The sequence below is a fragment of the Mesoplodon densirostris genome, chromosome X (assembly GCF_025265405.1).
Source record: "Mesoplodon densirostris isolate mMesDen1 chromosome X, mMesDen1 primary haplotype, whole genome shotgun sequence".
NCBI lineage: Eukaryota > Metazoa > Chordata > Mammalia > Artiodactyla > Ziphiidae > Mesoplodon > Mesoplodon densirostris.
In genome coordinates this window covers 23,325,359-23,397,447 of record NC_082681.1, presented here as the reverse complement: position 1 = coordinate 23,397,447, position 72,089 = coordinate 23,325,359, and the positions used below count along the sequence as shown (strand labels likewise).

At 39.4% G+C, this 72,089-nt stretch overlaps 2 protein-coding genes across 6 annotated transcripts; one reads left to right on the top strand and one right to left on the bottom strand.

Annotated features, from left to right (window-relative positions):
- Positions 1-25,568: 25,568 nt before the first annotated feature.
- LOC132482100 (large ribosomal subunit protein eL22-like) lies at positions 25,569-26,009 on the bottom strand. Its single transcript, XM_060087161.1, has one exon. The coding sequence runs from the start codon at positions 26,007-26,009 to the stop codon at positions 25,626-25,628; it is 384 nt and encodes a 127-aa protein (XP_059943144.1). The 3' UTR covers positions 25,569-25,625.
- Positions 26,010-27,045: 1,036 nt separating this feature from the next.
- Positions 27,046-63,909, top strand: SLC25A14 (solute carrier family 25 member 14). Of its 5 annotated transcripts, none has more exons than XM_060086948.1 (11): positions 27,092-27,148; positions 27,279-27,519; positions 32,293-32,386; positions 34,357-34,504; positions 36,662-36,756; positions 38,020-38,105; positions 41,550-41,645; positions 46,388-46,512; positions 47,305-47,440; positions 62,397-62,477; positions 63,467-63,909. In XM_060086948.1, the coding sequence occupies exons 2-11, from the start codon at positions 27,454-27,456 to the stop codon at positions 63,506-63,508; spliced, it is 969 nt and encodes a 322-aa protein (XP_059942931.1). In that variant the 5' UTR covers positions 27,092-27,148; positions 27,279-27,453; the 3' UTR covers positions 63,509-63,909. The 5 variants fall into 5 exon arrangements, with proteins under 5 accessions (XP_059942929.1, XP_059942931.1, XP_059942930.1 ...); XM_060086947.1 differs by having other exon boundaries at positions 27,279-27,528; XM_060086949.1 differs by lacking the exon at positions 38,020-38,105 and adding an exon at positions 37,239-37,282 and having other exon boundaries at positions 27,279-27,528.
- Positions 63,910-72,089: the final 8,180 nt, after the last annotated feature.

The window sequence follows — 72,089 nt, the reverse complement described above, 5'->3', positions numbered from 1 at the left end:
ATCACTCACTTATATATACTATTTCTATAAAACATCTCAGTATTTAATTTACACTACAGAAGAATTACAGAAACTATCTAAAGCTCTTTCCCTCCAAATAGTGGACTGGTTAAATAAGAACTCGTACATCCATAAGATGCAGCCATTAAAAATCATCTTTTCCAGGTCTTCTTGGAGATATAGCTGACTCTAGGATTGGAGCAGGAAATTACAATATGATTCTGGAACATCCTGTCATATCAGAAGTTAAATATGAAAGATCACTGGATCATGCTAAAAAGGACTCAGGAAGCAGAAAAGTTACCTGGGCTAGGCCGGGAGGCCGGGCGCGCCGCGGCGCGGGGAACCGGCTCCGGGGCGCGTCCTCTGCTCGCTCCGCGGAGGCTCGGGCGTCGAGAGGAAGCCGCAGACGCGGGGCGCTCGCCGAGCTCCCCGCCCCGTTTTGCAGGAGCCCCGGTCGCTCCTCGGAGCACACGCCCAGGGATGGCGCCAGGCCAGGCTCGGCCGCGGGGGAGGGGCGCCACGGCACGTACGAACCCTCGTGCGGCGGCTGCCTTCTTTATCCGCGCGCAGAGGCGCGCTCAAAGTCCACGCCTTCAGACTGTTGCTAATCTCGTGAGCCTTTAGATTTCCACTGTGATTTCCGACTGGATCTCTTTCCCCCGCCCCTCCCAGACACACCGCCCCCCGGCGCCCCAGTGAGGGGACGGTGTTCCTGACCTTCAGCCGTGTGGCTGACAGGGTCTAGGGGCTTCCGCCAGGTGTCACGCCTGTGCCTCTGAGGTGGGAGAGCCGAGTTCAGGACACTGGTCCACCAGAGACTTCCCGGCACTGATGAAAGAAATTAAAGATGATACAAAGAGATGTAGAGATATACCGTGTTCTTGGATTGGAAGAATCAACATTGTGAAAATGACTATAGTACCCAAAGCAATCTACAGATTCAAGGCAATCCCTATCAAACAACCACTGATTTTTTCACAGAAGCAGACCAAAAAATTTCACAATTTGTATGGAAACACAAAAGACCCCGAATAGCCAAAGCAATCTTAAGAGAGAAAAACAGAGGTGGAGGAATTAGGCTCCCTGACTTCAGACTCTACTACAAAGCTACATTAATGAAGACAATATGGTACTGGCACAAAAACAGAAATATAGATCAGTGGAACAGGATAGAAAGCCCAGTGATAAACCCATGCACATATGGTCACCTTATCTTTGATAAAGGAGGCAAGAATATACAATGGAGAAAAGACAGCCTCTTATATAAGTGTTGCTGGGAATACTGGACAGCTACATGTAAAAGAATGAAATTAGAACACTCCCTAACACTATACACAAAAATAAACTCAAAATGGATTAAAGACCTAAATGTAAGGCCAGACACTATCAAACTCTTAGAGGAAAACTTAGGCAGAACACTCTATGACATAAATCAGAGGAAGTTCCTTTTTGACGCACCTCCAAAAGAAATGGAAATAAAAACAAAAATAAACAAATGGGACCTACTGAAACTTAAAAGCTTTTGCACAGTAATGGAAACCATAAAGTAGACGAAAAGACACCCTCAGTATGGGAGAAAATAGTTGCAAATGAAGCAACTGACAAAGGATTAATCTCCAAAATTTACAAGTAGCTCATGAGGCTCAATATCAAAAAAAAACAAACAACCGAAGCCAAAAATGGGCAGAAGACCTAAATAGACATTTCTCCAAAGAAGATATACAGATTGCCAACAAACACATGACAGAATGCTCAACATCATTAATCATTAGAGAAATTCAAATCAAGACTACAATGAGACATCATCTCCAACCAGTCAGAATGGCCATCATCAAAAAATCTACAAACAGGGGCCTCCCTGGTGGCGCAGTGGTTGAGAGTCCGCCTGCCGATGCAGGGGATACGGGTTCGTGCCCCGGTCTGGGAGGATCCCATATGCCGCGGAGCGGCTGGGCCCGTGAGCCATGGCCGCTGAGCCTGCGCGTCCGGAGCCTGTGCTCCGCAACGGGAGAGGCCACAACAGTGAGAGGCCCACATACCGCAAAAAGAAAAAAAAAAAAAAAAAAAATCTACAAACAGTAAATGCTGGAGAGGGTGTGGAGAAAAGGGAACCCTCTTGCACTGTTGGTGGGAATGTAAATTGATACAGCCACTATGGAGAACAGTATGGAGGTCCCTTAAAAAATTAAAAGTAGAACAACCATATGACCCATCAGTCCCACTACTGGGCATATACCTTGAGAAAACCATAATTCAAAAAGGGTCATGTACCAAAATGTTCATTGCAGCTCTATTTACAATAGCCAGGACATGGAAGCAACCTAAGTATCCATCATTGGATGAATGGATAAAGAATATGTGGCACATATATACAATGGAATATTACTCAGCCATAAATATAACGAAATTGACTTATTTGTAGTGAGGTGGGTGGACCTAGAATCTGTCATAGAGAGTGAAGTAAGTCAGAAAAACAAATACTGTATGCTAGCACATATATATGGAATCTAAAAAAAAGAAAAAATGGTCATGAAATACCTAGGGGCAAGACGGGAATAAAGACACAGACCTACTATAGAATGGACTTGAGGATATGGAGAGGGGGAAGGGTTAGCTGGGACAAAGTGAGAGAATGGTATGGACATATATACACTATCAAATGTAAAATAGATAGCTAGTGGGAAGCAGCTGCATAGCACAGGAAGATAGGCTCAGTGTTTTGTGACCATCTAGAGGGGTGGAATAGGGAGTGTGTTAGGGAGACGCAAGAGGGAGGGGATATGGGGATATATTTATACGTATAGATGACTCACTTTGTTATACACAGAAACTCACACAACATTGTAAAGCTATTATACTCCAATAACGATGTTAAAAAAAAAAAAAGGGGCTTCCCTGGTGGCGCAGTGGTTGAGAGTCCGCCTGCCGATGCAGGGGACACGGGTTCGTGCCCCGATCCCGGAGGATCCCACATGCCGCGGAGCGGCTGGGCCCGCGAGCCATGGCCGCGGAGCCCGTGTGTCCGGAGCCTGTGCTCCGCAACGGGAGAGGCCACAGCAGTGAGAGGCCCGAGTACAGCAAAAAAAAAAAAAAAGAACAGGTGGTGTTATGGTGATGGATGGTGGTGTTGGCTGCACAACAATGTGAACATATTTAATACCGCTGGACTGTACACTTAAAAATGATAAATTTTATATTATGTTTAACACAATGTTAAAAAGGACAAAATAACATATGGTAGATCTTGGTTTTATATTTCTTGTGAACCCAATCAGGAACTAGAATATAGCCTAGAATATAGTCTTATACATATAATATACCCTTAGAAAATACTTAGTAGTAATTTGATATTTATTAGCATCATGATTTAAATTAGTTGATATAGTACAGGAACAAATTTTATTCTGTATGTGACTTGCTTTTCATATGATGTTATAAAATTATTTTTGTTTACTTCTCACCATCCATCCTGTACCTTGTAATTTGGAGTTTTAGTCTTCACCATTAAAATGATTTTTGTATTTCTTCCTGTTCCAGAACAAAACCAGAAAAATAAAAGTTATTTGTTTAATAAGTTGTTGCTGTTTGAAATAAATAAATAAATAAAAGTGAAGGAGGGAGATGCTTTAGATTAAAAGACATCTAAGACATAAACAATTGTAGGGACTTCCCTGGTGGTCCATTGCTTAACATTCCGGTCTTCCACTGCTGGGGGCACCAGTTGGATCCCTGGTGGGGGGAAGTAAGATTCCGCATGCCTCGCATAGTGGCAATAAATAAATAAATAACAGGAAAAACCAACCAAACAAAAAAAAGCAAACAAAACAACTATAACAAAACAATTGTAGTGTGTGGAACTTATCTGGATCCCAGTATGAATAAAAGAACTATTACAAAAACATTCATGATACAATTAGGGAAAATCTGAATGCTGACTGGAAGGTTGATGCTATGAAAAATTATTATAAAAATTGTAAGTACAATATTGATATCACAGTTTTGTTTTTAAGAAGTATCCTTATCTTTTAGATGTGTATGTTGAAATATTTATGGATAGAATGAATTGATATCTGGGATTTGCTTCAATTAATCAGGAAGTAAGGATGAAGCAAAATTGGCCATGAGGTGAATATTTGTTGATTCAGATGATAAATTCATGGAGGTTAATTATACTGTTTTATCCATATTATAAGGTATGAATTTTTCATAAAATATAATTAGGTTATAAAGTTATATTTAGAACAAGATCTTACTTTTAATTTTGAAATATATATTATATATGTATACACACATACATATACTAGAAAGGAAAGAAAATCTACCAAAAAGTCCCTATTGGCTATTTGTTTGGTGGGATTAGAAGTGAAATATAATTTTTTATTTGTTTCTGTATTGTTCATTTATAGAAAATATACTTTTGAGCTGTAGTTCCTATAGTGTAAAATTAACTATTTTTAAAATATTTATCTTATTTATTTATTTATTTATTTTTTGGCTGTATCAGGTCTTCATTGTGGCACACAGGCTTCTCTCTAGTTGTGGCATGCGGGTTTTCTTTCTCTAGTTGTGGCTTGTGGGCTCCAGAGCACGTGGGCTCTGTAGTTTGTGGCACGCGTGCTCTCCCGTTGAGGCTCGCGAGCTCAGCAGCTGTGGCACGAGGACTTAGTTGCCCCATAGCATGTGGGATCTTAGTTCCCCGACCAGGGATCTAACCCATGTCCTTTGCATGGTAAGGTGGATTCTTTACCACTGGACCACCGGGCAAGTCCCAAAATTAACCATTTTGAAGTGTCCAGTTCAGTGGTTTTTTAGTATATTCAGAATACGGTGCAACTATCACCAATCTAATGCCAGAACATTTTCATCACTCTGTAAAGAAAATCCATATCCATTAAGCAGACATTCACTAACCTCCTTTTTTACTTCAACCATAAGCAACCTCCATTCTCCCTGATGTCCCTATAGATTTGCCTTTTCTGGACATTTTGTATAAATGGTCTCATACATTATGTGGTCTTTTGTGTCTGGTTTCACTCACATAGCATAATGTATTTCAAGGCTCATCCATGTTGTAGCATATAGTAGTACTTTGTTCTTTTCTATGGCTGTATAATATTCTATTGTATGAGTATACCTCCTTTTGTTTATCCATTTTTCATTTGATGGACATTTGGGTTGTTTCACCTTTTGGCTATCATGAATAATGCTTCTATGTATATTGGTATACAAGTTATTGTGTGAATATATGTTTTCCTTTTCCTGGGGTATGTATCTAGTAGAATTGCTAAGTCATCAAAGTGTTTCCCACAGCGACTGTACCATTTTACATTCCCACCATCAATGCATGAAGGTTCTAATTTCTCCAAATCCTTTCCAAGACTAGTTTCCCTCTTTTTTAAAAAAATATAGCCATCCTAGTGAGTGTGAAGTGGTATCATATTGTGGTTGTGATGTGTATTTCCCTAATGACTAATGATGTCAAGCACCTTTTCATGTGCTTATTGGTCATTTGTATGTCTTCTTTACCGTAGTTGATTATAGCACATTTTCATCACTTCAAAAAGAAAGTCCCTATACTTAACTATCATTACCTTCACCCCTTGTTCCCCCAACCCTAATTAAACACAATCTACTTGTTTCTATTCTGGATGTTTCATATAAATGTAATCATACATTATGTGGCCTTTTGTGCCTGGCTTCTTTCCCTTAGCAAAATGTATCCAGGGTTCCTCCATATGGTAGCATGTAGCAGTACTTCATTCCCTTTTATGGCTCTATGCTGTTTTATTGTATGGGTTTACCTCATTTGTTTATTTGTTCATCAGTTGCTGGATATCTGGGTTGCTTCTACTTTTACTCTATTAAGAATAATTTTCTCTATAAGAATAATAATTAATAATAATAATAATATTTTCAATTTTGGGGGTATATACCTAGAAGTGGGTTGTTTGGTCATATGGTAACTCTATGCATAAATTTATGAGGAACTGCCAAACTGTCTTTCACAGGGACCGTTCCATTTTATATTCCCATCCACAGTATATGATGGTTCCAGTTTCTCCACATTTTTTGCCAATACTTGTTTTTTAACCTTTTAAAAATTGTAGATGTACAGTGGATGTGAAGTGATATCTCATTGTGATTTTGATGTGTTTCCCTAATGACTAAAGAATTGAGGATTTTTTCATGTGTTTATTGACTTTATATATCTTATTTGGAGAAATTCCTGTTCAAGTCCTTTACCTATTTTTTTAACTGGATTGTTTATCTTTTTGTCCTAAGTGCGAGAGTTCTTTATGTATTCTTGATACTACCTTCTTATGAGATACATGATTTGCAAATAATTTCTCCCATTTGTAGGTTGTCTCATCACTTTCTTGATAATGTCCTTTGAGGCACAAACATTGTTAATTTTGATGAAGTCCAAGTCATTTACTTTTTCTTTTCATGCCTGTACTTTGGGTATCATAATGAAGAAACCATTTCTCAATCCAAGGTCACAAAGACTTAACCTATATTTCCTTCTAAATTTTTATAGTTTTAGGTTACACTTCATTTTTTTAATCCATTTCGAGTGAATTTTATGTATGGTTTGAAGTAGGGGCCAAATACATTCTTTTGTATATAAGTATCTAATTGTCACAGAATGATTTGCTGAAAACACTATTTCTCCCCATTGAATCAATGTGTCACCCTTGCTGAAAATCAATTGCCCATAGAGATATAGCTTACCTCTGGATTCTCACTGCTAAACACTCTTTTGGTTACTGCAGCTTTATAGTAAGTTGTGTAATTGGGTAGTGTGAATCTTTCACCATTGTTCTTCTTTTTGAAAATTGTTTTGGCTATCCAAGGTCTTTTGGAATTCCATATGAAATTTAGGATAAGCTCATCTATTTCTATAAAAAAAAAGTATCTTGATAGATCTTACATCAAACCGCAAATCGATTTGGGGAGAATTGCCATCCTAACCCTATTACCTCTCTAGTCTATCAAATTGGGCTGGCTTCCCACTTATTTAGGTCTTCCTTAATTTCTTTCCAGAATAGTTTGTATTTTTCAGTGTACAAGTCTTGCATTTCTTTGGTTAAATATATTCCTAAATATTTTTGTCCTTCTTAATGATACTTTTTTTGGGGGGTGATACTGGATTTTCAAAACAGCTTTATTGAGATATAATTCGTATATAATGGATTTGCTCACTTAAAGAGTACAATGCAATGTTTTTTGGTGTATTATGCTATTTTTTAGTTGTGGCAAAATATGTATCACATAAAAACTACCATTTTAACCATTTTAAAGCTTATGGTATAGCGGCATTAAATGCATTCACATTGTTGTGTAACCATCACCACTATCTATTTCATAACTTTTCCATCACCCCAAACAGAAAGACTGTAACAATTAAGCAATAACTACCCATTTCCCTTGTCTCCCAGTGCCTGTAACCTCTATCCCACTTTCTCTCTCTATAAATTGGTGTAAAGTAGATACCTCATATAAGTGGAATAATACAGTATGTGTCCTTTTGTATCTAGCTATTATGAATAATGCCATTATGACCATTGTATAGGTTTTTGTGTGAACATATAGTTTTTAATTTTCTTAGGTATATACTTAGGAATGGAATTACTAGATCACATATTTATGTATATGTTTAACTTTGTGAGGTATGGCCAAAGTGTTTTCCACACTGGCTGCACCATATTACATTCTTACCAGCATTGTATAAGGGTTTAGCAATTGTTTATTAGATTGATGCCAAAAATACAAGCAACTGAAGAATAAATAAATCTGACTTCATGAAAATTAAAAACTTTTGTTCCGGGCCTCCCTGGTGGCGCAGTGGTTAAGAGTCCGCCTGCCGATGCAGGGGATACGGGTTCGTGCCCCGGTCTGGGAGGATCCCATATGCCGCGGAGCGGCTGGGCCCGTGAGCCATGGCCGCTGGGCCTGCGCATCCGGAGCCTGTGCTCCGCAACGGGAGAGGCCACAACAGTGAGAGGCCCGCATACCGCAAAAAAAAAAAACAAAAAACTTTTGTTCCTCTAAGTTCATTATCAAGAATGTGAAAAGACAAGTTGTGAATTGTAGAAAATATTAGCAAATCATATTTCTGATAAGGGTTTAATATCCAGAATATATAAAGAACTCTTATAACTCAACAACAGAAAGACAAACAACCCAATTAAAAATCAGCAAAGGACTTGAATACATATCTCCAAAGAAGTCATACAAAAGACCAACAAACACATGAAAAGATGTCCTTAAGGAAATGCAAATCAATGTGGTACCACTTCATACACACTAGGGTGGGTATAATTTTAAAAATGGATAATAAAAGTCCTGGTGGGGATGTACAGATATAGGAACCCTCATACATTCCTGGAGGAAATGTAAAATATCATCCCTGCTGTGGAAAACATTTTTGTGGTTCCTCAAATAGATAAACATAGAATTACCATATGATCCAGAAATTCTACTCTAAGGTATATTCCCAAGAGAAATGAAAGCATATCCAAACAAAAACTTGTACATTAATGTTTGTAGCAGCAATATTCATATTCGCCAAAAGGTAGAAACAACCCAAATGTCCATCGATGGGTGAAAGGATAAACAAAGTATGGAATAATTATAAAATGGAATATTATTCAGCCCTAAAAAGAATGGCATACTGAAGCATGCTATAACATCAGTGAACCTTGAAAACATAATGCTAAGTGAAAGAAGCCAGACACAAAGGTCATATATTGTATGATTTTTTAATATGAAATATCCAGAAGAGTCAAATGCATAAAGTTAGATGGCAGATTAGTGGTTGCCAGGGTATGGGTGGAGGGGCAAGTGGTGAGTGAGTACTTACTGGGTATGGAGTGTTCTTCTGGGGTAATGAAAGGATTTGAAACGGGATAGGGGTGATGGTTGCACAGCACTGTGAATGTACTAGATGTCACTAAATTGAACACTTTAAAATGGTTCATTGTATGTGATGTGATTTTTACCTTAATAAAAATAAACAAGAATACCAGCAAGGTTTAGAGAGATCTTTGTACCTACCAATGTTCAGAGAGTAAATGTAAATAAATTTTCTACCAGGGAATCCCAGAGGTGGGATATTCTTGCTGGCTGATAGAGGAGAATAGCGGGAGTAAACTGTTGGTAAATGCTGAAACCTGGCTTATGGTAAAGTAGGTTTAAATCTTGGGATTTAGTTCAGTGATAACAGACATGCCGTGAACAGAAGGGTTTGATTGTTATTAACCTAATTTTTTTTATCATATTGTTCCCTCTAGTCCCAAGTGGACAGAACTATTATAGGAAATCCCCTGGTGGGAATAATAAAATGTGTCGTTAAAAATCATTAAAAATGACACATGCAAAGACTGCATTACAGCATACAATTTTTTTTCTGTTATAATGTCAAATGATTGACAAGTTTTATTCCAGCTCCCATTTTTTGAGTGTCTACTTTGTTATATGTTGTAGAAAGATGCCCAGCAGCCCCAACTCTCATGGAATTTGCAGTATAGTGAGGAAAAGAAAGTATAAAATAAAACATTATGGGCCATAATAGCTATGAAAAATTCCACCATTCAGTCCCACACAGGAGCCGCCATGACTGAGGATTTGGGCAGAAGGTTATTTCTCCCTCTGAATCAGTTGTTATGTGAACGGTGAAAAGTTGGCTCTTTGCTACTCTTGAAAACAGACATGAATCCCTCAGATCAGGTTACATGTTTTCTCCTTCTCCAGGATTTCCTTTTAGCTCTACCACTGAAATGAGGTAGACCCTTATCACTGGGATGGGGCCTTAAAAGTTATTTAATCCATCTGCCCATTTTACGCTTGCGTCTTTGCTACCAAAAATGACCATTGGGCCTGTATTAGTTAGAAACACTAGATTACAAGTAACAGAAAACTCAAATCTCACTGGCCTAATCAATGAAGGTGGACCTAGACTCAAAAGCTGCTTGATTCAGAGGCTCAAAATTGGCACCAAAGTCAGATTTCTTTCTGCCTATGCTTCTTTTTTTTTTTTTTTTTTTTTTTTTTTTTTTTTTTTTTTCAGTACGCGGGCCTCTCACTGTTGTGGCCTCTCCCACCGCGGAGCACAGGCTCCAGACGCACAGGCTCAGTGGCCGCTCCGAGGCATGTGGGTTCCTCCCGCGTCCCCTGCATTGGCAGACGGACTCTCAACCACTGCGCCACCAGGGAAGCCCTGCCTATGCTTCTTGATGTCTGCTTTATTTTAACTTGGCTCTTTCTTATTGCTAATGTATAGCTGCCTGCAGTATTAGGGGCTCTTTATTTCTTTGAAAACATGCAGAGGAGGGGGTTGCTTCTGAAACTCCTCCAGAATATGAAAGAAAAACTTTCTCCAAAGCCCCAGGAAATTGCTACCCTCATTGGCCCCAATTAGGTTATACCCATAGCCAACCAATGGCAGGGCATGGGACTATGCTGATTAATCTGGATTTGAATTGTGCCAATTTGCTAAGATTGGAATCATATATTCCAGAAGGGAGTAAGGGCAGGGATGTGATATTAAAGAACAGGAGGTGACCACCAAGATAAGAAGGGATGGATGTTGGGGAAGTTACCACAGCGTCTGTCTGGCATAGGGTCTTGGTTTAGCCATTGACAACATCATGAAAATCCCCATTCCCAAGCTACAATTGCCTTCCCTGCTGTACAACTTGCATTTTAAGAAAGTATATTTTCCGTTGAATCAACCTCTCTGTTTCCATCCAACTCAGAGTACCAACGGCTCCTTCTTGCCATGCTGTTTCCTTGCATTTATTACTCTGGATGTGTCTTCTTTCTCAGCAGTGTCTCTTCTGCCTGGGCCTTACCATTCTGTACTGAATTCACTGACCCCAAAAGTGACTAGCTGTCACTGGAATTTTTTCCTGAATCCTGAATTTAAATGAATGGAGGTTAGTTATCTTTTCTTTCTACTGCTTTTGAGGGTTCTTCCTCAAGCCAAATTCAGAACTTATGCCAGATAGTGGCTATGTGACAGAACCTATCTGGTCCTTGGTAAAATGAAAGGGTGTTCTGATCCATTTCCAGGGACTGGTCCCACTGCAATTCTGTGACCATGATCGATATGAAAAATTCTACCAGTCAGTACCCACACAAAAGTCACAGTGACTGAGGGTTTGGGCAGATGGCTATTTCTCCCTCTGAATCAGTTGGTATTCGAAGGATGAAAAGTTGGATTCTGGTGGGAGGAAATGATCGTCGACGTGAGGGGCTCAGTGAGTGTCATGTTTGGAAACCTGAAGCCCACACTGCTTTGCAGAGTTTGAGGGAGGTTTTGCCCTTTATTCTGCATTGGGCTCCGCACCGAATTTGACCAACCTAAACCTACTCCAAGAGTGGGCCGAGGTATCCTGGCCTCCCTTCCCTCATGCGCGCATCTTCAGCGCCAAGCGCAGCATAGCCTTCCCGGGCCCGAGTCGCCAGCGTCCAGAGTGGCTGGCTGGGGGACGGCAGCCATCAATGGCCTGGGCAGCTGATCCAGATGCGTCCGCAGCTGCATCTCCTTCTGGCCGCGCTTCGGGGCGGAGGAAGGAGCGGGAAGAGCGGAAGGCAGGAGGCGCCGCGGTGCCCGTAGCCCCGCACTCCCCAGGGGGCCTGCATTCCTCTCTGCCGGCCCCTCCTTCCCTCACAGAGGGCTTTGTCCTCCCGCTGTGTAGCATCCCTCGGCCCCTTCAGATTCCCGCCGGCTCTTCTGTGCCCGCAGCCCCTCGGCCACCCGCAGGCCCCTACTTCCTCTGCGCAGGTGGAGCCAGCGAGCCGGGGGCTAAGGGGTTAACCAGGGGCTCTTCGCGGCCTAGGGGGCGCGCAGTAGCGGGAGCTGGGGCAGAGCCCGTGCCGATCCCACCCCAGCAAAAAATGCCCGCCTGAGGCGACCCACCAGCTCTAGTCCGGGGGATGGCCACCTCGTCCCAGGAGGAAGGGGCAGCCAGGACGGACAGCCACCTACCCCGCCGGTACCCAGAGCCCCTGCGGGGCAAAGTGAACCGAGGCGCTCTCCCCACCAAAGGAGCTGGAATTCCGGTGGAAGGATGCAGTCGTGGGGCGGCTGGCAGTTTCAGGCTGGCAGTAGGTAGAGGAGTGCCCCTGCCCCGCGCCCCGACCCCTGCGCTCCTCGGTAGCGCGCCGAGCCCTTAGCTCGCTCTACACTGGGGAGCGGATGGGGGGCGCAAGTCCGGGATCACGAGTCCGCGGGCGACACGCCGGACTAGGGCCGGCGCCCTGGCTCCGGGGAACGTGGGGCAGAACGCGGTTTCCGAGCCCAGAGAGCCTCGTTGTCTCGGCAGGTCCGGGGTCGGTCGGCCGCGGGCAGGACAGCAAAAGTGGGAGGAGGCCAACCCAAGGGAGGAGGATGCCAGGCGACAGCGAGACGCTGTTTTCTTTTTAACAGCGCTCCTTGGACCTGCTTTCCGACCCCAGGACCCCGTTGGGGACATCCAGCAGCCTCTCGGATCCCGCGCTGCCAGAGGCGCTTTCCCTGCAACTTGGCAATTCTACCCTTGCGGGGCTAGCGGGTCACTTCACGTCTCTCCTCGCCGCCGCTGCCGCCCAGCTGGTGGGATGCCTAATTGACCCCCTTACCCGGCCTGGGGTCTCCCACCTCCTGCCCGCACTGCTTTGGAAACTAGTAGGGGACATTGGAAGTCAGCCCGTCGCCCCCAAACTTCTTCCTCTTTCCTGACTCCGTGCCCCATCTGCCTACTCTCCACTCTGGCTTTGGTTGCCTCCCAGTGAGCCCCTTTCCCCAGCCTTAGGACCTGCTGGACGTGGGGTCATAAGATGAAACCCAGCAGCAGCGCGTGGCCGCTACACGGACCTAGGAGCTTAGCAACCTGTTCGACTTCAGTGCGATATGAGAACTTTCCGCTGCATCTTGGAGTGCTGCCAGGTTAAAAAAAAAAAAAAGCGATGTGGAGATTAGGCAGCTTAAACTCCATCTACTTTGAGCAGTAGTTCTCGGGGCTGGAGTCCAGCTTCCAGGACTTGGACATCTGAATTTTGATGTAATGTCTAGACTTGCAGATTTAAAACTTGACTGCCAGAGGGGTCATTTGATTTAACCAGTTGAGAACAGTGAAATCATGAGTCAGTCTCTGATCCCGATGTTTATTAGGAATTAAGGTATTTGAGGTCTTATATGAAAAAAGAACATTAAATTTTCTTCAACATCCCTTTCAATTCCCCTCTCCAAGATCAGATTAATATAGTTTATGATAGCTGAAAGATGTCAGTTATAAGAAAGACAGTACAGGGCTAGAATTTCCAGCCAATTTAGCTGGGCACTTTTATTATATAAGACTGTTTTGGCTTATTTTTGACATGGGGAATAATTTAATAGCTAAAAAGTTTCAGCTGAAACCAAAGGGCCACTGCCCTTTTAACGGGTTGAATTTTGTTGTTCACTGTTGGGTAAAGAGGCAGGACCCGCAGCTGTTCTATAGAACTGTGATATAATGAATCTTTACTGTGTATGGTAGTGTCACTGAACACAATTTTGACTGCATGTGTGTAAATGTAGTGAGATTCACTTCGTTCCAAAATGAAGATCAGAGGCAAAAATTTACAATTTAAACTTAATAATCTTAAAATCTCTCATGCAAGTGACTGGTTTTTCAAAACAGAACATAACCAATATTTCCCAAGTATTGTTGGGAAATAGTATCACTCAATGTATTTGCCTTATATTTGTGGACTATTATTTAAAATGTTAATGAAATAAATGATACAAATAAATAGAAATTTAGATTTAAAGTTAAATGAAATTCTTTTTCCTAGACTAGTGCTGTCTTTAAGTTTACTTTCTGTGTATTTATGGCTAATCTTCATTATTAAACATTTATCCCATTTATGCACTTTGTTTTTCTAACTTTTAAAACTCATAATTTTAAAAGTAAACATTCCAGGGCTTCCCTGGTGGCGCAGTGGTTGGGGGTCCGCCTGCCGATGCAGGGGACACGGGTTCGTGCCCCGGTCCGGGAAGATCCTACATGCCGCAGAGCGGCTAGGCCCGTGAGCCATGGCTGCTGAGCCTGCGCGTCTGGAGCCTGTGCTCCGCAACGGGAGAGGCCACAACAGTGAGAGGCCCGCGTACCGCAAAAAAATAATAATAATAATAATAAAACATTCCAGAAACAAGGTATATCTTATCTCATAAGGAGGGTGTGAGAATTACACAGAGGAAGCTTTATAAATTGTTTAGCACAATATGTGGAATTTATTAAGCACTCTATAAACATTCATTCCTCTTTTTACTTCTGTTCCCATGAAAAGTTACAAATTGGTTTTGATACAAACCATGTTAGGAACTCTTATAAATCTTGGATTCTCCTTAGAGAGGTAGCTGTTTTGAATTCCTACAGTTTGTCCTGAACAAGATGGTGGATCTGTTATTGTTTTTTAAGTGCTCAACCAAAGGTTCTTGTAAGTCAGGAAAATTAAAGTCTGTTTGTAAAATTGGAGTCATTGGAGAAGTTCACTACATTACATTTTTTTTTTTGGTTTTGGAAATTATTGGGAATAAAACAGGGGCAACCCAGATTCTTATGACAATGCAGATTCTTAGAAGAGAGGATGCTTCAGTTTCTCAAATCTTTTAAAAAGGGACAAGGAGATATTTACCTCACGGGGTAGTTATGAGACCTAAATGGGGTAGGTATGTCAACAGCTTTTCATGCTCAATAAATATTAGTTTCTTTTGTGATGTACTTTTGTTTTCGTATATTGTAATATTTTTATTTTGAGAATAACAAGCTTGAAATGATTTCCCTCAACATACTGAACCGATACTTATTTATGATATATATCCAATGTTATCCAACTGAAATAATTTTTTTTTTTCAGTACGTGGGCCTCTCTCTGTTGTGGCCTCTCCCGTTGCGGAGCACAGGCTCCGGATGTGCAGGCTCAGTGGCCATGGCTCATGGGCCCAGCCGCTCCGTGGCATGTGGGATCCTCCCGGACGGGGGCACGAACCTGTGTCCCCTGCATCGGTAGGCAGACTCTCAACCACTGCGCCACCAGGGAAGCCCTATTTTTTCTTTTTTAAATTGAAGTCTATTTTATTTACAACGTTGTGTTAGTGTCAAGTGTACAGCAAAGTGATTCAGTTATATATATATATTCTTTAAGAAATTTTTTGTTTATAATTAATTCATTTTTATTGAAGTATAGTTGATTTACAATGTTGTGTTAGTTTCAGGTGTACAGCAAAGAGATTCAGTTTTAGTTATATATATGTATATGTATATATATGTGTACATATATATATATATATATACATATATTTATTCTGCCTCAGATTTTTTTCCCATATAGGTGATTGCAAAATACTGAGTATAGTTCCCTGTGCTATAAAGTAGGTCCCTGTTGTTTATATATTTTATATGTAGTAGTAGTGTGTATCTGTTAATCCCAAACTCCTAATTTATCCCCCCCACCCCCGCTATCCCCTTTGGTAACCATAAGTTTGTTTTCTGTGTCTGTGAGTCTATTTCTGTTTTGCAAATAAGTTCATTTGTGTCATTTTTTTAGATTCCACATATAAGTGATATTATATGATATTTATCTTTCTCTGTCTGACTTAATTCACTTAATATGATAGTGCTTCTCATTGCTTCTCATTGCAGTGAGTGCTTCTTCTCTCTCTTCGCATTTCTGTTGCATGTTTTGGTTTCTTGGCCGCAAGGCATGTGGGATCTTAGATTCCCAACCAGGGATCCAACCAGCACCCCTGCATTAGAAGGTGAAGTCTTAACCACTGGACTGCCAGGGAAGTCCCTTATTGGAATATAGTTGATTTACAATGTTGTGCTAGTTTCTGCTGTACAGCAAAGTTAATCAGTTATACATATACACATATCCACTCTTTTTTATATTCTATCCCCATATAGGTCATTACAGGGTATTGAGTAGAGATCCCTGAGCTATACAGTAGGTTCTTATTAGTTATCTATTTTATATACAGTAATGTGTATTAATTTTAATACTTTTAAATGTGTTGTGAATTGTTTTATGGCCCAGAAAATGGTCTATTCTGGTGAATGTTCTCTGGCCATGAAAAGAATGTATCTGTTGTTGATTGGAATGTTTTATAAAAGCCAGTTAGGTCAACTTGGTATAGTGTTAACTCTTCTATAGCCTTACTGATTTTCTGTCTACTTTCACTATCAATTATTGACAGGTGTGTTGAAATCTCTGTGTGTTTTTGTTTATTTTTTATTTCAATTCTGGTTATGCTTCATGTCTCTTGAAGCTCTGTTATCAGGTGTGTAAATGTTTAGTATTATATGTCCTTTTGTAAAATTTATCCCCCTTTTAATAATCATATCAATATAATGTCCTTCTCCTTCCCTGGTGATATACACTTTTTAATTGGATTATTTAAATTTTGTTGAATTGTGAGAATTCTTTGTCTAGATACTAACCTGTTATCGGATATATGACTTGCAAATATTTTCTCCCTTTCTGTGAGTTATTTTTTCACTTTTTTGGTAGTGTCCTTTAAGTCACAAATTTTAAAAAATTCTGATGAAGTTCAATTTATCTAAATTTTCTTTATTGCTTGTTTTTCATAGTATTTTCTTATTATTGTTTTACTGTCTGGAGGACATGTCTCTTATTTCTGATATTGGTAATTTATGTCTTCTCTCTTTTTTCCTGATCAGTCTGGATACAGGTGTATACATTTTATTGATCTTCTCAAAGAACCAGCTTTTGGTTCATTGATTTTCTCTATTTTCTATTTCCCTGATTTCTGCCCTTAACTTTATTATGTCCCTTCTTCTGCTTACTCTGAATTTAATTTGTTCTTATTTTTCTAATTTCCTAAGATCAAAGTTAGGGTCATTGATTTGAGGCCTTTCTTCTTTTCCTATATAGGGATTTTGTGCTATAAATACTGCTTGAGCTGCATCCCACGGTTTTGTTGTTTTCATTTTTCATTTAGTTCAAAATATTTTCTAATTTCCCTTTCGATTTCTTGTAGCAGTGAACTCCAGGAATATGTGTGGAATATCTATGCCCAATGATGGGAGAGTTGGTCACATATGCACATCTTTTTTTTTTTTTTGCGGTATGCGGGCCTCTCACTGTTGTGGCCTCCCCCGTTGCGGAGCACAGGCTCCGGACGCGCAGGCTCAGCGGCCATGGCTCACGGGCCCAGCTGCTCCGCGGCATATGGGATCCTCCCAGACCGGGGCACGAACCCGTATCCCCTGCATTGGCAGGCGGACTCTCAACCACTTGCGCCACCAGGGAGGCCCACATATGAACATCTTGTTAACAACTGGCCATGACCAGAAAACTCAGGACCCTAACATTCTTGTTGACTCCAGCAATAAAAACAGGTTCACATCATCAAGCTTGATATTTGTGCAAAGCAACCCTAACAAGATGGTACAGCAATGTCTATTACTCCAGGTGTACACAACAAAATCGTCAATCCATTGGTGATATAAAGAATACTCTGACAGACATATTCTCATGGGTTGGCTAAGGGTCAATCATGGTTCTCTTGGAGACATGCAAGGAGTAAGTCGCCAAGCCTGCTGTGTGAACTCTTTCCTCATAACACCCAAACATGAGATTTCCCTATTGGTAACTCCTGCCAATTTGAGGCACAGGTCTCAGTCATGGGGCAGTGAAAAATGGTTGGGGATTGGGCACCATTTGGTCTGTAATCACAAATAACCAGGAGACATTTGTTTTAATGGAAATTACTCTCTTTTTCATTTAAAAATGTAAAGAATAGACACTTCTGCTTTTTTTGTAGTCTTGCTTTTTCCTGATAACGTCAACTTTCCCAGACTCTTAGAATAAAATCCAAAGTCTTTACCAGGATATTACAGTCCTACCTGGTCTCCCCGACCCCTGTTACCTTTCTGACCTCATCTCCAACTGCTGTCCCCCTTCATCCCTCTGCTCCAGCCACCCTGGTGAACTTGATGTTCCTCAAACACACCAGGGTCACTCCTGCTTAGGGCCATTTGCTGTTGCCGTTCTCTTTGCCTGGAACGTTCTCAGAGATCCTTATAGCTCACTCCCTCACCTCCTTCACACCTCTCCTCAAATATCACCTCATTAGAGAGGCCTTCCTGACCACTTAATGTAAAACAGCAGCCCCTGCCATTCTCTGTGTTCTTTCCCTGCTTCATTATTCCTCACACTCGACAGTGTTATTAACCTGAATATTTACTTCCTTTTTGCCTGCTCTTCCCCCAACCAGACTGTCTGCTCCATGGAGGCAGGGAATGTTTGTAGTTCACTGCTAGATCCCCATGCCCAGCACAGTGCCTGGCACACAGTGAGTGCCTGTAGGTACCTATCAATGAATGAATGAATGAATCTGATATAGATATAGACATCTATCTATCTAGATGTGTATATATATATATATATATATATATATATATACATAGATATAGTATAGGGAAGGAAGGCATTTGGAACACAAGATTCCTAATCCTCAGCTCCAGACTATAGAGGAAAATTGCTCAACGAAATTTTAACTTTCAGGATTTGAGTATGCAAATATATTTAATATCATAAAATCTCTTTTTTAAAGATGATTTGGCTTTTGTTTTCTTTTCATTTTTTCTGATTAGAAGGAACAGTTTTGTAAAAGAAAATGTAAGCAATGCAGAAAGGACTAACTAACGTGGAAAGTGAAAGTCCTGTGGACTGGAGGTGAGGAGAGAGGGCAGACTGGGAGAGTGCACTGTGCCTTGGGATGGGACACAGTGGGAAACAGCGGCTGCATTGGAGCAGCTGTGTCAATAGGGCTCACCAAAATGTCCCCACAGATAAATTGGCCACATCAGACTGTCTTGCGTTGCTGTTTATATCTTTTACCTATTTTTCTAGGGAAATATCTTTAAGTGTTTGTATTTTTTTAAGTTATGAAGCTCATTGTATATTAAAGAGCTTTTAGTCCGTCAAATTTGTTATAATTTTTCCCCAAATTATTGCTCATCTTCTAACTTTTTGGTGTTTTCTGCCATTCAGAAATGATTTTTATTGTGAGGTAAGTTGTAATAATCCTTTGCTTTTAGTGTCTCTGCCTCTGATAGCATGCTTAGAAGGTCTTGCTCAGCCCAGGATTATAAAAATGTTCACTTGCATTTTCTTCTAGTACTGTCATGGTTAGATTGTCTTTTTCATGTTTAAATTTTCAGGGGACCTGGAATTTACTTGGTGAAAAGACATGTCTGGAATGCTTGTGGTGCGCCAGGCTCTGTTCCAAACGCCTTATGTGGATCATCACATTTGAATGCTCAGTAACTCAGGAGGTGGGTGCTAGCAGGAGTGTTCTTTTCACAGGGGAGGAAACTTAGGAACAGGGAGGATGGGTACTTATCCAAGACCACACAGCTGGTGAAATCTGGCCCATCAGTGGTAAATTATAAACAGGGTTGTTGTAAGGAATAGAGTCAGCATGTGAAAGGTTTGTGGAATATGGTAGTCAATAGAAGGTAGAGTTTATTATTATTATTACATAGTTCTCATAAACATAATTTCTGATGGATGCATATTATTTGAAAAATGGTATATATTTAAAACAAGTATATCTCTAAGATATTATTCCTTCAAAAACATGTTTAGAATTCCATGGTAACAAACAAAACCTTTATTTTAAGAAATAATTGTCACAAAAAGAAATCCTGGAAGAACGTTATCAATATGTGAAGAGTTTTATGAGATAATGGGATTAGAGGTTTTTACAAAAATCTTCTTTGTCTCTATACTCCAGTTTTCTTAAAAGAGCATGTTTTTAAAATGTTCTGATCAGAAATTTAGTCACAATGACTGTTCTTTTTTTAAAAAAGGCTATGAAAAAATGATGCAGCTGCTGTGGAAAACAGTTTGGCATTTCCTTAAAAAGTTAATTATAAATTACCATATGGCCCAGCAATTCCACTACTAGGTGTATACCCAATAGAATTCAAAGCAAGGAGTCAAACAGTTTGTTGTACACCAATGTTCAAAGCAGCATTATTCACAGTAACCAAAAGGTGGAAACAACCCAAATGCCCATCAACAGATGAATGGATAAACAATATGTGGTACATACATACAATGGAATAATTATTGTATGAAGGAAGGAATTTCTGATATAGCGTACAACATGGATTAACATTGAAACCATTATGCTAAATGAAATAAACCAGACACAAAAGGACAAATATCGTATGGTTTCACTTATATGACGTATCTAGAATAGTCGAATTCAGAGAGACAGAAAGAATAATGGTAATTAGGGGCTGCAGGGAGAGGAGAAGGGGAAGTGATTGTTTAGTGAGCTTCTGTTTGGGATAATGGAAAGTTCTGGAAATGGATAGTGGTGGTGGTTGCACATTGTGAATGTACTTAATGCCCTGAATTGTACACTTAAAAATGGTTAAAAGGTTAACTTATGTTATATATATTTTACCATAAACAACAACAACAGCAGCAGCAATGACAAAAGGAGACAACATTACACTATCACATAGAGTGCTGGGCTTAAACGAGATAATTCATGTGAAGTGCTTAGCATAATGCTGGGCTTATAGGGAATCCTCAATAAAGGAAGGACAAATGTATTTCTAATAATTGGAACCATTTAAAAATGGAAAGGGCTTCCTTGGGGATGAGATAGTGAGTTTCACGCTACTGGAAGTGTTTAACAGGAGGTAGAACAGACTTCTAAGTTTTGTATGCAAATGAATCACCTGGGGATAGTGTTAGAATGCAGATTCTAATTTAAACAAGTCTTTGTGGGACCTGAAATTCTTCATTTCTAACAACATCCGGTGATGTTGATGCAGCCAAGTGAGCTAGATGATTCTTTGGGGTGGGCGGATGCTGGAGAAGGTATGTGATAATCTATCAGGTGGAGCATAAAGTTAGATCTCTGCTGTCCAGTACGGTGGTCAGATTGCCACACGTGACTATTGAGTATTTGAAATATATCTAGTCTGAGATGAGTTGTGAGTGTAAAATATACAAGAACTTAGTATAAAAAGAAACTGTAAAACATCTCATTAATACTTTTTATATTGATTACATTCTGAAATGATATTATTTTGGTTATATTGGGTTAAGTAAAATGTTAAATTTTTTAAAACGGCTATGAATGGAAGGTGATCGGGCAATATCTAGGGGGTGTCACAGGGTTAGAAGAGGATTTTCTTCCTTTGGTAGCCTGGAAAGAACATGAAGTTAATAAGAAAGGGAGAAGTTGGCTCTCCAGGATCAGCAAGGGGGCAGAGAGTGAGAGAGCAAGGTCTACAAGGAGGCTGGAGGTAAGGCAAGGTTTATGTGGCATGTATACAGTTATAGAAAAGACGGAAAGACTGGAAAGAAACACATAGAAATGTTAATGCCAGTATCTGGGTAGTGGGGATGACGTTTACATTTTATTTTTACTTCTTTTGTAATATATGTTTTTGTATTTTCCTTTTTCCTCCATAAAGAGGCATAACTTTTAAAACCGGGGACTTTTAAAACCGGGGAAATATAGAGGGACCATAAATTAGAGGTAGCCGGAAACACTGACTTTAGCTCGAGGCCACCCCACAGGAACTTGTGACAGGAACATGCAAATCACAAGAGTGATAGTATAAGCACGTGTGTAGGCATAGAAAGAGGACTAGAAGGAGGTGCTCCACACTGTTAAGAGGAGTAGTCTTTGGATGTTTGGCTTTCAGGTAATTTATACCTTCTTTCCACTTTTGTATACAGTTCAAATGTTTTATAATGACTATGTACTTTTTTATAATCAGAAAAATGAAGCTATTGTACTTTCAAAAAATAGGTATAGTCCTTTATCACAGAAAATAATAGTCCCACTATATTCTGCGTGGATAAAACCACATCTTAGGATCTTGTCTCCTGCTGGCCTGGAAGAAGCAAGTGGCCGTACTGTGAACTGCCTATGGAGAGGGCCACATCGTGGGAAACTGGGGACTGCTTCAGGGGCTGAGAGTGGCCTCTGGCCAACAGTCAGCAAGAAACTGAAGCCCTAGTGGTACAGCTGCATAGAAGTGAATTCTGCAACAACCTGAGTGAGCTTGGAAGTGAATTCTTCCCCAGTTAAGTCTCAAAATAAAAACACAGTCTGGCTGACACATTGATTGCAATCTTGTGAGACTCAGAGCCCAAGGACCCAGTCAAGTCACGCCTGGAACTCCTGACCTGCAGAAACTAAGAGACAGTAAATGTGTGATGTTTTAAGCCACTAAATTTGTGGCAATTTTTTAACACAACAATAGAGAACTAATAGGTCCTCCCACCAGCAGTGTATGAGAATTTGAAATGCTTTCCACCGAACCTCTTGTTTTGACAGTCCTTTTAACTTCGGCCATGCTGGTGGGTGTGCAGTGTGATTTTAATTTTAATTTTCTAGATGACTAATAATGTTCAGCACTTTTTCATATGCTTATTGGTCATTTGGATCGACTCTTTTATGAAGTGTCTTTCAAGTATTTTTCCGATTAAAAAAATGAGTTGCCTGTCTTTTGATCACTGAGTTTAGGAGTTATTTATACTGGATATGAGATGTTGTGGGATACATGATTAAAAATCTCTTCTCCCAGCCTGGAGCTTGCCTTTTTGCTCTCTTAATCGTGTCTTTTAATGAAAATAAAAATGTTCTCAATTTAATTTGTTTTTTCCCCAGTTTTATTGCGATATAATTGATGTAATATTGTATTAGTGACGTGAACTTCACCTCAGTTAATAAAAAAAGGTCTTCTGACTCCAAATAAAATTCTCTTTTCATTTTTTAAGACCAGATGTTTCTCTTGGGAGAGTAGAAAGATGAAAGCACGTTTTGGTTCAACATAAGTGAGAGTGTTCAGAGTTTTCAAAGAGTGTAAGGGGCTGACTTGTGATCTATACTTACACTGGAAGCATTCCAGCAGGGACCAGACAACTGTCTATAATGAATATTGTAGAAGGGACCGCTAAATCTCCTTCCAACTTGAAGATTCGAGGATTCTATTCTCTTGAACAGCTTATCTCTTGGAGAGATCAGAATTTGAGCATAACACAAGACAGAGGCTAATCAAATATGGGTCTGTGTGGTAGAGACTACAAACAGAAGGCGATAATGTTGGAAACAAACTAAGCAAACTGAAAATGTGTTAAATAAAAGTGTGATATGTGTTTATAATGCTATTTTTAAATTCATCTATTGTAGATCTTTTAAAATAAGTCATTTGAAAACAGTGCTCCTTTTTAACAAAATTTACCTAGGTGGTTGGTGAGATTAGCTGGTAGTGGCAGTGGCTGAGGAGACAAAAGTGCAGTGCAGTCTCATAGAAAAGCTAAGATAGTGATTTGGTCACTAAGAGAACCAAAATTCTACAAGGTTGAGCAACGTGGATGTGAGGGACAGGCCCAGGCCACAGCCACAGCTGGACATACAATTCATATCACTGGAGAGAGTATAGTCCTTCCAAATAAGAAAGACTCTAAGCTACAACCCCCTTAGTGTGGCTGAAAGGGAGTACTTTGCTGAGACGTAAATTTAAGGGTATTCGCATTTTGGAATGCATGTATGGGTTTCTCGCATTATCTCTATATTTAGCAAGGAAGTTTCTGAAGGTAACAAGGGTATTATTAAAGGTGAAAGCAGTATAGCAGTGGTTAAGAGCCTGGGCTCTGAAGTCAGAACTGAATTTGAGGTCTTAACTTCTTAAGACCTCAGTTTTCTCATCTATCAAAAGGGGGAAATAATAGCACCTGTCTCATAGGGTAGTTGTGCGCACATGAAGCTCTTGGCAGCACCCTTGGTAAGCATTCCATAATGTCAGCTAATACTATGTGTGCTGCCTGAATAGATTCTTTTTGTAGCCATGTGTTAGCCACTTTAATATAAAATGTGATCAAAGGTCAAAATACAAGAGTTCAAAAGGCATAGAAAAACCAAAAAGTTTCAATTTTATTACAAGTTTTAAATTCTGGGAATATTTTTTTAAAAAAAGTAACTTATGCTAATTTCAGCCCAGGGCTAATTTTTTTTACAGCCAAACTAAGAATTACTACAAGGGAACATCAATGCAACAAACAAGTAAAATTTGCAAACCCAAGTCACAAACTTGCTAACAAAGTTAATAATCATGGTAATGAACAGCACCAAAGAGCAACTGATGCCTCAGTTAAATTTGAAAGAAACAATGCCTTCCCTAGGGCAGAGAAAATGCAAACAGTTCTGCTTCAAGAAATTTGCATAGAAATAGAAAATGCTAGAGCCTTTACCACAAATGGAATTACAAAGCCTCAACATGTTAAATTCAACCCAAGGAGCACCAAATGCTAAATTGGAGCCAAGGTATGACACAAAACATTTAATTTCCAGCTATGCAACTAGCAAGGTCACAAGAATTTCAGGTGTGGAAAGGCACCCTAGGCAAGCTCTTGAAAGACATGAATTTGATACCACGTAATCTTAAAACAATGCAGACATTCCTGTAAAATTTAAATTTTAGAGGGCACCATAAGGCATCAGGGTCTCTTCTCAAAGTCACTCTTGATATTCTGTCAGCAACAATCACATCTTTATGATCTCATTAATGACCTTTCACAGATCTCTAGCCTCTACACATACAGCGGAACCCCCAATATCGTGGGAAGCCCTTTCAGTTTCGCCCTGCTTAACGTATTTGTAGAATGACTTTTAAGCCCAGCTGTGGCCTAAATGGTGTGAAAGGGACTACTCCCTGGGCATCTCAACACTTCTCTTCACCCTGAGCTGTCTGCCAGGCCCCTCTCTTCCACACCTGCCCCCGTGGTAAGACTCCAGAACTCTGGGATTCTGATCCAGACCCCAGGGAACCTCACCGACACCCACCTTTGGAAGCTCCACTATTCCTCATCTCCAGCTCCCCCTGGTGGGGTTCAAAGTGACAGTTTGGTGCAAAGACTTGCAGAAACAATGATTATTTACAAATTCGTATTTTGTAGACCTTTCCTTAATTGAACACCTGTGACTTTTACAGTCGCTCTCCAGACCCTTTCCCGAGGTGTAGAATATGCGAAGCAAAAGGACATTTTATTTCTACAGGAAGAAAAAGGATTAACATACATAGTAACTGTGTCCATCAAGAGTAATTTGTAATCAGAAAATGAAAAGACAAATGCCCCAGAAGCCTGCATCTTATCGACACTGCCACTTTCCCAAAAAAAGAACCTCAGAAACAAGTCACTGGATCTGCTTTCAGTGAATCAGGAGTTCCCACATTTGTATTCCTCCATCTTTGAGAAAAGTACCAGATGAAACTGACCCACCCCTTTTTGTGTAAAATAGTAACTAAATGAAATCACATCTCCACGCCCTCATCCACCTGTTCAATGTCAAACAGTAGCCAGTTCCCTTGAAGGAGACTTATACATTTTGGTATTTCTACCAAAAGAATTGAAATTTTCAAGCAGAAAAAAAGTTTAATTACAAGTAAGTGAGTGGCAGCCCAAGTGAAGCCCTTTTACTATGATTTCCAATTTTCTGTTCAATCCACACTGCAGAGATACAAGGAAAGCCACCATTTTGTTTCCTAAATTTTATTTAAGAATTCATACAAAATACTCCAGATAACTGAGTTTCAATCCTCATCTTCCTCCTCTTCTTCATCTTGATTAATCTGGAAGTAACGTAATTCGTAACTTTCTTTGCTGTTAGCAACTACGCGTAACCAATCACGGAGATTATTCTTCAAATATTTTTTGGTGAGATATTTCAAATACCTTTTGGAAAAAGGCACCTCGGAAGTTACAGTGATCTTGCTTTTGCTTCTTTCGATTGTTACAACACCTCCTCCGAGATTCCCAGCTTTTCCATTCACTTTGATTCTTTCCTGAAGAAACTGCTCAAAATTGGCCGCATCCATGATTCCATCTTCTACAGGATGGGTACAGTCAAGAGTAAACTTCAGGACCTGCTTCTTTTTTTTGTCCCCCTTCACCACAAGCTTTTTCACTGGCGCCATCCCCGCAGCGGAGGCAGAAAAGCTGAATAGATTTTTAAGTGGGGGAAAAAAACCAAGATGTGAACTAAACTGAGAAAGATCCTTTTGGAACAAAGGTATGCCCAACATTTATTCATTTAACAAATAATTATTTAGGGCCACAGGCCTTGCATTGACTTACTTTTACTTATACTCAACGTCTAAACCATAGTATTTTGTATTCTTGCGTGATTACGGAACCTTCACGCGAGAGGCTTAAAAACATAGCCCATTGGTTAACATAATCACCTATGGTGCTTTGAAGTTATTCCTTCTGGCTCCTGGGGTGGGGCTAGAGCCGGAAGCTGGTCACCAGGCCCTCTCATCATCTGCTGGCTAATTGTGAGGTGCAGATTAACTCGGATTCCCCCGTTAGTATTTCTACTCTTCATTTTCTTTATCTTGAACTTTTTATGGTCCCTTTTCTGCTTCTAACTTGCTCTTTCTCAACCATGTGCTTTGAGCACCTGGCGACCTCAGACCTGGTGCTGAGGTTATTTGCTTATTTGATCTTTATTTCTTCCCCCACCCTGTCCCACTCCTCCCCCCCCCCGCCCCACTCCCCCCTAGCTCAGGCACCTCTCTAAATACCGCTCACTCCCTTTCCCTCATTTTCCCACTTTTGTTTTAAGCATTTGCCCCGCCCCCTCACTTTCCCTCCTTTTTGGTACTCTGCTTGCAGGCGCCCCGCTCCGCCCTTTCACTCTGCTGGCTCCGCCCCTCGTACCCCGCCCCTCCTTTCCCTAGTCCTCGTACGCGCGAGGTGGGTGGTGATGCGGTGACGGGGCGACATCTCTGCACCCACGTTAGCTGCAGAAGCTGTCAAATTTCTCACGTCTTAGCCTCCTCTCCCAGCACCTCCCTAAAGTCAGGTTGCCCCGTCTGGGCCTTTGCGCCTGCAGCCTGCCCGACTCCCCCGTTAAGACCCTTGTCATTTCCGCCTCTTATTTCGCGCCTTCTCTTTTAGGCTTGGAGGGGGCGGAGTTGGAATGGCTGTACCACCGTTGCCGAGGCGACGACTTGGTTACTTCCGTTGGTACCAATACTTCCGGGTTGGCGTTGCAGTGGCGCTTCCGACTGTGGGAGCCTCGGCTTCCCAGTCGTCCGATGAGCCCGAGCAGGTGAGGGGGAGCTCCTGGGCTTCCAGGCTGGGGAGCGGGGCTGGGCCGCGCCAGGCCGCGCGGGGCCGGGCTGGCCTGGTTCCCGGCCTGGGAGGGGCTTAACGGTCCTTTGGTCTCTCTCTCCCCTCAGCTGAGTCCCTTCCCTGTCTTTCACTCTTCTGGCATCGGTGGTTTTACTTCTTCTTCGATTGAACCCTGCTTCCTCGACCCCCCAGGGAGGCCGCCTCCTTCAGGCGCCTCCCTTCTCTCCACGAACTCGCTCTGACAGCTGAGGAACTGGCAAGATCCTGCTACCCAGAGGGTGAATGGGTATCTTTCCTGGAATAATCCTAATTTTTCTAAGGGTGAAGTTTGCAACGGCGGCCGTGATTGTAAGCGGAGTAAGCAAACACCTCCATTGTATTAGTGTGACGGATGCTGTTGAAAGATGCTCCCCTTCAGTTTCTACCCCCTGCCACTCCTTGAGGTCAAGGCATTGAAGGCATCTATTAAAATGCAGTTCAGCTAACTAATTGGGATGACAGCCATTATTAACATGAATTAGTTTCTCAGACAGGGTAACAGGGACATTTGTAGTGTTCTGTCAGTGTTTCCTTGGTTTTTTCAGGCTGGGGATGCTTCAAGTCATCATGAACTCTTCCCTCGCCTTCATTCCCTACATCATCAAGTTCCTTTGTGTCTCTATTTTAGAAGTTTATCTCTAACCTCACTGCCAACAAACATCTTGTCTGCTTTACTTCACACCATCCTAAGCTAGTTTCCCTGCCTCTCCTGTTTGTAATTCACTGGTTGTCTGCAGCCCTAGTAGGCAAACTAAATGTGGTAGATTTCCTCAAGTCACTTCCCTATTCAAAAATTTACAGTATCCCTCCCACCCTGCCACACACACTTTGGTTTCAGGACTTTCAACTTAACCTGTTCCTTATCATACTTTTTGTCTGATATTGTTTCAGTCAGATAAAATAATTCTCTGTTCCAGTTAGATTGCACTCTTCCTTCTGAGAACAAACCATACTGATGCTTGCCTCCACATGCTTGTTTTTCCCCACATTTGTATCTATCCATCCTGTTCTCCTCCCCGCACCCTCTCCTTACCTATACCTGTTGAGATTCTACCTGCCCTCTGTCAAGGCCCACTTTAAGTTCTCTCATCTCCATAAGTCTTTTCACGGATTGTCTCCTTTTCCATGCTTCTCCTGCTCTTATAATTTGTGCTACATAGTTTGGCACTTATTTTTTTCTTTAATGAACTACTCTGATTTCTTCCACCAGTTTATAAGCTCTTGAAAGGCAAGAAATGTATTTCATACAACTTTTATCCCCATACCCATCTCCTTAATTATCCAGGAAACATAAATAATGTCCTGGCGTTAGAACATGTGTTATGTGTGTGTGTTTGTTTTAAACGTCACGTTTATACCCATAGCACATTTGGGCATTTAGTATGCCTTCAATAAACATTTGCTTGACTCTCCATTATTACCTCCTAAATCTGAGAATCTCTAACGCCTACTCTTCCTTAAAGGAGAAAGCAAGAATGGCACCTGCATTTTTCTGACCAGATCTTTGGAGTAGTGTAACAGGGTTATGCAATTTGTGTTCTAGATATTCTTCTCACTCTTTAGGCTATAAGATTTCCCTTAGTCAGACTTCAGAATACGTGTCTGCATTTTGAAGGCATTTTTCATTGGCTTCTTAACACGATAAAAATATTTAAGGTACTATATTTCTATTTCAACTCATATATGACTCTTTTACCCATATCTGGGGATAGCCCCCACAAGTCAAAATCATTTTTAGAGTGCTTGGGGTATTTTACACAAGTAATTCTCTGCAACAAAAGCCAGGGGAGAGAATTGGTAGGGAGAGAATCTCTGAGGATCAGCAATGTGTCGTGTACAGTGTGTAGCATTGGTCAGGTCCAGTAAATTAACTTTCAAATTTTCCCTGTAACCTTTTACATACAGGCTGTATACATGCATAAAGGACATCACACTGGAACCAACCAAGTATTTATCAATAATGGACGTGTACCCAGTTCTGTGCCAGCTATTGTAGGGGTTATAAAAAGTATTGTGAGACTTGGTGTCGGCCTTCAGGGATCTTACCTAGTTAAGAGAGAAAATAACATGGGGCAACCAGAAGATAAACCTCATCCTAGTCATTATTTGTATGCCTGAGATTTAAGATATAGAAGGGATAAATGAAGGCTCAAAAGGGCATTATACAGCTGTGGAATAGGTATGACATAACATGCATGCATATATACAGCCTTATGTAAAAGGTTTTAGCTGACATTTGAATGATTCAGTAGTGTGATGTGGCCCCCACAAAAGTGACTGCAATTTTCAGCTGTAGTAATTGAAGTGTAATATAGAGAATGACAAAAATGAGCACAAAGTAGGGTAGCCAGTCTTATTTTGCCAAATAAGAACACTAAACAGTATCAGCTACCAACTACTAATACATTTCATACAAGAAATGTGATTTTAAAAAAATGCTCCAGGAGTAGGAAGAACATGATCTTCTAATAGTCCTTTACATTAAATACATTTAGCTGAAGAAAAAGGCACTAGGTGCCCTTATTTTCTTTAGTTCAACCCAGAATCGTGAACATTTTCATTAAAGAACCACTGGGCTAACGGACCTGAGATTGTGACTGGTCTTTCTGGCCCCTGCTGTGGCTTTGCCCCCTGCCTTTAATTGATTTATTATTGCTCCCTGAACCCTGAGCACATCTTCTTTATTAAAAGGCTGGGTAGCAGGTAGTCAAGACAGGCTTCTTCTGTGATGAAAAGAGTTGAAAGAAGTTATAAAGAGAAAATGTTGGAGACAAGTATAGCAGCCATTTGAAATGTTTGACTGTTTTGGGCAATCTCTAAATTGGTGAATGGAAAGGGCATTCCCCCTTGCCCCAACTTAAGAGAAGGGATATGCCATGGTCCTTGCTTTTCCATGCCTACCCTCTCATCATTTGTGTCATGTTTTACTATCAATTGTAATCTTAAAATATGGGCATAGCTGAAAATGTTGATAAGGTAGTATTTAGTACCCAAGACTTATCTCAAGCTGCAACTGATAATTGAATTGCTTATTCCTACTTTGCTTTTTAGAGTTATTTTCAACAGTTTTCCTCCAAAAGAGTTGTCTATTGCAGACTCTGTCAGATGGATTGGCTGATCATACTATGTTTGAAAGGAAGTTTCCATAATTATTTCTGTGGCCTCTAAAACATTTGTCTGCATGTTAGCTATCCTCTCTGGAAAATTGTTCTTCTGTGCTTAGTTACAGAGAATTCCTTATGTGGAAACAAAACAAAACCTTGTTTCCCCTAAAAAGAGACTGTGATTCAATGGTGCTAACCCCAGATTGGGCAGTAGGGGAGGTGGGCAGTAAGTATTATCTGTTAAAATGTATATTTGAGTACTTAACTATTCAAAAGTGTAATAATGATAATAGTTAATAGTTGAACTAGGTGCCGGGTACTTTTCTAAGTGTTTTACATACATTATTTAATTTTCACAACAACCCTATAATATAGTATTTATTATTATTCCCATTTTACAGTTCAGAAAACTCAGGCACACAGTGGTTAAATAACTTGCCCAAGGTCACAGAACTAATAAGTGGTGATGTCAGGATTTAAACCCAGGCAAGTCTGACTTTAGAGTCTTCATTCCTGACTGTAAAACCACTTGAAGTTGCTTTTGAAATTCACTAGTATGCATACCATGAAGATCTGAAAAAGGAATATTTAAAAGAAATCTGAGAATCCATCCTCAGGAAATAGATTGCTTCCAGCTGGACCAGGATTTAGTAGGCAATGCCTAGAGTAGTAGTTCTTAAAGCGTGGAAGTATCAGCATTTGCAAATTTGCAAATTCTCACGCCAGACCCAGACCACCAATCAAAAACTCTGAGGGTAAGGCCCAGCAGTCAATGTTTTAATCTGCCTTCTAGATGATTCTGGTGCACATTGAAATTTGAAAACCACTGATTTAGAAGGCAGAACTGTGGAAAAAATAAAATCCAAGAGAGAAATAGCTAGGAGTGGCTGGAAAAAAAGGCTGAAAATATTGAGGGTGAGAGGTCTAATGGGGGCAGGATGGGGAAGGAGGTGAGGGGGATGGGGAGTAGTATGCATTGTTAAAGAACCCAAACATCAAAGAAAAACAATATTTGTATATATGTGCTTTAAAAGGCCAGGGAAAAGGCGATTCACTAATGGATGTATGTTAAATGTCAGAGAGAGGAGAGACATCATCCGTATTGCTGCCATTCCTCAGGGAACCAGAAGGAAGGTGAAAATGTGCTTAACTTACGCTGGGCCTAGTGGGGGGAGGTTGTGTGCAGCTGGAAAGTAGCTAGATGAAATAAAACCCTAAAATTTAGTGGAGAGGGCCTCCCTGGTGGCGCAAGTGGTTGAGAGTCCGCCTGCCGATGCAGGGGATACGGGTTCGTGCCCCGGTCTGGGAGGATCCCATATGCCGCGGAGCGGCTGGGCCCGTGAGCCATGGCCGCTGAGCCTGCGCGTCTGGAGCCTGCGCGTCCGGAGCCTGTGCTCCGCAACGGGGGAGGCCACAACAGTGAGAGGCCCGCATACCGCAAAAAAAAAAAAAAAAAAAAAAAAAAAAAAAAAAAAAAAAAAAAAAAAAAAAAAAAAATTTAGTGGAGAGATGAGAGAACTAAGAATATGAGAGGGTAGTGGTGTCAGTCTGCCTTGCACCTGAATCAAGCTAACTGAATACCATGAACTGCTTTTATGAGATGCCTCAGCCTATATAATTTAAAGTCCAGGCTCCTTCACTTGTAATTGTCTAGTTGTATGTCTAAATTGGGTGTGCTGGATGGAATGAAACCTCTTCTTTGGGTGGGGATGGGAATAACATTAAAGAAACTAGAGAACGTGAAGGGCACAGGTTGATATTTGAGTGAATCGCACACTTACCTCTACAGAATGGCAGTAAAGAACGCATTCATGATCATCACATAAAACAGGAGCCTTCATTTTTTGTCATTCCACTTGGTAGGGTTTTTTCTCTACATTTGTTTTATTTGCAAATTTTGTTGATATAAATTATGTGATCATACACTAACAGATGCTCCTCACTCTTGTGCCTTGTTCTGATTTGTGTTTATTTTTAGCACCAGAAAAGTGCCACTGTAAGCCATGAGATGTCTGGTCTGAATTGGAAACCCTTCGTATATGGCGGCCTTGCCTCTATTGTTGCTGAGTTTGGTAAGAATGTGAAAACTGAGAAACCTGCTCCTTAGGGTATTGATATGGTAGCGTTATTTTTGGTAAAAACTAGAGAAGAAGCAAAAAGAAGCTTGCCCTATTTTTTAAAAAAATTTATCATAAGAAAGTAATGTACTTTAAAAAATATTTATTTATTTACTTATTTGGCTGCACTGGGCCTTCGTTGGAGCACGCAGGACCTTCGTTGCCACGTGCTGGATCTTTGTGTGGCATGTGGGATCTTTAGTTGTGGCATGCAGGATCTTTTAGTTGCAGCATGCAGGATCTAGTTCCCTGACCAGGGCTCGAACCTGGGCCCCCTGCATTGGGAGCACAGAGTCTCAACCACTGGACCATCAGGGAAGTCCCGCCCTATTTGTTTTAAAAACTGTTGTCTCAAAGCTATCAAGTAATATTTTCTTTATATATGGAATCTAAAAAGAAAATGGTTCTGATGAACCTAGGGGCAGGACAGGAATAAAGACGTAGATGTAGAGAATGGACTTAGGGACGCGGGGAAGGGGAAGTGTAAGCTGGGACGAAGTGAGAGAGTGGCATGGACATATATACACTACCAAATGTCAAATAGATAGCTAGTGGGAAGCAGCCTCAGAGCACAGGGAGATCAGCTCGGTGCTTTGTGACCACCTAGAGGGGTAGGATAGGGAGGGCGGAAGGGAGATGCAAGAAGGGGGAGATATGGGGATATATGTATACATAGAGCTGATTCACTTTGTTATACAGCAGAAACTAACACACTGTTGTAAAACAATTATACTCCAATAAAGATGTTAAAAAAAAGATGTACACCTTAAAAAAAAAGTACTACAAACGTTATGGCAAGTGAAGTTAAGAAAAATCAATTTTAGGAAGCTGTTTTGATAGTTTAATTATTTGTTAATTTGCTAGGCTTAAGAAACATACATGAAAATATAGAGGGAGTTAGATAAGATAGGGGTTTCTGTTATATTCTTATACAAGTGGCCTTTCTTTGTGCTCAGTTGTTTATAAATTTCTAGTAAGTATTCAGATTTCTGTTTTCAAACCTCTTTCCCATTTTAGAAGAAGATTGACCAAGATCAAACCAGATTCTTCTCTATTTGATTTTAATTTTGAAATACTTTTACATTGTGTTTTTTTCATCTTCCAAATTTTTTTTTCTAAACTGTTCATAAGTGACCCCAACCCAATAGTTTTTATTGACTTTCTTGGCATATTGTCTGGTGTTATGATATCACGGTCATCAGTGACCAGAGCTGCATAAACATCTTGTTAGTTTTAGACCTTGAAATAGTTCTTGAAATATATTTTGCCAATGTAATGACCACTTCTCTGTGTTGATATAATAAGAGAAAGAAGTTTGGTTAAAGAAATTTTCCCACTAAGCACTGTGCTTGTGTTAGTCCTGAATTACCTAAGGAACCCAGATGAGTAGGCCAAATAGGACTCTGTCATTATCTTTCATAAAACTAGAAAACTATTTCTCATAGACAGATAAAAGAAAAAACCCACAAAACTTTGTAATAGTATTTAAGAGTATGTGGAGCAGCAATCCCATGCTTTCCTATTTTCTTGGTGAAGATTTGGGGAGATTTTATGAGGGAGAAGTAGGGAGACTTGAGGTGGGAGCGGGGCAGAAGGAAGAGACAGATAAATGCCAGATTGTATGTTAACAGATGAAATTAAAACATTTAAGTATTTTGCATTTATAGTGTATTAGAACTATCCTAAAGCACTTTATTATATCACAGTTTCAGTTATACTGTGGGTCAAATCCTGCTGCCTAGATATAGTACATTTCACTTTATCACATACAACTCTTGTCCTCTGATAGTGATATTTAAGTAGAGACCTAGGTGTTAGAAGAAGAACTTTGTCTTATGTTTTAAAAATTACCACTGGCTTAAATTCATCCAAAATTTAACTGTGATTCTTTGGGAAAACTTATAAATGAGTGTGTTCCTTCACAGGAACTTTCCCTGTGGACCTGACCAAAACGCGACTTCAAGTCCAAGGCCAAAGTATTGATGTCCGCTTCAAAGAGATAAAATACCGAGGAATGTTTCATGCCTTGTTCCGAATCTATAAGGAAGAAGGTGTATTGGCTCTGTATTCAGGGTGAGACTGGACTCTTTCCTTACGTCACAAATAGAAAGACTTTTTTGAGAAGCCATGTATTTCAGCTGTCTGGTTGTTTGTGCCCTTTATATTCACCATTTCAACTTATAATTCAATGTTGATGTGCCAGTTTATATTTCACTTGCTTGTAAATCTTGAGCTTTGGATTTTGTGTTCATTTGGCTATAAGCGATACATTTTAAAATGGATATCTCATTGCAGCATTGGCTTTTTCCTGTTTTCCTGAGAGTCATCCATAGCCACCGTGAATAGCGGCACCAATTCGCAGTATATATTTCTGTGATAATCTTCCTGAGTTGCCAAATATTGACTTGTAAAAAAATTTTTCCTCTTTAAAGAAATACTATTCTGGCAGTTTAAATAGAAAATGCAGAATGAAAGAGCGGGAGACCCATCATTTTTTGGGGGGTGTCATCTTTTGGTTATTCATAAGTCGGTGGTTTATTGTCCAGTGTGTTGTTTATCTGCTGCCAATTTACTAGTCAACTCCTGCATCTAGGGTACCAGTTTATTGCTCAGAGAATGGATATCAGTTTTATTATTAACTTATGTTAGACTTAATTTCAAAGATAGTTTACTTGGGGGAAAAATCAAGTTTTACATCCTTAAGCAAGTGAATCATGGATCATCTGTTTCACCTTGTTCTTTTATCGGCACAGATGATCACAAGATTATTTTTTTCAGATAGCAAGCAATAAAGTCAGAAATATGCATGTTTTGTCATCATTTTAAAATCTTAACCGTTTGAGCTGCTGCTGTCTTTCTATTTATAACTGCTAAAGTATAGTTCTGCAGTTTGGAAGAATCTCAAAGGAGGTATGAGTGAGAATGTCTCCAGTTTATAAGCAGAACTTAAATAGGGTGAAATCTTGGCTCCGGTACCTCCTTGATAGGTTGAAGATATATCTGCATCTGCTAGGAAGTAAGGTTGATTTTTTAAAAAAATCTATGAAGTGGGTAATGGTGTATACTTTTTCTACATTACTGGATTCAATATGCTGATATTTTGTTAAGGATTTTTGCATCTAAGTTCATGAGAGATATTGGCTTGTAGTTAGTTTTCCTTTTCTGTACTGTTTTTTTGGTTTTGTTAGCAGGGTAATACTAGCTTCATAAAATGAGTTGGGAAGTGTTCCCTCTTCTGTTTTCTGGAAGAAAGATTGGCATTCATTTATTAAATATTTGGTAGAACTCCCCAGTGAAATGATCTGGGTGGGCCTGGAGAGTTCCTTTTTGGGAACTTTTAAATTATAAATTAAAAAATTTTAATGATTATGAGATTATTCAGATTATCTATTTCATCTTGATCGAATTTTGGTAGTTTGTAGTTTGCGAGGAATTAGTCCATTTCTTCTAAGTTGTTGAATTTATGAGCATAAGGTTGTTTATAGTATTCCTTTATTATTCTTTTAATGACTGCAGAATTGTAGTGCTATTCCCCGTTTCATTCCTGTTGGTGACATTTCTCTTTTTACTACTGGGACCCTTGCTAGAGGTTTATTAGTTTTATTGATTTTTTTTCAAAATAACTTTTTGTTTCATTGATTCTTTTTAATTTTCCTGTTTTCAAGTTTATTAATTTATGCTCTTTATTATTTACTTCCTTCTGCTCGCTTTGGGTTCATTTTGCTCTTTTTTTCTAGTTTCTTGAGGGTAGCAACTTAGATTATTGATTTTGAGACTTTCCCTCTTTTCTAATGTAAGCATTTTGTGCTATAAATTTCTCTCTCAGCACTGCTTTAGTTGCATCCCACATATTTTAATAGGTTGAATTTTCATTTTCATTCAATTCTATGTATTTAAAAAATACACCCATGTCACCCATGGATTGTTTAGAAGTATCATTTAATTACCAAGTGTTTGTGGATTTTCCTTATTGATTTCCAGCTTAACTCCATTATGGTCAGAGAACATATTCTATATGATTTCAATTATTTTAAATTTTTTGAGGTTTGTTTCATGACCTAGATGTGCTCTCTTGATGAATGTTCCATGGGTGCTTGAAAAAAATGCGTATTTTGCTGTTTTTATGGAATGAGGGGGATGATGGAAGTGAGTAGGCTGTCTAGATATGTATAATCTGTGAGTGCATGTTAAGTATAACTGACTTTCTTTTTCTTTCCTTCTTTCTGGCAGAATCGCTCCTGCTTTACTAAGACAGGCATCATATGGCACCATTAAAATTGGCATTTACCAGAGCTTGAAGAGATTATTCGTAGAACGTTTAGAAGGTCAGTATAAGACTCCTCATTCTCTTTTAAAGTAACACTCAGAGGGATTGTTGAAATCATGCTTAATGAGAAGTGTTCATCACAGGGTGCCTGAGAATGGGTAGCAGTCATTTCAAGGACAAAATAAGCTTGTACTGATTTGGGATTAATCCTTGTAGAGGTGATGTATAGGTTAGAGGGACCTGCTCTTCAAGTTTGTCCCTTTTCCTATCAAACGAACAAAAAAAGGTTCCTGGTCATCATAGAGAGAACATGGAGCAAACTTGTTCAGAAAATTAATGCTGTCCTCATCTGCAAGAGAACTTCAACTATAAGGAATCCTCTAGCTGTGGGTTTTGATAAGCTTTGGTCAGGTAGAGTAGTTTTATATATATACAAAATATGGCCACCTTAACCCACATTCAGCATTACCATATGTCTCTCTATTTGCTGCTGTAGCTTTTTCAGCTGGATACTATACTAAAATGGTTATTTTACTACAGGCCCGAGGCTGTTGCATAGTTGGGGACAGCTGGAGAGCTTTTCGGTTAGTAATGTCCTTTGAATTGCTTTATTGTCTAAGTCAACTTTTTCTGGAGCCTCTTCTTTGAGGATCCTGAAGGAGTCTAGTCCTAAAATAATTTCCTTTCACAGATTCTTCACTTGGGTTTACCTAGTTTTTAACTTGTAGGCTCGCTATTGTGAGGAGGCGTGGTGAAGATTGAATTTTAGAACAATGTGCTCTGTGGTTTCTTTGTTCTTTTTTTGCTGAGAGGATTTAGTTCCAAATGACTAGTTTTTCACATTTAACTACAGAAATCTTCTGTCAATAAATAGAGGCTAGTAGATAATATGGTCAATTAAAATTAATATTTAGGTATTTTTTTTCCTATTAGACATAAGATTTTATCCTTTAACATTCGGTTCCTGAGTCTTTAGAGTTGATGATTCTCCAGAAAAAGATTTAAATTTTTTTTTCTTTAGATGTTTGAAATGATTGAAGGAGAAATAGCACATTCTGAATTTATATGGAATATTGGCAGTTATACAGAATAATAGGATATATTCCAGTGTGTTTTAGAAATATTTATTTTAATTTTATATGTTTCAGTACTTATTTGGAACCTAGAAATATTTGAGTTTCTTTATTTTCATAAGCTTTGTGGTTCATTTCTGTAGTCAGTTCTCTGACATGGTTCCCTTTCTCTGATAGCTCAGCACTCTGTTCTCAGAAACTGGTACCTCTTACAAGCAGACCTTTCTTTTTTTTGTTCATTTTTACAGATGAAACTCTTTTAATTAATATGATATGTGGGGTAGTGTCAGGAGTGATATCTTCCACTATAGCCAATCCCACCGATGTGCTAAAGGTAAGAGAAGTCTGGCAGCGTTGGATGTATGCAGTGTGACACGAAAAGAGCATGAGCTTTGAGTCAGATTTGGGCTCAGATCCCCACTCTGTCACTTGCCAGCTGTAAAACCTTGGGCAAATCACTTAACTGCTTTAAGCCTCAGTTTCCTCATTTGTAAAATGAAGATAATTCAGTATGTATTGCATAGGGTTGTTAAGGATTAAAGATAATATATGTAAACTGTTTATCATTGTACTTGGTAGGTAGTTGATGCTTAATAAATAGTAGTCAATTTATTGTGATGTGCATTAATCCATTGGTCTTCAAACTAGAGTATGCAAACCTTTATAGGTTCTTTCCAAGGGGGCTATGCAATTTTAAGGGAATCAATTTCCAGATCCCTTACTTTCTTTGTACCCTTCTCAAAAACTGATCTGAAAATGAGCTTGTGTTTAGAACAGCCCTTGCCCCACTTTATAAAAGAAAGGCACATTCCCCCACCCATTCCAAATCATAGTATGGTATATTGACCTGTGGTGTAACCTGGAGTATCAGACAGAGGGATAAATTGAAATACAGTTTTTAGAGAAGCCTCCTTTAATAACTAATTGAAATACCGTAAATCTATAATGTCGCTATCTTTTCCTGTCTTATCCATATTTCTATTAAGGATGAGATTTGGCTTTAAAATGATGTATTTTGGCCTATTAGAGATATTCTGAATTCAGAACCAGAACAGTATAGGTTAGTGGTGCTGAGTTTTTTACAACGTAATTGAATTTCTTTCAGATTTTATCAAAATTCAGAATGAAACATTTATTTAATAATATCAATCTATATCTTATTTAATCTAATAATCTAACTTAATCTAATAATAGCAATCTGCATCTTATTTTTGAGATAAAATGGTTAACATTTTTTACTTATTAACTCATTTAAACTTATGATAATTAAATATATGATTAAAATGTGTAAGAGGATCCCAAGTCTTTAAAAATCATTTTAGGGGGAATGTGAGAAAAAAAAGTAAGAGAAAGTATGTTTTATTTATTTGAAACCACAGGTGGCTAGGTTGGTGGAGGGGCGATCTATTGTGATTCAGAGTTTTGAGAGAGTGACTTGAAAAACATCACACATGAAAGAAACTAGTGGTGGTTGATGAAGAAATGATATGAAATGATATTTCTGGGTTAAATTGAGAGTACTTTAGCTACAGAATTTTTATATCACTTTAGATTTACAGAACAAGTATTTTGAAGATAATTGACTATATCCTAAAACTCTAAATTATTTGCAATATAATTACACTGGTTAGAATGTGCTTTTCAAGAACAATAATATTTAATTCCCTAAAACTTCCTTTGTTATCCATCAGGATCCTAAGCTTAATCATATAAGTGATTCACTTCAATTTCCTGTTGCTCTGACCAGTCTGGTACAATTACAACCATTGACCAATGCTACAATCTCCCTTTTCCTTTCATATCCTTGGGTAGGGCTGAGTGGTGAGTGGTGCTGGGACGTGGAGGGTCGGGGGTAGTCACAATCCTATATAGGAGTTATAATCACAGTTGGGCTGTTTAATCCTTTCATTTATCCTTGAATAGATCTTTCTCTGAACTATGTGCCGCTTCCTTGCCTTTGTGTATGTAGTTCTCTTTTTGCCTGCAATGCCTTTTCCCCCTTTCCTCATGAATTTATCCTTGAAGACAGCTCAGGAACAGGGCCAAGACTAGGACAAGGGAGATACTCCCCTTGGGTGCAAAATGTAAGGGTGTGCCAAAATACTCAATAATCAAGAGAAATAACATTTTTATGCAATATTTTTCAAAAATTAAAATGAATGTGAAAAACTCATGATGAACAAAATAGCAATATTTTGTACAATCCATCTCACTCACTGTAATCCCGCCCTGTTGGATCCTGTCTTTAATTACAGTTTTGATACTTGGTTCATCTTGGGTTTTTGTGCATTAATTTTGATTTTTAAAAATATCACATTAAGATATTATTTATCTGGATTACTGAGGTTTTTTACATCCCCCCCCACTGCATTTTGTGCCTGAGGAAAGTGCCACACTTGCCTCACCCTCATCCCAGCCCTCAGGAATCACCTGCATAAAGAAGTCTTCTACTTACCATAGGATATTTGTGGTTTCAATTTGCCTTTGTGACAGTTTCTATTCCATTTTTTTTTTTTTTCTGTATGCGGGCCTCTCACTGTTGTGGCCTCTCCCATTGCGGAGCACAGGCTCCGGACGCACAGGCTCAGCGGCCATGGCCCACGGGCCCAGCCGCTCCGCGGCATGTGGGATCTTCCCGGACCGGGGCACGAACCCATGTCCCCTGCATCGGCAGGCGGACTCTCAACCACTGCGCCGCCAGGGAAGCCCTCTATTCCATTTTAATTTGGTTTAGGTTTTATTTCAAAACTCTTAGTAGTAGCAGTTGACTTTCCGCATAAAAACATGCTGCTGTAACATGATTTACCAAGAGCATTTATTAAAACCTAGAGTTGTGCTTCATGAAAATCAGGCCTACATTTGGGCCACTAGTACTTAGTGACTGACTACTATGATCTATATGTGCAGTCGGTGGGAAATTGTACCAAATCTTTTACATGGCCTTTTAATGCTGTATCTCCTTTCTTGTGCCTCTCAAAAGCTACTTTGCAGAATACAGTATCATGCTTTTTACAAGTAAAACTCAATTTAAGGTCTTGTAAGCATTAAATTATATTTTTAAACTTTTTTTCTGCTTTTTATACTTCAATAAGCAATGCATGTTCAATGTAGTAAAAAGTGGAAGGCAGAAAAAACCACAAAAGAGAAAAATGCCCACTTGGAGCTTCATCACTTAGACATAAGCCACTGTCAACATTTGGGTGTGTATGTTCAGTCAGTCTCTTTGTTGAACATATGGATTTTTAAGTCTGCCTGTTTTTGATAAAAATGATATACCATACATACTGCTTTGCAACCTGCTTTTTCTATTTAGCAATTAATTTTTGACATTTTCCAATATCCACAAATATTATTCTACAATAAAATTTTACGGCTGCATAGTATTCCCTTAAATGGATGTATCATAGTTTATGCAACTAATCCTTTGTTGTTATTTTTGGACCTATAGGTTGTTTATAGTTTTTCACTAAACTAGTCATAGTTTAAATGGATTCTTTTCTACCCCTACAGAGTACTCATTCTTTCTTTTCCCCAAATTTTCTTCCAACTCCAGAAATGATGGACTTAGTATGAGGAATGTGAGGCTGATAAAAATCGTCTTTATAAAATATACTTTGACACAAATTACATTCTTTCTATATGTAGCTTAAATCATTAATTTCATCATAATAGTAAGCTGATTTTTAATTCCCAAATACTGTTTTCTTCATTTTAAATGAGTGAAACATCTCATTTTGGTTCTCTGTCAAAATAAAATGTTCACCTCTTCCGATTTTAGATTCGAATGCAGGCTCAGGGAAGCTTGTTCCAAGGCAGCATGATTGGCAGCTTCATTGATATATACCAACAAGAAGGTACCAGGGGTCTGTGGAGGGTGAGTACTCTTTTCTTGGTATTATTCTTTACACAGTTGCTAGAATTTGCAAAGATTACCTTTTATATAAAGCCATAAAATTGTGAATTGTCACGTTATACTATGTAAGATTCTTGGTAACCTAAAAAATAAGGTAAGAAGCTCCTTATCAGCTATGAAAGGACCAAAACTTATCAGTCGTCTTTATTTCTGCTTAATGTTTGGGGATTGTATGTGTGAGAGAAGTTATATTGTTTGAGATAGCCATTTTGGTTTGTTCAAATTCACAGTGAGTTTAATTTTTCAATATATATTTTTGCCAGTTTTGTATTAACACAGCAATGTATGTTTATGGTAGTCTCTGTAGTGCTTATGATCAAAAGTTATTGCCTAAAACAACTTTTTTAACATTATAAAAGGTAAAAGATGTACTATAAAATGTTGAGAAAGTATATAAAAGATAAAAATGTCCAGTAGTCCCACTAGCTAGAGATATCACTGTTAACATTTTGTCGTATTGTCTTCCAGTCTTCTATCTATACTTTTTAAAATATTTTTGTTCCTGTAATTTTTATCCAGTTTTAATCACTTAGTTTCATAATATTAAATAAGACTACTAGTAGTAGAGAGTAGAATGGGAAATCCGTTAATAGACTCTTAAAAGGGAGAGCTTTGCTTTTATTATTTCTTTATAATTTTCCCTAACTACTTACTATAAAAATTTTCAAACTTACAGACAAGTTGGAAGAACAGAACAATGAACACCTACATAGCTGGATTAAATGACTCAAAGTTTGGCCCTATTTGCTTTATCTACTTATGTATATACACACATGCACACACATACCCGTACACACACACACACACGTGCATACTCTCTTTTTTTGTTTGTTTAAATATCTAATGAGTCTCTCTCTTTCCTTTTTTTCCTAAACTATTTGAAAGGAAGTTGCAGACATCGTGTTACTCCCCTAAGTACTTCATTCCGCATCCCCTAAGAATAAGGACATTCTCCTACATAATACCAATACCATTGTCACACGTAAGAAAATTAATAAGTCCCTAATATGTAATACCTAGTCCATATTCAAATTTCCTTTATTGATGAGGTCAGGTCAGTTTTCTTATATAAAATGTTTCCTTGCATTTCCCCTGTATTTCCTGTAAGCTAGAAGTTAGATCTGTTGGCTTGATTAGGTGCATGTTAAACATTTCTGGTAACAGAACTTCATAGATGACACTATTTCATATGCATCACAGCAAGAGACACAAAATGTTAGTTTGTCCCAAAATTGGTGATGCCAAGTTCGTTTACTTGTTAAGGTGATGCCTACCAGGTCTTATCATAGTAAAAGATACGTTTTTTTTCCCCTTTTGCAATTAGCAAGTAATTTGTAGGGTAATATTCTAACAACGTACATATATCCTATTACTTAATGACCTTTCACCAAATGATCTTAGCATCTGTTAATGATCCTTGCCGTTTGCTTTTTGATAAAAAGCACTTGGAGGTACACTTTCTTTTCCTTTTTCTTTCTTTCTTTCTTTTTTTTTTTTTTTTTGCCACACTGCACGGCATGCGGGATCTTAGTTCCCTGACCAGGGATTGAACCCGCAACTCTGCAGTGGAAGTGTGGAGTCTTAACCACTGGACCGCCAGGGAAGTCCCAAGGTACGCTTTCTTGATTAGCCTAATTTAAAACCAGAAAATGGAACTAGCTAGAACTTTTTTCACAAACTAAGGCTAAGGAAAAGACAAAGACAAAACAATAAATAGAATTGGAGATTTTGTCAGGGGAACATAGCTACTTTGTTTTTAATTAAAATAATCTTTTAATTGTGTTAAAATACATATAAAATATCACATTTTTATACAACCAGTCTCCAGAATTCTTTTCATCCTGCAAAACTGGAACTCTGTACCCATTAAACAACAACTCCGCATTTCCTCTTCCCCTAGCCACCAACCTTTTATTATCTCTCTATGAATTTGATGGTTCTGGGTACCTCATATAAGTGGAATCATACACTGTTTGTCTTTTTATTACTGGCTTATTTCACTTAGCATAATGCCCTCAAGGTTCATTCATGTTGTCACATGTGTCAGAATTTCCTTTTTAAGGCTGAATAATATTCCATTATATGCGTATACTACATTTTGTTAATCCATTCATACATTAATGGGCATTCAGTTTGTTTCTATATCTTGGCTCTTGTGAATAATGCTGCTGTGAACATGGATGTGCAGATACCTCTTCAAGACTGATGTCAATTCTTTTGTGTATATACCCAAAAGTAGGATTGCTGGATTGTATGGTAATTCTATGTTTAATTTTTTGAGGAACTGAACATAGCTACTTTTATGATCCAGGCTATTTACTTCATCCAGGCATGTAAGGAGAAGTGAAGTATATTGTGTTATGTATTCTTTTGACACAGGCATGTATTATTTACATATTAAAACATGGGAATCTTTTTTTCATTTCAACAAGAAAATATGTTTACATTTTTCTTCAAACACGTGTCTGTATTTTGTTTTCCTGCTTTGATTATAACATGGGTACTGGAAACATTTCACTTTCACTGGAAACATTTCACTTTCTTCCAAACTCCATTGTAAGAAATAACAACAGGAGTACAGTAATAAAGAGTAACTGGCACTTAGGTCAGAGTTGGACAGACAGTAGAGTAGTGAACTGGAGAGCACTTGCCCTGTTCATTGCTGTCATGCACCACGTGAGTCCAGTGTGGCCAAATTTTCTGGGCTTTCAAGAGAAGCTGGAAATTTGCATTCCTGTGTGAAATATCCATTTCTGTGGTTTTGTTTTTGTTTTTGTTTTATGTTGAAAGCTAATTCAGCCTTCTAAGAAACACTGTGTAGGCCACACAAAACATGTCTGTGACTTGAATTCAGCCCGTGGGGCCTTACGGTTCACCAAATTAGTCTTCTGAGGCCATCTTCTAACAGAGTTGAGCAGGTGAAAGGATCAGAGAGGAAGGTACTGCTGGGCCAGCCAGCCTGATCAGCAGAATCAAACATCTCCTGATGACAGCACAGCTACATCACTTCCACTTTATAAATGGAGTTTGGGAATTTAGAGATGATTGAACTCTTTAATTATAACAGGTATCACAGAAAGCAGTTGTTCCCCATGGTATATTATTTTCAGTTTTTAAAATGATATTTCAATTTAAACACAATTGTAAAAGTAAAACATTCCTTGTGAACATTTTTACAAAAATTTGGCATGTGTGTTTATACCTTTTCCCCTAAATTTAGAATAATACTGTAAGTAATTTTATATCTTACCTTCTTCAGCATTGTAGGCATTTTCTCGTGTCATTCATATGCTTCAAAAACAGGACTTTTAATGCTCTGGAAGCCCCATGTTGTAACGTGAGCTGTGATAGGAATACTGTACTAGTGAGTGAAAAGCTGGTAGTGTTATCACAGGAGGACTCATAAGGAGGTACTCCTTTGCCTTGGCCTTCTCCCTATAGCTGCATCATACTTTTGCTGTCATCCTAGTGTGTCCTTTCTGCACATCCTAAATTCTGTGAAATAAAGTTGAAAGCTCTCTTCTCCCTACTGACTTTTGCTTCATGGTTTTATCTTTAATAACATCTTCATTGAGATAATTCATATAGCATAAAAATTTGCCATCTTAAAGTGTACAAATGAATGTTTTTTGCATATCCACAGACTTGTGCAACCATCACCACTGTCTAAGTTCAGAACATTTTTATCACCACAAAAAGAAACCCCATATCCATTAATGGTCACTTCCCATGACCTCCAACCTTCCCAGACCTAGACAACCACTAATCTAGTTTCTGTCTCTATAGATTTACCAATTCTGGCATTTCATGTAAGTGGAATTATACAATGTGTGGCATTTATGACTAGCTTCTTTAGTTTAACATACTGTTTTTAAGTTTCATCTATGTTTTAGCATTTATCAGCACTTCGTTTCTTTTTATGGCTGAATAATAATTCCATTGTATGTATTTACCACATTTTGTTTATCCCGTCATCAGTTAATAAGCATGTGGGTGGTTTGTACTTTTTGGCTATTATGAATAATGCTGTTATGAACATTCATGTACAAGTTTTTGCATAAATATATGTTTATAATTTTCTTGGGTATGTATCTAGATGTGAAATTGCTGGGTCATGTAGTAATTCTATGTTTAACTTTTGAGGAATTGCCAAAGTGTTTATCACAGTGGCTGCCCTATATTGTATTCCCACCAGCAGTGTATAAGTGTTTATCTTCTTTGGGGAAATGTCTATTTAGATCTTTTGCCCATTTTTTAATTGGGTTGTTTGTCTTTTTATTGTTGAGTTATAAGAGTTCTTTATTTTGGATACTAGTCCATGTATAATATATGATATATACTAGTCCAGATATATGATTTGCAAATATTTTCTCCCGTTGTGTGGGTCGTCTTTTCACTTTCTTGATGGTATCCTTTGAATCACAAAAATGTTTAATTGTGATAAAGTCCCATTTATCTATTTTTTCTTTTGTTGCTTGTGCTTTGGGTGTCATATCAATGGTTTTATTTTTTAGTACAGTAAGTGAATTGGAATTTTATAAATGTTCCAGTATTAGCTATTGATTTGAAGGAGTAATAACCCCTATACTTCAGACTTGGATTTTTTCTGTTATTTTTTAATTCCTGACTTACTTTGTTCACTTTTAAACTTATGTCACTACCAGTGTATTTCCTTGGTGTCTCATGTCACTTATGTTTCGTAGGGTGTTGTCCCAACTGCTCAGAGGGCTGCCATCGTTGTGGGAGTAGAGCTACCAGTCTATGACATTATGAAGAAGCACTTAATATTGTCAGGGGTGATGGGAGACACAATCTTAACTCACTTTGTGTAAGTATGATAGGTTGTACTAATTCCATATATTGAGTACTTTAAGCACAAAAAGCATCTTTCACTGAAGTCCTCATGTAGAATTGATAATGGGTACATATGGTCTAAATACCTTTTTCTCTCTCATCACCAGAACTTCAAGCCTTCTGATACAGGTACAGAAATTCCAGATGCTATGGGCACTTTGGTACTTGGGGGCAGTGTCTAATACAGTAGCCTATCAGATGTATGTAGGATTTGCATTTGTTCATACACAGCCTCTGTATCTAATAAACTCATCTGTTATTTGCTTTGGTTAATTTTGGATCAGAAAGCAAATTTTCTCAATGAGAAACAATAAAAGGGTGAAATTTTATAGGGCCTGTGAAACAAAACCACAGTTTTGGGCTGAAGACTGTTGCTAATTTCATCCTATGTTTTCTTCATCTTGCAACTTTTATGATATTTTACTACTCAAATGCATTTGGCATATGATGCTGTGGTTTGAAAAATTTACATAACTAATAGATGATGCATAATACTTCCTGCTTAGGGAACTTGCTAGACTTATATAAACTGTCCCCTTAAAAAAAAGGCTATCTGAATTTTGGATTGAAAAGTGAAGGGGACAACTTTTGAATAATGTAAAGATTAGTAAAGATTTCCTTTCTTTTTAGATTGTAATAAAAGGGCAAGTGCCAGGTTTTATCTGATGAGTCTGACTCATTGTACATTTATGTTTGGACTAATTTCAGTTTAAGCGGGCAGAGGTGGAAGTGGGGCAGTCTCGCTTCTTAAAGTTTTTATCTTTAGTTCCAGCTTTACGTGCGGCTTGGCTGGGGCTCTGGCTTCCAATCCAGTTGATGTGGTTCGAACTCGCATGATGAACCAGAGGGCAATTGTGGGACATGTGGACCTCTACAAGGGCACTTTGGATGGTATTTTAAAGGTACGCACACTGTGAACTTGGATTGTATTTTTAATTTTCTTTGATGCCTCAGACCTTCTTGCAGTCTTCATTCTTAGTTGCTGCATTTCATTCTGAAGGTGGAAGAATCATTATGTCTATTTTTAGTAGCCTCTCAGAGTAACTCCTAGGTAGGAAAGCTGTCTCCTTGGTAATCTGCTGATGCACAGTGGTCCTTAATATTATTATTCCAGTTTGAATGCTTAAGACTGCAGGGTACTTTTATCAATAGCACCATGTAGAATTACTGATAGAAAGGACTTAACATATCCCACATTTGCCCATTTCAGACAAGGCAGAGATGCTATAATAGAAAATCTGGTACTTGGTTTCCGTTCAGCATTGTACTACTGTTCACGGTTTGGCTTTGAAAGTTTCTGTTATGTTATGTTTGTAGGAAGCTGAATATCATACGTGTATTATGTGTTATATAATCATTCGTGATAATACTTCTACAAAAAACAAATTTGGAGCTAAAATATGATATTGTCATATGGTTTCTCAGTTTAGTTTGCAACTATTATCTATCAGGCACCATTTTAGTACATACAGAGAAATTACAGTGTACCACATGTATACAAACAGATAATCAACACATCTTGTCAAGTGATAAACTCAGGGGTCTGTGGGAGGAAATTTTAGTCCAATTTGGAAGTTTGGGATAGGTTTCCTGTAGATGGAAGCATCTAAAATAATAGTAACTCACATCTGTTGAGTGCTTTACTGTGTATCGGGGACTGTCCTAATGAGACTTACATGTATTCATTCATTTAATCCTCACCATTACAGCATACTGAAGTGCTAAGAGATTAACTAACCTGTCCAAGGTTTCACAGCTAGTAAGTGGGAGAACTGGGATTTCAACTTAGACCATTGGCTTCAACCCAACATTCTTCACACTGTGGTGCCTTCCTCATGTTGGTGGCTGAGGGCTAGTTAGGTTATAAAGGATATTGAATGCTATGCTGAGATGCTTGGACTTATTCTTTTACTTGATGAGGAGCTACTGAAAGATTTTAATCAGGTCAGATTTACGTTTTAAATAGATCACGCTGGCTTTGTGGAGACAGTTGTTCTCAATCTTAGATGCACACTGCAGTCACCTGGGGAACATTCACAGCTTCTGCACCCACCTTAAACCAATGACCTCAGAATGCCTGGGGTGGGAGCCGGGTTGTCAGTATTTTGAAAACTCCTCAGGTGATTGCAATGTTCGCCCAAGGTTGAAAACCATTAATCTAAGGGGATAAGCCTGGAACAGTGGTTCTTAAAACTTTAACATGCATCTGAACCACCTGGAAGGCTTGTTAAAATTCAGGTGGCTGGGCCCCATCGCCAGATTCTGATTCAATAAGTTTGGAGAAGAACCTGGGAATTTGCATTTCTAACCAGTTCCCAGGCAGTACTGATGCTGCTAGTCTGGGACCACACTTTGAGAACAACTGATCTAGAGATAGGGAAACTGATTAGAAGCCTCTTATAGTAGTCTGAGCAAGAGATGATGAGAGCCTGAACTTGAGCATGAATAGTGGGGATAGAGTTGAGAATAATTTAGTTGATAAAGTCAACAGGATTTTGTTGACTTGATGTAGAGAGGTGTGGGAGAAAGAAGGTGTCAAAGATAACCCGAGTTTTTGGCCTTGGTGACCATGTAGTGACATTCATTGACAGAGGCATTACAGGAAGAAGAGCAGGTTTTGTGGGAGACATCACAGTTTTGGATATTTAGTTTGAGGAACACCCAGTGAATATATTTGGATATCTTAGTCTTAACTTGGAGGAGAGTTCAGGGGTGTAGATAAGAACCTGGGGAAGCAGTAGTGTACAGGTGTTACATAACTGGAGGGGGAGGCCAAGGAGAGCAGGTAGAGGAGTTCACAGCTTCTTTGCTTTCCTAGCGCACTGGAGTATTATAAAACTCCTTCCATTCATTAACAGTGATTCACAGAAGCAGTGATTCTCATACCCTGGGGAGTAGAGTTTGGCAAAAGACCCCCTTTCTATTTCTGACATGCTCACCCTTCCACTTGACAGTCACTGGTATAGAGAGAGGAGGGGGCCAAGGAAAGAACTCTGGGGAAATACCAACTTTTAAGGGCTTGGCAGACGAGGAACCCAGGAGAGACACCAAAAGGTAACGCTTCAGGGAATTCCCTGGTGGTCTAGTGGTTAGGACTCTGCGCTTTCACTGCTGAGGGTGCAGGTTCAGTCCACTGTTGGGGAACTAAAATCCCACAAGCCATGTGGTGTGGCCAAAAAAAAAAAAGAGAGAGAGAAGAAAAAAAGATAACAGTTCAGAAGATACGAGGAAACTTACAAGGGAGTAGTGTCATAGAAGCCAAGGGAGTAATGAGCTTCAAGAAGGGATGAGCAGTTATTTAATGCTAAATGGAATAGAGAGATCCAGTATAAGGACTGCAAAGTGTCTGCTGGATTTAATATTTTCTAGAGGAGGTTTGCTGGATTGGTGTTTGTAAAAGTCAGATTGCTGTTCATTGAAGAGTGTGTTTAATCATTCATTCATTACAAAAATGTTTGTGTCTTCTGTGCTAGGTACTGTTCTAGGTTGGTGAACAAAAAAGTCCTGGCCTTCATGACATTTTAATTCTAATAGGAAGAGACAGATAAACACATAGGAAGTGAGGATAAGTAGACAAGTATAAAATACTCTTTCAAGAAGGTTGCCTAAGAGGTGATAGAGGGTATAGTAATATAGTAATAGCATTTATTGAATGCTTATTATGTACCACACACTAGAGTATATCCTTTAACTCCCAGCAACCCTATAGAGTGGATAATATCTTTGCCATTTTATACAGGAGAGAACTCAGGTTCAGAGTAGCTAAGTATTTACCCAAGATTATACACCTAATAAGTGGCAGATCTGGGATTTAAATCAGGGTTTGTTTGATTCCAGAGTTTATACTTGTAACCACTATGCTGTATGATATTGTCAGAAACATATTTTCATGTTGACAGTAACCTTTAAGTACTTGCATTTACTCACTCATTCACTTACTTGCCATTAAAATTCTGTAAAACAACTTTGCTCTTTATTGTCATCATACTTTTTTATTTTATCTATAAGAGTGCCATAACACTTTGGTGAATGGAATTATGCATTCATCTCTGATGTAGAAATGAGCAGCTGCAAATCTCATCCTGTTACCTCTATATTAAAACCCTTGAATGGCTTCTCTCTGATGCAAGGTCCATATGATTTGACCCCTTTTTACCTCTACAGCCTTATCTTTGCTACCTTTATTCTGTATTCCAGACATACTGAACAAGTTCTAGTACTAGACTTTTCTTTCATTCCCAAGTTTTCACCCATGCCATATACTTTGTTAGACAGCTAGCTTCTACTCATTCTTCAGATTGCATTATTTTTTCATAAAGGCCTTCCCTGACTATTAAACTGTGTATGTGTATGTAGTTTTTTTTTTTTTTTTGAGGTATGCAGGCCTCTCACTGTTGTGGCCTCTCCCGTTGTGGAGCACAGGCTCCGGACGTGCGGGCTCAGCGGCCATGGCTCACGGGCCCAGCCGCTCCGCGGCATGTGGGATCTTCCCAGACCGGGGCATGAACCCGTGTCCCCTGCATCGGCAGGTGGACTCTCAACCACTACGCCACCAGGGAAGCCCCTATGTAGTTTTATATACTTGCTCTGTCATAGCATTTAATATATTTAAAACATCTTTTTTGATGTTTTTTTAACTTCATAAAATTCATAAAATTCACCTATTCAGAGTGAATAGGCCTTTGGTATATTCACAGATACGTGCAACCATCATCACCACAGTCAATTTTAGAACAATTTCATGACCTCAAAAAGAAACCCTGTGCCCTTTAGCTATTACCGCCCTATCTTCCCCGCCCTAAGAAACTACTAATGTACTTTTATCTCTGTAGATTTGCCTATTCTGGATATCTTATATAAATGGAACCATACAATATGTGAGCTTTTTGACTGGCTCATTTCACTTATCATAATGTTTCAAGGTTCATCCATGCTGTAGCATGTATCAGTACAGGCATACCTCAGAGGTATGCTTCCAGACCACCGCAATAAAGCAAATGTCACAATAAAGCGAGTCATATGAACTTTTTGGTTTCCCAGTGCATGTAAAAATTATGTTTACTCTATACAGTAGTCTATGAAGTGTGCAATAGTCTTGTCTTAAAAAAAACAACTTACATACCTTGTTTTGCTAAAAAAATGTTAACCATCATCTGAGCCTTCAGTGAGTCATTTCTTTGCAATAGTAACATCAAAGATTACAGATCACCATAACAAATCTAATATAATGAAAAAGTTTGAAATATGACGAGAATTACCAAAAGTGACAGAGAGATACAAAATGAGCAAGTGCTGTTGGAAAAATGGTGCTGATAGACTTGCTCCATGCAAGGTTGCCACAAACCTTCAATTTGTTAAAAATCCACTATCTGCAAAGTGTAGTAAAGTGAAGTGCAATAAAATGAGGTATGCCTGTACTTTGTTCCTTTTTATGGTTGGGTAATATTCTGTGGTATGGCTGTATCACATTTGTTACTTTTTTTTTTTTTTTTTTTTGCGGTATGCGGGCCTCTCACTGTTGTGGCCTCCCCCATTGCGGAGCACAGGCTCCGGACGCGCAGGCTCAGCGGCCATGGCTCACGGGCCCAGCCGCTCCGCGGCATATGGGATCCTCCCAGACCGGGGCACGAACCCGTATCCCCTGCATCGGCAGGCGGACTCTCAACCACTTGCGCCACCAGGGAGGCCCACATTTGTTACATTTTATTGTATAGTTGACCCTTGAGTAACATGAGTTTGAACTGCATGTGTCCATTTATATGCAGATTTTTTTCAAGAGTAAATACTACGGTACTGCACAACCTGTGGTTGGTTGACTCTGTGGATGTAGAGGGCTGAAAATAAGTTATACGAGGACTTTTGACTGCATGGAGGGTCAGTGCCCCTAAACACCTGCATTGTTCAAGAGTCAATTGTAATTGCTTTTAATGGCTGTCTGCCCAGTAGACTCTAAGTTCCGTGAAGGCAGGGCCATATGCATCTTGTTTATCACTTTATCCACAGCAAATTATTTGTTGAATATATGTATAACTTCATGAAGTAGCCTCTTGTCTCTGTGTATCTACAGAAGTTCTTGCTTGTTTTCACTCAACTGCCTCAAGCCAAAAAGTGTGCATCCCAGTTCTAATGTTTGGAAGAAGTTAGTCCCTGTTTTGGAGCTCTACAAGGATTCATATGGCTCATGAGAGTGTTAGAGGCTGTGTGTGTGTCTGTGTGTAAAAGTTTGTGTGTTCATTTACTCAACAAATATTTATTCACATATTTAGTGGAGACTTTACTGTGCCAGACAGTGTTACGTGGTGGGATAGAATGGTGAAGAAGACCAACATGGTCCCTGCTTTCCTGGACATTACATTCTAGTTGAGGGAGACAGACAATAAACACACAGATAATAAACACTGTAATTTCATTATTCCAAATCTTTTTTTGGTCACACTGTGCAGCATGCAGAATCTTAGTTCCCCGACCAGGGATAAAATCCGTGCCCCCTGCATTGGGAGTGTGGAGTCTTAACCACTGGACCACCAGGGAAGTCCAGTAGACAGTATAACTTCAGATGGAAGTAAATACTATGAAGAAGCTAACACAGAATAATGAGATAATGACTTGGTGATAGTGGTAGGGAAATACTTCAGCTAGGATGGCCAGGGAAAGGCTCTGAGGAGGTGACATTTGAGCAGGGGTCTGAATGATGAGAAGAAGGTGGCCACAAGAAGATCTGAGAGAAAAGCATTTCAGAAAGAGGGAGTGGGTACAAAGGCCCTGAGTTGGGAATGAGTTGCACATGTTCAAGGGTTAAAAACAAGGCTGGTATGGCTGCATGTGATGAATGAAGGAAAAAGTAGTAGGAAATGAAACTGGAGAGAGAGGCAGGGGCTAAATCATGTAGGTCATTAAAGAAAATTTGCAGTTAGAATGAAATCCACCGGGAATTCATTGGAGAGCTTTAAACAGGAAAGTGACTATCTGATTTATAATTTTAAAAGATTGCTTTGGCTTCTTGGTGGAGATTGTAGACCAGTTCCAGGTAAGAGGTGATGGGGTTGGGTTGTATCTCTCAGGTGCCTTATCTTAGCAGTCTATGATTCTAGGTTATCTGTATACAGGATTTATTTTGGTTGATTTTCACAATTTTCCAACATCAATTTTGGTCTGAGACCTATAGCATTTGCTGATGATCCATTGGGGCAAGCATATTACCACTATGTTTGCATAAATAGTGCCCTTATTATGTTACTATTTGCTTTAAAAATGATTAATAAGGATAATCATATTGAGTGTTCTTAATCTATAGGATGGGATAAGGGATATTTAGAAGTCTGGATTCTCATATTGTTGTCTTATCCAAATATATTCATTTTCTAGTATAGTGGTGGGTTTCACTTCACCAGTGGGAAGGCAAAATAACATTTTTTTTCAATGTAGAATACAATGCCTAACACAGGAGTTACTTAATAGATATTTATGCATTAAACAGGAACTGTTTCTGTTAGTGGAATTCAATACACATCATTAATTTATGACCTTTGGTATGCATTATTTGTCATTTAATTATTTTGTTTTTGAATTTTATTTATTTTTTTATACAGCCGGTTCTTATTAGTCATCAATTTTATACACATCAGTGTACACATGTCAATCCCAATCGCCCAATTCATCACACCACCACCACCGCCACCCCCTGCCACTTCCCCCCCTTGGTGTCCATACGTGTGTTCTCTACATCTGTGTCTCTATTTCTGTCCTGCAAACCAGCTCATCTGTACCATTTCTCTAGATTCCACATATATGTGTTAATATACGATATTTGTTTTTCTCTTTCTGACTTACTTGACTCTGTATGACTGTCTCTAGATCCATCCACGTCTCTAGAAATGACCCAATTTCGTTCCTATTTATGGCTGAGTAATATTCCATTGTATATATGTACCAAAACTTCTTTATCCATTCATCTGTTGATGGGCGTTTAGGTTGCTTCTATGACCTGGCTATTGTAAATAGTGCTGCAATGAACACTGGGGTGCATGTGTCTTTTTGTTTTTGTTTTGTTTTTTTTTTAGTTTCTGCTTTATAACAAAATGAATCAGTCATACATATACATCTGTTCCCATATCCCTTCCCTCTTGCATCTCCCTCCCTCCCACCCTCCCTATCCCACCCCTCCAGGAGGTCACAAAGCACTGAGCTGATCTCCCTGTGCTATGCGGCTGCTTCCCACTATCTATCTACCTTACGTTTGGTACTGTATATATGTCCATGCCTCTCTCTCGCTTTGTCACAGCTTACCCTTCCCCCTCCCCATATCCTCAAGTCCATTCTCAAGTAGGTCTGTGTCTTTGTTCCTGTTTTACCCCTAGGTTCTTCATGACATTTTTTCCCTTAAATTCCATATGTATGTGTTAGCATACGGTATTTGTCTTTCTCTTTCTGACTTACTTCACTCTGTATGGCAGACTCTAGGTCTATCCACCTCATTACAAATAGCTCAATTTCGTTTCTTTTTATGGCTGAGTAATATTCCATTGTATATATGTGCCACATCTTCTTTATCCATTCATCCGATGATGGACACTTAGGTTGTTTCCATCTGTGGGCTATTGTGAATAGAGCTGCAATGAACATTTTGGTACATGACTCTTTTTGAATTATGGTTTTCTCAGGGTATATGCCTAGTAGTGGGATTGCTGGGTCATACGGTAGTTCTATTTTTAGTTTTTAAAGGAACCGCCATACTGTTCTCCATAGTGGCTGTATTGATTTACATTCCCACCAACAGTGCAAGAGGGTTCCCTTTTCTCCACACCCTCTCCAGCATTTGTTGTTGGTAGATTTTCTGATGATGCCCATTCTAAATGGTGTGAGGTGATACCTCATTGTAGTTTTGATTTGCATTTCTCTAATAATTAGTGATGTTAGCACCTTTTCATGTGCTTCTTGGAGATCTGTATGTCTTCTTTGGAGAAATGTCTGTATAGGTCTTCTGCCCATTTTTGGATTGAGTTGTTTGTTTTTTAATATTGAGCTGCATGAACTGTTTATATATTTTGGAGATTAAGGCTTTGTCCATTGATTTGTTTGCAAATATTTTCTCCCATTCTGAGGGTTGTCTTTTCGTCTTGTTTGTAGTTTCCTTTGCTGTGCAAAAGCTTTTAAGTTTCATTAAGTCCCATTTGTTTATTTTTGTTTTTATTTCCATTACTCTAGGAGATGGATCAAAAACGATCTTGCTGTGATTTATGTCAAAGAGTGTTCTTCCTATGTTTTCCTCTAAGAGTTTTATAGTGTCCGGTCTTACATTTAGCTCTCTAATCCATTTTGAGTTTATTTTTGTGTATGGTGTTAGGGAGTGTTCTAATTTCCTTCTTTTGCATATAGCTTTCCAGTTTTCCCAGCCCCACTTATTGAAGAAACCGTCTTTTCTCCACTGTATATCCTTGCGTCCTTTGTCATAAATTAGTTGACCATAGGTGCATGGGTTTATCTCTGGGGTTTCTATCCTGTTACATTGATCTATATTTCTGTTTTTGTGCTAGTACAATATTGTCTTGATTACTCTAGGTTTGTAGTATAGTCTGAAGTCAGGGAGTCTGGTTCCTCCAGCTCCATTTTTTCCCCTCAAGACTGCTTTGGCTATACGGGGTCTTTTGTGTCTCCATACAGATTTTAAGATTTTTTTGTTGTAGTTCTGTAAAAAATGCCATTGGTAACTTGATATGGATTGCATTGAATCTGTAGATTGCTTTGGGTAGTATAGTCATTTTCACAATATTGATTCTTCCAATCCAAGAACATGGTATATCTCTCCATCTGTTGGTATCATCTTTAATTTCTTTCACCAGTGTCTTATAGTTTTCTGCATATAGGTTTTTGTCTCCTTAGGTAGGTTTATTCCTAGGTATTTTATAATTTTTGTTGCTGTGATTTATGGGAATGTTTCCTTAATTTCCTTAATTTCTCTTTCAGAGATAAAATCTTTCAGATTTTTCATTAGTGTATAGGAATGCAAGAGATTTCTGTGCATTCATTTTGTATCCTGCAACTTTACCAGATTCATTGATTAGCTCTAGTAGTTTTCTGGTGGCATCTTTAGGATTCTGTATGTATAGTATCGTCATCTACAAGCAGTGACAGTTTTACTTCTTCTTTTCCAATTTGTATTCCTTTTATTTTTTCTTCTCTGATTGCCGTGGCTAGGACGTCCAAAACTGTGTTGAGTAATAGTGGCGGGGGCTTCCCTCGTGGCGCAGTGTTGAGAGTCTGCCTGCCAATGCAGGGGACACGGGTTCGTGCCCCGGTCCAGGAAGATCCCACATGCCGCCGAGCGGCTGGGCCCGTGAGCCATGGCCGCTGAGCCTGTGCATCCGGAGCCTGTGCTCCGCAACGGGTGAGGCCACAACCATGAGAGGCCCAAGTCCTGCAAAAAAAAAAAAAAAAAAAAAAAGTGGTGAGAGTGTACATCCCTTTCTTGTTCCTGATCTTAGAGGAAATGCTTTCAGTTTTTCACCATTGAGAATGATCTTTGCTGTGGGTTTGTCATATATGGCCTTTATTATGTTGAGGTTGGTTCCCTCTGTGCCCACTTTCTGGAAAGTTTTTATCAAAAACGGGTGTTGAATTTTGTTAGAAGCTTTTCTGCATCTATTGAGATGATCATATGGATTTTATTTTTCAGTTTGATAATATGGTGTATTATATTGATTGATTTCCATATATTGAAGAATCCTTGCATCCCTGGGATAAATCCCACTTGATCATGGTGTATGATCCTTTAAATGTGCTGTTGGATTCTGTTTGTTAGTATTTTGTTGAGGATTTTTGCATCTATATTCATGAGTGATATTGGTCTGTAATTTTTCTTTTTTTATAGTATTTTTGTCTGGTTTGGATATCAGGGTGATGGTGGCCTCATAGAATGAGTTTGGGAGTGTTCCTCCCTCTGCTGTGTTTTGGAAGAGTTTGAGAAGGATGGATGTTAGCTCTTCTCTAAATGTTTGATAGAATTCACCTGTGAAGCCATCTGGTCCTGGACTTTTCTTTGTTGGAAGATGTTTAATCACAGTTTCGATTTCATTACTTGTGATTGGTCTGTTCATATTTTCTGCTTCTTCCTTGTTCAGTCTTGGAAGGTGATACCTTTCTAAGAATTTGTCCATTTCTTCCAGGTTGTCCATTTTATTGGCATAGAGTTGCTTGTAGTAGTCTCTTATGATGCTTTGTATTTCTGCGGTGTCCATTGTAATTTCTCCTTTTTCATTTCTAATTCTACTGATTTGAGTCCTCTCCCTTTTTCTTGATGAGTCTGGCTAAAGGTTTATCAATTTTGTTTAGCATCTCAAAGAACCAGCTTTTACTTTTATTGATCTTTACTATTGTTTCCTTCATTTCTTTTTTATTTATTTCTGATCTGATCTTTATGATTTCTTTCCTTCTGCTAACTTTAGGGGTTTTTTGTTCTTCTGTCTCTAATTGCTTTAGGTGTAAGTTTAGGTTGTTTATTTGAGATTTTTCTTGTTTCTTGAGGTAGGATTGTATTGCTATAAACTTCCCTGTTAGATCTGCTTTTGCTGCATCCCATAGGTTTTGGGTCATCGTGTTATCCTTGTCATTTGTTTCTAGGTATTTTTTTTATTTCCTCTTTGATTTCTTCAGTGATCTCTTGGTTATTTAGTAACGTATTGTTTAGCCTCCATGTGTTTGTGTTTTTTACGTTTTTTTCCCTGTCATTGATTCCTAATCTCATAGTGTTGTGGTCGGAAAAGATGCTTGATATGATTTCAGTTTTCTTAAATTTACCGAGGCTTGATTTGTGACCCAGGATGTGATCTATTCTTCAGAATGTTCCATGTGCAATTGAGAAGAGAGTGTAATCTGCTGTTTTTGGATGGAATGTCCTATAAATATCAATTAAATTTATCTGGTCTGTTGTGTCATTTAAAGCTTGCATTTCCTTATTAATTTTCTGCCTGGATGATCTGTCCATTGGTGTAAGTGAGGTGTTAAAGTCCCCCACTATGATTGTGTTACTGTCGATTTCCTCTTTTATAGCTGTTAGCAGTTGCCTTATGTATTGAGGTGCTCCTATGTTCAGTGCATAGATATTTATAATTGTTATATCTTCTTCTTGGATTGATCCCTTGATCATTATGTAGTGTCCTTCCTTGTCTCTTGTAACATTCTTTTTTTTTTTTTTTTTTTTTTTTTGCTGTACGCGGGCCTCTCACTGCTGTGGCCTCTCCCGTTGCGGAGCACAGGCTCCGGACACACAGGCCCCGCGGCCATGGCTCGCGGGCCCAGCCGCTCCGCGGCATGTGGGATCCTCCGGGATCGGGGCACGAACCCGTGTCCCCTGCATCGGCAGGCGGACTCTCAACCACTGCGCCACCAGGGAGGCCCTCTTGTAACATTCTTTATTTTAAAGTCTATTTTATCTGATATGAGTATTGCTACTCCAGCTTTCTTTTGATTTCCATTTGCATGGAATATCTTATTCCATCTCCTCAGTTTCAGTCTGTATTTGTCCCTAGGTCTGAAGTGGGTCTCTTGTAGACAGCATGTATATGGGTCTTGTTTTTGTATCCATTCAGCTAGCCTGTGTCTTTAGGTTGGAGCATTTAATCGATTCAGGTTTAAGGTAATTATCAATATGTATGTTCCTATTACCATTTTCTTAATTGTTATTGGTTTGGTTTTTTTTTTAAACATCTTTATTGGAGTAAAATTACTTTACAATGGTGTTGGTTTGATTTATAACAAAATGAATTACCTATACATATACATATATCCCCGTATCTCCTCCCTCTTGCGTCTCCCTCCCACCCTTACTATCCCACCCCTCTACGTGTTCTCAAAGCACCAAGCTGATCTCCCTGTGCTATATGAGTTCGTTTTTTAGGTCCTTTTCTTCTATTGTGTTTCCCTCTTAGAGAAGTTCCTTTAGCATTTGTTGTAGAACTGGTTTGGTGATGCTGAATTCTCTTAGCTTTTGCTTGTCTGTAAAGCTTTTGATGTCTCCATCAAATACAAATGAGATCCTTGCCAGGTAGAGTAACCTTGGTTGTAGGTTCTTCTTCCCTTTCATCAGTTTAAATATATGGTGCCAGTCCCTTCTGGCTTGTAGAGATTCTGCTGAGAAATCAGCTGTTAACCTTATGGGAGTTCCCTTGTATGTTATTTGTCGTTTTTTCCTTGTTGCTTTCAATAAGTTTTGTTTGTCTTTAATTTTTTCAATTTGATTATTATGTGTCTCTGCGTGTTTCTCCTTGGGTGTATCCTGCCTGGGACTCTCTGTGCTTCCTGGACTTGAGTGGCTATTTCCTTTCCCATGTTAGGGGATTTTTCAACTATAATCTCTTCAAATATTTTCTCGGGTCCTTTCTCTCTCTCTTCTCCTTCTGGGACCCCTATAATGCAAATGTTGTGTTTAATGTTGTCTCAGAAGTCTCTTAGGCTGTCTTCATTTCTTTTCATTCTTTTTTCTTTATTCTGGTCCACATCAGTGAATTCCACCATTTCTGTCTTCTAGGTCACTTATCCATTCTTCTGCCTCAGTTATCCTGCTATTGATTCCTTCTAGTGTATTTTTCATTTCAGTTATTGTATTGTTCATCTCTGTTTGTTTGTTCTTTAATTCTTCTAGGTCTTTGTTAAACCTTTCTTGCATCTTCTCAATCTTTGCCTCCATTCTTTTTCCAAGGTCCTGGATCATCTTCACTATCATTATTCTGAATTCTTTTTCTGGAAGGTTGCCTATCTCCACTTCTTTTAGTTGTTTTTCTGGGGTTTTATCTTATTCCTTCATCTGGTACAAAGTCCTCTGCCTTTTCATTTTGTCTGTCTTTCTGTGAATGTGATTTTCCTTCCACAGGCTGCAGAATTGTAGATCTTCTTGCTTCTACTGTCTGCCCTCTGGTAGATGAGGCTGTCTAAGAGGCTTGTGCAAGCTTCCTGATGGGAGGGATTGGTGGTGGCTAGAGCTGGCTGTTCCTCTGGTGGGCAGAGCTCAGTAAAACTTTAATCTGCTTGTCTGCTGATGGGTGGGGCTGGGTTCCCTCCTTGTTGGTTGTTTGGCCTGAGTCAACCCAGCACTGGAGGCTACCCGACTCTTTGGTTGGGCTAATGGTGGACTCTGGGAGGGCTCACGCCAAGGAGTAATTCCCAGAAGTTCTGCTGCCAGTGTCCTTGTCCCCACGGTGAGCCACAGCCACCCCCCGCCTCTGCAGGAGACCCTCCAACAGTAGCAGGTAGGTCTGGTTCAGTCTCCTATGGCGTCACTGCTCCTTCCCCTGGGTCCTGATGCACACACTACTTTGTGTGTGCCCTCCAAGAGGGGAGTCTCTATGTTTCCCCCAGTCCTGTCGAAATCCTGCAATCAAATCCCACTAGCCTTCAAAGTCTGATTCTCTAGGAATTCCTCCTCCCGTTGCCGGATCCCCAGGTTGGGAACTGACATGGGGCTCAGAACCTTCACTCCAGTGGGTGGACTTATGTGATATAAGTGTTCTCCAGTTTGTGAGTTACCCATCCAGCAGTTATGGGATTTGATTTTATTGTGATTGCACCCCTCCTACCATCTCATTGCAGCTTCTCCTTTGTCTTTGGATGTGGGGTATCTTTTTTAGTGAGTTCCAGTGTCTCCTGTCTATGATTGTTCAGCAGTTAGTTGTGATTCTGGTGCTTTCGCAAGAGGGAGTGAGCGCATATCCTTCTACTCCGCCATCTTGAACCAATCTCTGTGTCATTTAATTCTAATAACCACTCAGTTGGTGTATGTAGGACCTCCACTGTATAAAACAGAAAACTTAAACTCAAAGCATTTTACACTATTCCTTATCTAATCCTCTGGTCATTCACATGAGGTCATCCATGGCATTACATACACAGAATTTACAGTGATGAAACAGATTCAGAGAAGGACAGTGACTTGCCCAACTCCTCTTCCCCTACTCTGCTTTAGTTGTCTTATTAGTACTTATTATTTGTGAATATAATATATATCAATTTATGTATTCGTTTGTCAGCTCCACTAGAGTATGCACTCCATGAGGACAGGGAATGTATGTTATCTGTGCCTGTGTAACAAATTACTCCAAAACTCAGTGCCTTAATACAACATGCATTTATTATGTCACAGTTTCTGTGGGTTAGGAATTCAGAAGCAGCTTAGCTGAATGATTTCAGCTTAGGCTCTCTCATGAGGTAATAGTCCAGATGTCAGCTAGGGTTATAATCATCTGAAGGCTTGACTGGGGCTGGGACATCTGCTTCAAGGATCACTCATGTAGTTGTCAGCAGGAAAGCTTTGTTCCTCTCTGGCTATTGGCTGGAGGGCTTAGTCTCTCACCACATGGGCTTCTCTTCATCACATGGCAGCTGGCTTCCTCCAGAGTAAACGATCAAAGACAGAACAAGGCAAAGCCTTATTATATACAAAACGTCTTTTATAGCATAGCATTGGTGGTGACGTACGTTCACTACTGCCATACTCTATTGGTGACACAGACCAATCCTGATATGTTGTGGGAGGGACTACACAAGGGTGTGAATAACTGGAGTTGGCTTTCATCGGGGGCCATCTTGGAGGCTGGCTACCACAGACACTTTCTCTCTTGTTTACTATTATTACTATTATCCCAACATGGAGAAGAGTACTTTGCATATTGTAGGTCCTTAGTAAATATTTGTTGAATGAGTGGGTGGGTGGATTTAGAACACAAAATGTATGTCTTTAGAAAAAGGACCATTCATGGATCCTAAGTTGTTGGGGAGGGGCATGGAAGATGAGTACTAAAATAAAAATAATTGTCAGATTTAAAGTGTAAGGAGAATTCACTCTTATTTTTTATTATATCTTTCCCCCAGATGTGGAAACATGAGGGCTTTTTTGCACTCTATAAAGGATTTTGGCCAAACTGGCTTCGACTTGGACCCTGGAACATCATTGTATCCTTTTGGAACATGAGAATGAAAGTACATGCTTCAGGCTTCCAGGTAATTCTAGGCTATAGGAAGGAAAATTTGATTATTGAAACCTTTAGGCAAGTGAGAATCTACTCAAGCATTCTAATGGTGACCACTGCAGGTGGAACTAAGTACAGAAATGGCTTTCAGTTGGAGTCTAATACAAACTAAAGGGATTAGAAAAGAAATTGCAAAGTTTCTTTTCCTCTTTAAAACAAACAACAACAACAAACACAGCCAAATCTGGAAGGGGCTAGGAAGTTTTGGGAAACCCTGCTAGGAGATGTCCACAGGAAGGTCCATGCTGAGGTAGTCCATATTTCCTACCCCTAAGTGTATGACTAAAATAGCTGGGGAAATAATAAGACAGAAAACACTCATAGAGCAAAAGAATCCAGAGCGAAGCAGGGCTGTTTCCTCATGGATGACCCTCCTTCCTTTAGCTGTGTTTGAGTGCCTCATATGGGCAGAGCCATGAGTTGGATGGTGTGTGTGGTGGTGTTTGTACAGTGGTGAGCACTTCAGGGTTGAAAAGTAATCCTTGCCCTTGTGGAGTCTATAGGTTAAGGGAGATGGTATCTCCCTCTCTCCTTGGGATTCCTCTGATTGCCTAATGTCTGTAACAGTTACTCTAGCACTGAATTATATGTCGTTGATGTTCTTGGATATTTGTGTGTGTGTGTGTGTGTGTGTGTGTGTATGTGTGTGGCCTGTTTGCCCCTGAAGAATATAAATATGTTAGAATTTTAATATGTTTATATTGCTAAATGCCAACAATCAAAATTGGCACATGGTGGGCACTCAACACATGCTTGATTTGACAGATATTGTTTTAAAAAAGACTTTTAAGCAAATGCAACTTAGAATAGCACAGACTAAGTACCTCAATTTAAGAGAATGCAATGCACAATTTTAGAACCGGGTTTGACTTTCAGTATCATCCCAGTGATCTTCCATGACTTACTCTTCAGTTTTTTATTACATACGAGCAGCTCAAGAGGCTTCAAATCTAAGGACTGAATTATATGTGAGTCAAGCCCTGCCAACCTTTCTACTCTTCTTTTCCCTTTTTCTGTGTTCTAATGTATTTTGACAAAGTTGTAAGTGTTTACTGAACCACTGGTCTCCCAAGGCCCTCCTGATGGAAGAACGATAGGATGTTTCAAAATTGCTCATGTGTTTGTGTTGCCATGTGAACTTTTCCCTGAGAGGAAGTATTAACATTGAGACTCTGGCCCCAGATTGGTATCTTCTGTGAAGATGGATACTGATAGATGACACTCAAAATGACCTTCTCTTCAAATGTGGGTTAAATGTAGTTTGTTAGCCCCAGACTTGGGCTAGAGCAGAAGGCATAGGCCAGGGCAATTACTGCTATTTATGTTACAGACCTCGGTTCTCATTAAAGTATTTATTGGCAGAATAACTTTGGCTTTGTCTTCATTTACTGTTTTCTCATTTGCCAAATCTTTAATTTATATTATATTCTCCAGAAAGCAATAAAGAGAAGGTGACTATGAAGTTGAGTGTGGACTCCCAAAGCACATTTATGGGAATAGACTAAGTACATTGTGCTTTCCCATTGCCATTCATTGTCATAATGCCACTTGTAAACATCAGACAAGTGGTTCTATCCTAAAGAATGAATAACCAAACAAGGGGCTCATTTGGAAGTTTCCACAGATAAAATGCTGAAAGAGGCTTAAAATAGAACCCTGGACACAGGGTTCTAATTGTCTTACAGGCAAAAAGTTCTGGCTACTTTCTTGTACCATAATAGTGCCTACCACATTGTAGGCACTCAAATATTTGTGAGATGAATACTTTAGTCCTTCATCTTTATCCATTCATTCATTTGTTCAACAAACATTTATTGTTATCGATTATGTCTTAGATGCTGGGTATGTAAAAATAAATTAAAACATAGTCCCTGATTTCAAGGTCACATTATAGTAGGAGAAACAGACATGTAAGTAGGTACTAAGTACAGTACAGTAGTTACTAAGTACTGTGTGAGAGATGAACTAAGTGCTGTAGAAGCACAGAGGAGGGAACAGCCAAGTACCTAGGGGATTGGCCAAAGGCTTCATAGTGGAGGTGACAGTTGTGCTAAAAAGCAGATGTTACCAGATAGATAAGGCAGGGAAGGACATTCCAGGCAGGGGAATGGGGGAAATTTCAGCGTGGCTGAAATAAAGGGTTATGGTTTTCAAATACCACCTGAGGCAGAATCACCTGGAGATCTTGTGAAAATGTAGATTCTTGCATCCTGTCACCTGAGATCCTAACCTTATTTGGGGCAAAGGCATTTGCTTTTGTCATAGGCACTTGATGGAGGGTGATCCTTAGATTACACTTTGAGAAGCACTTGTAAAGAAACATGAGCTAGGGGCTTCCCTGGTAGTCCAGTGGCTAAGGCTCTGCCCTCCCAATGCAGGGGGCCTGGGTTCGATCCCTGGTCGGGGAACTAGATCCCGCATGCATGCCACAACTAAGAAGTCCATATGCCACAACTAAGAGCCCACGTGCTGCAACTAAGCCCTGGTGCAGGGCTTCCCTGGTGGCGCAGTGGTTAAGAATCCACCTGCCAATGCAGGGGACACAGGTTCAAGCCCTGGTCCAGGAAGATCCCATATGCCGTGGAGCAACTAAGCCTGTGCGCCACAGCTACTGAGCCCGCGCGCCACAACTACTGAAGCCCACGTGCCTAGAGCCCATGCTCTGCAACAAGAGAAGCCACCACAATGAGAAGCCCGCACACCACAACCAAGAGTAGCCCCACTCGCCGTAACTAGAGAAAGCCCGTGTGCAGCAACGAAGACCCAATGCAACCAAAAATAAATAAATAGATTAGTTAATTTAAAAAAAGATCTGGCACAGCCTAAATAAATAAATATTTTTAAGAAATAAGGTGATTTGAAAACAGAAAAGTAATGTTAATTAAAAAAAGAAATATGGGCTAGAATGAAAGGAAATTAGAATAGTGTGGCCAAAAGGGTCAAATTGTGAAGGGTCTCTATATACCCTAAGAAAGAGTTTGGCTTTTATCCTGGAGGGAGGGGCCAGGCAAAGGAAGTTTAAAATAGGGAATAATATAACCAGCTTTTATTTTTTAGGAAGATAATCCTTGTGTGGAGGGTAGCCTGGAAGGGACCAACCCAAACAAGGTTAAGCCCCACTGAGCTCTACTCCCCTTTTTGTACAGGTAGACAAAATAGGGTCCAGAAAAGCTAAGAAAATTTGTCCTAAGTCACATAGCCTGATTATGGCAGATTTGAGGCTAGCAGATAGTTATCAGATTCCTCCTCTGTCTCATTCTACCACCCCACAGTGTCTTCTTAATTGTCAATCTAAAGTACTACCTTTTCAAAATAAATTTTAATAGACTTAATTTTTTTAGAGAAGTTTTAGATTCATAGCAAAATTGTGTGGAAGATACAGAGATTTCCTGTGTACCTCCTACCCCCGCATACATGCAGCTTCCCCTTGATCAAAATTCCTCACCCAGGGTGATTCATTTGTTACAGTCAATGAACCTACATTGGCACATCATTATCACTTCACATCCATCATTTATATTAGGGTTCACTCTCAGTGTTAAACATCCTGTGGGTTTTGACAAATGTATAATGACATGTATCCACCATTACAGTATCATACAGAGTAGTGTCACTATCCTAAAAATCCTCTGTGCTCTGCCTATTCATTCTTCCCTCTCCCCCAACCCCCCAGAATCCACTGATCATTTTACTGTCTCTATGGTTTTGCTTTTTCCAGAGTGTCATATAGTTGGAATCAAACAGTATGTAGCCTTCTTAGGCTTATATGGGCTATACTCTATATAAGTATATATCACTTAGTAATATATACTTAAGGTTCCTCCATGTATTTTCATGGCTTTATAGCTCATTTTCTCTTTTTTATTTCTGGATGTACCACAGTATATTTATCCATTCACCTACGGAAGGACGTCTTGGTTGCTTCCAAGTTTTGGCAATTATGAATAAAGCTGTTATAAATATTCACGTGCAGGTGTTTATGTGGACACAAGTTTTCAGCTCATTTGGTTAAATACCAAGGAGCGCAATTGCTGGATTGTATGGTAAGTGTATGTTTAGTTTTGTAAGAAACTGCTAAACTATCTTCCAAAGTGGCTTATAAAGCTTTTATGTGCCAGATACTATTTTAAGTGTATTATGTTTATAAAACTGTTTACATCCTTTCAACGACCCTATGAGATAGGTACTATTCTTATTTTTCAGGTGAGGAACTGAGGCACAGAAAGGTAAAAACTTCATTCCTAGGAAATGGCAGAGCCAGGATTCTAACCCAGGCCATCTGGGTCATGAGCCCATGCTTATAATCACCATGCTAGAGGTGTACTGACTCAGCCTTGTCCAGGGTCACTTAAAGTTTATGACAGGTGAGCAGTAAAGAATACTGATTTCATTAGTTCCCCTGCCTTTATAGCACCCTGGGAGAAAGAAGGTCAATGGTTGTTGTGGTTGATCACTCTTTGACACTTAACTGTAAGACTAGATTTAAATTACTTTCCTGGAGACCTGTGACTGCAAATATATCATTTTCTTCTTATTCTCCACTTTCTACTTCTTCCTTATGTTTCCTTTGTTGGCCTTTCTTCTCCATGACCTCCTTCCTCACTAGCCCCCTCTTCCTTCCCGGTCTAAGTGAGCATACCATACACACAGGAGTTTGTTCTTGTAGGTAATACTATTTATTGAAGAACTTAGAAATATTGATACAGATGTCACTGATTTCTTATTTTTTAAGTCTTTATTGAATTTGTTACAATATTGCTTCTGCTTTATGTTTTGTTTTTTGGCCCCGAGGCATGTGGGATCTTAGCTCCCTGACCCACACCCCCTGCATTGAAAGGTGAAGTGTTAACCACTGGACTGCCAGGGAAGTCCCAGATCTCACTAATTTCAAATTGAGTAATTTGGACATGGGGCTAGACTTCTCACCCTCTTTCCTCCCATGCAAAGAAGTCTGTTGTTAGGCTTATAAATTTATGGGAGGAATGATTAAACTTCTAAGAACCTGATTATAAATACTTCTTTTCTATTCACTAAAACATATCCCTTAAGGGATAATATTTTTGATCTTCATATCTTCTCAGTTAGCATGACCACTCGCATTAATCTTAATTCCTGAGGTTTCAGTAAAGGATATCTCTTCTCTCTATCCAGTGTCTCGGCATCAGAATTCAGTTGTATTTGGGGCTGTGCCTAACTCATTATAAACACTCTTCATGCATCCTTGGCTCCCGTTTATTTAGTAAATAAGAAAAACAATTTAACACATCATTGCGTAAGATTACTAAGGGACCTGGTAATCTTAAAGTGGTAGTTGGAATTTTGGATCATGAGCCCGTTTTCCACATTTGAAATAACCTCACAGCCATTCAGCTCTAATTTCTTGGTTCAGTTTTCTTACTTTTTAAACCACGTCTGAGATGACAGAGATGACTGAGATAACATCAGTTTGCTCTTCCATAGGATGTGCTTTAGTATTTGTCGAATGGCTCAGTGGGCAAATCCGCAAAACTATTATGAGTGGTAAAAGCACAATGAACAGTTTTGTGAGACAGCATGGCATTTTACTGGGCCAATGACTGTTATCTCAGCATGTTCATCATGTTTTTAATGCCATAGTGTCAACTCAGTTGAGATAGAACTGGAACCAATATGGATTTATTATATTAAATGGGAAATATAATTCAATCATGGAACTATTGGGTAACATACACCAAATGAAAACAAACCTAAAAAAATAGAGAACCCCCCAGCCCCCAGGTTCTTGGTCTGATTTTAGTCCCTCTGGAGCTTTGGAGCAAATGAATTCTGCCTGCCCCATTGTGTAGAAGGCATTTTGAAAGAAACAGGAGCTGCTTTGTGCATTAAAACAGACTCTGAGACCCTTAGCAGCTGCATTTGTTGTTTCTAGGACTCCTCATGAGAGGGCTTTTTGAGCTCAGTGGCTGCTTATGGTCCCAACAGCTTGTAAATCCAGTGAACATATGGCTGGCTAGTAGCATGTTAAGCTCTCCCACACTTCACCCTGCCACAGTGGATCCATTAGGTGGAGCACATCTTTCCTGGTCAGCAAGGCTGCGAGACTATGGCTTCGAGGCTTCAGCTGCATCAAGACCTGGCTCCTGGCTCCATATGATCATATTTTCATATTCTCGTGCCTATTTAGCAATTTATGGTATTGCACAAAGCCACTATCAGAAGATTTTAAGAGTGAAAACACACTGAAATTGGTATCTGTATATCACATGATGCTGTATCAATGATGCAGTTGTCCTGTGAGGGGTGTTGATAGACTGCTGTGTCCCATTAGTCCAGAATTCTGGATTTGCAGATTAACTCTAGCAGTAGGGCATAGCAACAGGTTTCCTTTTGTTAAAAAATAAACTGGTCAGCCCCCTTGGTATGGTTTATGCTTTCAGGAAGCCATGCACTTTTATTTCTTTGAGATATTCATATCACTGTGGTCTGTTCGTTTATGGCTCACTTTTGACTCCTCATAGCAAATATCCTAGGGAAACATTACCCTTCAAGAAAGGCCAGCAAAAGTATGAATCAAAATTCTTGTAAGTGTTTAATGCTCCTTGACCTAGTAATACTACTTTGAAGAATTTTATCTTAGGGGATTAAACAGACATGTCAAAGATTTATATACAAGGGTATTTACAGTGGTATTATAACAGTGAGAAATTGGAAATAACATAAATGTACAACTATAGAAAAATGGCTAAAATATTATATACTCATGTTGAAAAACATGCAACCCTTAGAACTCATGTTTTTGAAGAAAGCTTAATGACATAGGAAAATAGCACAATATAATATTAAGTGAAGAAAACAGATGAAGGAAAATAACAGTGATCATCTCTGGGTGCTATAATTATAGATACCTTTATGATTTTCTGTATATTCAAAAATTTCTAAAATGAAAAAAATTGCTTTTATAATCAGAAAAAAAATAATGAACATCATGTATACATCAATATATAGCTCTAAAAGAAATCCAGGAAAGCTGGAGTAGTTTTAGCACCTAGCCCTCAATAAATGCTTGTGGGGTAGGTAGATGGATGGGCAGATGAATGAATGAATGCCAGCTGACACTTGTAGGTACCATCATTGAGTTTATATGACTGCAAGAAATAACAAATGAAGATTTATTAATTAAAAGGAGAAGATTCCAGACCAGTCAGCCACTTGAAGGATGACATGGAAGGTACTGAAGGAGTCACAAAATAAGTGAGTGGCTGATGGCAGCAAGGGGTTGGGTCTGGCCTTGGGCCCATTGCTGTTCTCATTGCCCAGCTGTCAACACCATGTTTCCTCTTGTTCTGTGTGTTCTTGAAGTATCTCTTGAGCCTGCTGTTTTCACTGGTCTCTGTTTAGTTTGGCCAGTGACTAAGCAAGTGAGTCACAAGTTCATTTCCCATGTGAACCAGTAAACACTTCATCATATAGGAAGAAGATATCCCAAGGCCAACTCTGGCTGGCCAACTCTCAGAGATGGGCTTTTTGGTCATGTGGACAAGCAGGAGAGTGTTGGTGGATCAGGGCAACCTGCCTCTAACATTTGTGAAACCACTCAAAATGACCCTGTCCAGAGGGCTGTGCGTACTGTTCTTGAGGGTAGTCCTCTGAAACGGAGGTGTGCTGTACATAACATTAGCTACCCAAGGAATTAGTATAAAACTTAGTCATGTCACAATGTTTTTTAACGGATTCACAATAAGCTTTTCATGGAAATTATAGATGGGCCCAATTGATCTACATTCTGTTCTACAAGGTCTTAACATCTTTTTGGCTATTTTGATCAAATTGCTGAACAGGATCTGGCTTCTCTGCAAGTCCATCAGGAGACGACATTGGATGTGTGAATGAAATCTAAATGTCTCCACTTCAGTGCATTGCCTTATCTGTACAGGAGCCTGCATCAAAGAAAGCCATTAGACTCTTTAGCACAGCATTCTGTATCTCTGCTCTTGGCGGCTTAGTAAACACAGTGTTCTTAATTGCGGTTACTCTTAAACCCAAGAATATGATAACAGTGCCTTGTTTATATCTGCTCTGTCTTGATCCTGCTAAAGTATTAGATTTATGTTTGTCTTTTCCAGCCTGAGTCACCTCTCATCACTCATTTTTCCTAATGTCTGCAGATGTGACGGATTCCCTTAAATTGGTCAGCTGGATGTTGTATTCTTTAGGTTTTTTAAGGAAGAGGAAGAGAACATTTTCTGAGTACTAACAATGTGCTGTGGTGTACTAGGCATTTTCCTATGCATTGTCTGAGTTAATCGTCACTATAGCCAAATAAGGTAGGCATTATCATCCCAATTTTACAAACGAGGAAACTGTGGCTTTGAGAATTTAAATGACTGAATCATAATTTGAACACTGGTCTGTTGGACTTCAAAGCCTGTGCTTTTCCCACTGCGCACACTGACTCCCAGGAATAGCAGCGTTTTTTAGACTGAACCTCATAACACAACAATCAGCTGGCCTCCCCTCAGCTCTTGCCTTTCTTCTGTAACTAGCTTCCATTCCACTTCGCTTGTGTTACCTTGGGAAGATCAGTCCTTTGCAGCAAGGCCAGGAAATTAAGCTTTGAACCACCAATAAGGAGGGCATTGATTTGAACCTGCTTTCAATTTTGTCCCCAAACCCAGTTACTATTTGTGTTTGTGTTTGGTACCAAATCCCAGACAAATCAATTCATACTGTTTTGGTTTCTTCTGCCCTCTTTTGTTGTCCGCTCAGCAGCTTTCTAGGGAGATAATCTAGTTGAGGGCCTTAAGAGACAAACTCTCTAGGAATGTACTGTGGAGACCAGGAGGTTGTGGAAAGGGTTACAGGAAAGCTCAGGAAGGCTGAGCGTGGTTCCTGGGTTTCTTCCCCGCTCTATTCTTGTAGTTTCTGCTGCCAGGGTTGCCCAGGGGGAGCCTGAGTATAATTCCCAGTTGCCAACAGTCATTTTCTGTACCTACAAGAAAGCAGGATAAAGCTGGTCTCCTGGGCCATTTTGGAGACATCCTCTTATGCAACTGAGTTTCTTAGGAAAATGCAAATTTGGGAGTAAGTGGAAGAAGGTCAAGCTCTGAGGAGCAAAGTGGGTCCAGTGTGGAGGGCTTGGCAGTGCCTTTTTTGGTACCTGCCCCTTTTTTCCCTTTCTTTCCTTTCAATGTCTCAGAATTTGTGGTTTGGCATTGTCATCAGCAAGTAGCTACAAGTGACATAAGAGGCCAACTGAGGGGAAGGGGCACCACAGAGTTAGGAAGGTGGTGGGTTGGAGGGGTAACAGCAGAAATAATTACAAGACAGGCGATTTGCCAAAGATACACTGTTTTGAACACCGTGAAGTGTGGAAAAAGACAAGCTTTAGTATCTAATTCAGGTTCCTACATTTATACAACCTCACTACATGAAATGTCTGATTTACATCAGGGAGGGCAGGACTCCTCATTTCACCAAAGCAAATCACTGTAGTACACAGTTAAAAAGAACAGAACCTCATTTCTCCAGTGCTGGGCTGTCTAATATGATAGCCACG

Excerpts from the sequence above, each read along its gene's own strand:
- SLC25A14 (XM_060086947.1), top strand. The coding sequence starts at position 27,454 with ATGGGTATCTTTCCTGGAATAATCCTAATTTTTCTAAGGGTGAAGTTT. Across the intron at positions 41,646-46,387 it reads GTACCAGGGGTCTGTGGAGG|GGTGTTGTCCCAACTGCTCA; the intron begins GTGAGTACTCTT and ends TATGTTTCGTAG. Across the intron at positions 46,513-47,304 it reads ACAATCTTAACTCACTTTGT|TTCCAGCTTTACGTGCGGCT; the intron begins GTAAGTATGATA and ends TTTTATCTTTAG.
- LOC132482100 (XM_060087161.1), bottom strand. The coding sequence starts at position 26,009 with ATGGCGCCAGTGAAAAAGCTTGTGGTGAAGGGGGACAAAAAAAAGAAG.